The sequence below is a fragment of the Dama dama genome, chromosome 1 (assembly GCF_033118175.1).
Source record: "Dama dama isolate Ldn47 chromosome 1, ASM3311817v1, whole genome shotgun sequence".
In the NCBI taxonomy this organism is placed as follows: Eukaryota; Metazoa; Chordata; class Mammalia; order Artiodactyla; family Cervidae; genus Dama; species Dama dama.
In genome coordinates this window covers 79,601,131-79,662,078 of record NC_083681.1, presented here as the reverse complement: position 1 = coordinate 79,662,078, position 60,948 = coordinate 79,601,131, and the positions used below count along the sequence as shown (strand labels likewise).

The 60,948-nt window shown below is 38.2% G+C and overlaps 2 protein-coding genes and 2 pseudogenes across 2 annotated transcripts; 1 reads left to right on the top strand and 3 right to left on the bottom strand.

Moving 5' to 3' along the window:
• The first annotated feature begins 12,124 nt into the window (after positions 1 to 12,124).
• LOC133056395 (olfactory receptor 4C6-like) lies at positions 12,125 to 13,053 on the top strand (annotated as a pseudogene).
• A 5,193-nt stretch (positions 13,054 to 18,246) lies between these two features.
• LOC133056388 (olfactory receptor 4C11-like) lies at positions 18,247 to 19,161 on the bottom strand. Its single transcript, XM_061141655.1, has one exon. It carries the CDS (start codon positions 19,159 to 19,161, stop codon positions 18,247 to 18,249), a length of 915 nt encoding a protein of 304 aa, XP_060997638.1.
• Positions 19,162 to 28,977: 9,816 nt separating this feature from the next.
• LOC133056379 (olfactory receptor 4C11-like) lies at positions 28,978 to 29,891 on the bottom strand (annotated as a pseudogene).
• A 6,112-nt stretch (positions 29,892 to 36,003) lies between these two features.
• Positions 36,004 to 36,939, bottom strand: LOC133056372 (olfactory receptor 4C15-like). Its single transcript, XM_061141636.1, has one exon. It carries the CDS (start codon positions 36,937 to 36,939, stop codon positions 36,004 to 36,006), a length of 936 nt encoding a protein of 311 aa, XP_060997619.1.
• Between the last annotated feature and the right edge of the window lie 24,009 nt (positions 36,940 to 60,948).

Here is a 60,948-nt window from a genome sequence, read left to right as displayed (position 1 = left end):
ATAGATGTGGGGAAACAGTGGAAAACAGTGTCAGACTTCATTTTTGGGGGCTCCAAAATCACTGCTGATGGTGACTGCAGCCATGAAATTAAAAGATGCTTACTCCTTGGAATAAAAGTTATGACCAACCTAGATAGCATATTAAAAAGCAGGGACATTACTTTGCCAACCAAGGTCCGTCTGGTCAAGGCTATGGTTTTTCCAGTGGTCATGTTTGGATGTGAGAGTTAGACTGTGAAGAAAGCTGAGGGGCGAAAAATTGATGCTTTTGAACTGTGGTGTTGGAGAAGACTCTTGAGAGTCCCTTGGACTGCAAGGTCATCCAACCAGTCCATCCTAAAGGAGATCAGTCCTGGGTGTTCACTGGAAGGTCTGATGCTGAAGCTGAAACTCCAATACTTTGGCCACCTGATGCGAAGACTTGACTCATTGGAAAAGATCCTGATACTGGGAGGGATTGGGGGCAGGAGGAGAAGGGGATGACAGAGGATGAGATGGCCGGATGGCATCACCGACTTGATGGGCATGAGTTTGAGTGAACTCTGGGAGTTGGTGATGGACAGGGAGGCCTGGCGTGCTGTGATTCATGGGGTCACAAAGAGTCGGACATGACTGAGGGACTGAACTGAACTGACTGAACTGATTCCAATTTCACTTTCTCTTCTTCTCCCTCCCTCTTCTGCCCCCTTTCTATTTCTCACCTCTTTCTCCTTCTGACTTTTTATGTGTATCTGTCACTCTCTTTCCATTGCTTTTTTTTTTTTTTTTCCTTTCTTCTTTTTCCCACAGTCCAAGACTTTTCTCACTTACTCTTGGCATCTACTCTCTGTCCAGGAAAAAAAAAAAAAAAAGAAGTACTACCTATTTTTCTTAAAATGTATTTTAATTAATCAATAATACATGGAATTCATGGCTGTAAGAATGAGAGTAATTTTAATATTTCTCTATATGTCAAAACATCAGTACTGCGTTTAATTTTTGTTGTTTTTTTGTTTTTTTTTTTTTTACTTTTTTTTTTTTTTATTAGTTGGAGGCTAATTACTTCACAACATTTCAGTGGGTTTTGTCATACATTGATATGAATCAGCCATAGATTTACACGTATTCCCCATCCCGATCCCCCCCTCCCACCTCCCTCTCCACCCGATTCCTCTGGGTCTTCCCAGTGCACCAGGCCTGAGCACTTGTCTCATGGATCCCACCTGGGCTGGTGATCTGTTTCACCATAGGTAGTATACATGCTGTTCTTTTGAAATATCACACCCTCGCATTCTCCCACAGAGTTCAAAAGTCTGTTCTGTATTTCTGTGTCTCTTTTTCTGTTTTGCATATAGGGTTATCGTTACCATCTTTCTAAATTCCATATATATGTGTTAGTATGCTGTAATGTTCTTTATCTTTCTGGCTTACTTCACTCTGTATAAGGGACTCCAGCTTCATCCATCTCATTAGGACTGGTTCAAATGAATTCTTTTTAATGGCTGAGTAATATTCCATGGTGTATATGTACCACAGCTTCCTTATCCATTCATCTGCTGATGGGCATCTAGGTTGCTTCCATGTCCTGGCTATTATAAACAGTGCTGCCATGAACATTGGGGTGCACGTGTTTCTTTCAGATCTGGTTTCCTCAGTGTGTATGCCCAGAAGTGGGATTGCTGGGTCATATGGCAGTTCTATTTCCAGATTTTTAAGAAATTTCCACACTGTTTTCCATAGCGGCTGTACTAGTTTGCATACCCACCAACAGTGTAATAGGGTTCCCTTTTCTCCACACCCTCTCCAGCATTTATTGCTTGTAGACTTTTGGATAGCAGCCATCCTGACTGGCGTGTAATGGTACCTCATTGTGGTTTTGATTTGCATTTCTCTAATAATGGGTGATGTTGAGCATCTTTTCATGTGTTTGTTAGCCATCTGTATGTCTTCTTTGGAGAAATGTCTGTTTAGTTCTTTGGCCCATTTTTTGATTGGGTCATTTATTTTTCTGGAATTGAGCTGCAGGAGTTGCTTGTATATTTTTGAGATTAATCCTTTGTCTGTTTCTTCATTTGCTATTATTTTCTCCCAATCTGAGGGCTGTCTTTTCACCTTACTTATAGTTTCCTTTGTAGTGCAAAAGCTTTTAAGTTTCATTAGATCCCATTTGTTTAGTTTTGCTTTTATTTCCAATATTCTGGGAGGTGGGTCATAGAGGATCTTGCTTTGATTTATGTCAGAGAGTGTTTTGCCTATGTTCTCCTCTAGGAGTTTTATAGTTTCTGGTCTGACATTTAGATCTTTAATCCATTTTGAGTTTATTTTTGTGTATGGTGTTAGAAAGTGTTCTAGTTTCATTCTTTTACAAGTGGTTGACCAGTTTCCCCAGCACCACTTGTTAAAGAGGTTGTCTTTTTTCCATTGTATATCCTTGCCTCCTTTGTCAAAGACAAGGTGTCCATAGGTTCTTGGATTTATCTCTGGGCTTTCTATTCTGTTCCATTGATCTATATTTCTGTCTTTGTGCCAGTACCATACTGTCTTGATGACTGTGGCTTTGTAGTAGAGTCTGAAGTCAGGCAGGTTGATTCCTCCAGTTCCATTCTTCTTTCTCAAGATTACTTTGGCTATTCGAGGTTTTTTGTATTTCCATTCAAATTGTGAAATTCTTTGGTCTAGTTCTGTGAAAAATACCATTGGTATCTTGATAGGGATTGCATTGAATCTATAGATTGCTTTGGGTAAAATAGCCATTTTGACAATATTGATTCCTCCAATCCATGAACATGGTATGTTTCTCCATCTGTTTGTGTCCTCTTTGATTTCTTTCATCAGTGTTTTATAGTTTTCTATGTATAGGTCTTTTGTTTCTTTAGGTAGATATACTCCTAAGTATTTTGTTCTTTTTGTTGCAATGGTGAATGGTATTGTTTCCTTAATTTCTCTTTCTGTTTTTTCATTGTTAGTATATAGGAACGCAAGGGATTTCTGTGTGTTAATTTTATATCCTGCAACTTTACTATATTCATTGATTAGCTCTAGTAATTTTCTGGTAGAGTCTTTAGGGTTTTCTATGTAGAGGATCATGTCATCTGCAAACAGTGAGAGTTTCACTTCTTCTTTTCCTATCTGGATTCCTTTTACTTCTTTTTCTGCTCTGATTGCTGTGGCCAAAACTTCCAACACTATGTTGAATAGTAGTGGTGAGAGTGGGCACCCTTGTCTTGTTCCTGATTTCAGGGGAAATGCTTTCAATTTTTCACCATTGAGGGTGATGCTTGCTGTGGGTTTGTCATATATAGCTTTTATTATGTTGAGGTATGTTCCTTCTAATCCTGCTTTTTGGAGAGTTTTAATCATAAATGAGTGTTGAATTTTGTCAAAGGCTTTCTCTGCATCTATTGAGATAATCATATGGTTTTTATCTTTCAATTTGTTAATGTGGTGTATTACATTGATTGATTTGTGGATATTAAAGAATGCTTGCATTCCTGGGATAAAGCCCACTTGGTCATGGTGTATGATTTTTTTAATATGTTGTTGGATTCTGTTTGCTAGAATTTTGTTAAGGATTTTTGCATCTATGTTCATCAGTGATATTGGCCTGTAGTTTTCTTTTTTGGTGGCATATTTGTCTGGTTTTGGATTAAAGGTGATGGTGGCCTCATAGAATGAGTTTGGAAGCTTACCTTCATCTGCAATTTTCTGGAAGAGTTTGAGTAAGATAGGTGTTAGCTCTTCTCTAAATTTTTGGTAGAATTCAGCTGTGAAGCCATCTGGTCCTGGGCTTTTGTTTGCTGGAAGATTTTTGATTACAGTTTCGATTTCCTTGCTTGTGATGGGTCTGTTAAGATCTTCTATTTCTTCCTGGTTCAGTTTTGGAAGGTTACACTTTTCTAAGAATTTGTCCATTTCATCCAAGTTGTCCATTTTATTGGCATAGAGCTGCTGGTAGTAGTCTCTTATGATCCTTTGTATTTCAGTGTTGTCTGTTGTGATCTCTCCATTTTCATTTCTAATTTTGTTAATTTGGTTCTTCTCTCTTTGTTTCTTAATGAGTCTTGCTAATGGTTTGTCAATTTTGTTTATCTTTTCAAAAATCCAGCTTTTAGCTTTGTTGATTTTTGCTATGGTCACTTTAGTTTCTTTTGCGTTTATTTCTGCCCTGATTTTTAAGATTTCTTTCCTTCTGCTACCCCTGGGGTTCTTCATTTCTTCCTTCTCTAATTGCTTTAGGTGTAGAGTTAGGTTATTTATTTGGCTTTTTTCTTGTTTCTTGATGTAAGCCTGTAATGCTATGAACCTTCCCCTTAGCACTGCTTTTACAGTGTCCCATAGGTTTTGGGTGGTTTTGTTTTCATTTTCATTCATTTCTATACATATTTTGATTTCTTTTTTGATTTCTTCTATGATTTGTTGGTTATTCAGAAACGTGTTATTTAGCCTCCATATGTTTGAAGTTTTAATAATTTTTTTCCTGTAATTGAGATCTAATCTTACTGCACTGTGGTCAGAAAAGATGACTGGAATGATTTCAATTTTTTTGAATTTTCCAAGACCAGATTTATGGCCCAGGATGTGATCTATTCTGGAGAAGGTTCCGTGTGCACTTGAGAAAAAGGTGAAGTTGATTGTTTTGGGGTGAAATGTCCTATAGATATCAATTAGGTCTAGCTGGTCCATTGTGTCATTTAAGGTTTGTGTTTCCTTGTTAGTTTTCTGTTTAGTTGATCTATCCATAGTTGTGAGTGGGGTATTAAAGTCTCCCACTATTATTGTGTTACTATTAATTTCCTCTTTCATACTCGTTAGCGTTTGCAGTACATATTGCGGTGCTCCTATGTTGGGTGCATATATATTTATAATTGTTATATCTTCTTCTTGGATTGATCCTTTGATCATTATGTAGTGTCCTTCTTTGTCTCTTTTCACATCCTTTATTTGAAAGTCTATTTTATCTGATATGAGTATTGTGACTCCTGCTTTCTTTTGGTCTCCGTTTGTGTGAAATATTTTTTCCAGCCCTTCACTTTTAGTCTGTATGTGTCTTTTGCTTTGAGGTGGGTCTCTTGTAGACAGCATATATAGGGGTCTTGTTTTTGTATCCATTCAGCCAATCTTTGTCTTTTGGTTGGGGCATTCAACCCATTTACATTTAGGGTAATTATTGATAGGTGTGGTCCCATTGCCATTTACTTTGTTGTTTTGGGTTCACGTTTATACAACCTTTTTGTGTTTCCTGTCTAGAGAAGATCCTTTAGCATTTGTTGAAGAGCTGGTTTCTGCGTTTAGTTTTAAGTAGATCTACACACAGGAATGACTGTAGTCATGGTGATGCTGGCGGTTTAGTCATGCTAATGGCGGTAACTTAGAGGAATCCTTGGTAAACACTAATAAGTTACTGTAGACTTTAATTTATTTAAATAACAATGTTATTGTTGCTTTCATTCTGAAATTTCTACTGCAGTTGTTTGCACTCTACTAGACAGTCCTTAGTTTCATGAAAAGAGAAAGGAGCTTGTAAGATATTTGTGTGAAGAGACTGTTTTGAATTCCTTAAGTGACAAATCTGATCCAGTTGAATACCCACAGAGTTCTATAAGCTAAGAGTGCACTGAATACACATATATTTGAAAAATCAAGTGCAAGCACTAGAACCATCTAGGTACTCAGGTGTTCCCTGGGGAACGTATATATTCATGTATCAAACAGAATTGAGAGAAAAAAAAGCTAAGCCACAGAATCAGGTTTCCTGGAGTTTAAATTCAAGCCATACTACTCACTAACTCTGAGACCTCAAGGAAGTGACAAGCTGTATAATTAATAAATCCTAATTATTATTATTACAGTAAATAGAAACAATATTTATGAATTGACAAAATAATTCTCACTGTCTTTTATCTATGAAACTAATTTAAATATTTTTTGAAAGTTTTCTGAATTATTTTCTAACATACCATGTATTCTCATAGGATATGAGTTATAGAAATAAAAGAGTTCTCTGATATAATATTGTTGAGAATAAACATTTTGAATGAAGAATATATGGGTATCTATTTGGTTTAAAATGTTTATACTCATTGATTCTGTAATTCCATTGTAAACATGTTTCTTTCTTATAGAAACAACAAATACATATACATAGAATCACAAGAAGATTTAACTGCAGTATTGTTAAAATAGCAGAGAATTAAAATAAGGTAAATCTTCCTATACTGACAAGGAGTGAAATCAATGATAATTTTTCTCATTAAACTGTAAAGTGCAGTGTATATGTGTACTTGTTGTATAATTATTTAACTGTATGTATAAATATGCAAATTCAACATTTCTAAATACAAATGCACATGGCAAAGAATAAACTACACAGCTAAAATAGTTATGGGCTTCCCTGGTGGCTCAGTGGTAAAGAACCTGCCTGCCAAGCAAGAGATGCAGGCTCAATCCTTGGGTCAGGAAGATCCCCTGGAGAAGGAAGTAGCAGCCCACTCCAGTATTCTTGCCTGGGAAATTCCTTGGACAGAGGGACCTGAGGGGCTACAGTCCACGGGATTGCAAAAGGGTTGGACACATTAGCAACTAAACAACAACAACAAAAAGTTACATAGCTAAAAAGTGATCCAGAAATAAACTCTTGAACTGGTGTGTGTGTGCCAAGACCCTTGATCTCTCTTTTATTTGCATGATATCTCTTCATTCTACCTCTGGGCCCTGGCCCACGATGTTCCCTCTGCTGGAAATAGACCTACTCGTCCTGTCTCTTAGCCATGGTCTAGCTCTAAGGTTTACAATAATTGCTTTGATAATTGGTTTTCTTTCATGTATTACCTTCACAATGATTATTAATTATTTTTAAATTTATCAACCCTGCCTTTTGGTAAGGAAATGAATCACATCTGACAGACTTTCAAAATACTTGCCATCAGCTTAAATATTAGGAAAAAGTGAGGGAAGTAGACTGGCAAAGGAAAAGAAGAGTGCTAATTAGAACTGCCCCTGTCTTCATTTTACCTCCTTACTGACTCACTGTGAAAGAAGTATTAGGAAGGTAATGGGTTGTGTGATGCAACCCTGGACTGGAAGGTGTAGGTACTCTCTAATTCTTGGTTTTGGCTGAAGCACATCTAGGAATCCCCGTGCAGACAGTCAGTACACAGCATCATTGTGCCTGGGTGACAGAGAAATATCAGCCAGGCTCTGATGGCAGAATTGCTCTCAAACCCAGAGATGAGCTGGCTCCAGCATGCCCTGCGCCCTATGCCTCACTGCAGCTCCCCTCCAAATGATGAAATGCCTTGGACTGTGGTGATACAAACACATTCTTAGCAATTTATTAAGAACTTGCAGAAGTGTGAAAGAAGTGACAGTCCTGAAACATGTCCCTATGGACATAAGAAAAAACATGAAATAAGCATGAAGGCATAATATAAAGAAAAATGTGCTTAGTCGCTCAGTCATGTCCGGCTCTTTGTGATCCCATGGACTGTAGCCTGCTAGACTCCTCTGTTCATGGGGATTCTCCAGGCAAGAATACTGGAGTGGGTTGTCATGCCCTCCTCTAAGGGACCTTTCCAACCCAGGAGTCAAACTCTGGTTTCGCTCATTGCAGGCAGATTCTTTACCATCTGAACCACCAGGAATTCCCTACAGTACTGGAGTGGGTAGCCTATCCCTTCTCCAGGGGAACTTTAGGACCCAGGAATCAAACTTGGGTCTCCTATGTTGCAGGTGAATTCTCTACCAGCTGAGCTACAAGGGAAGCCCCATGTAATAATAGTATATTAAAAAATATTTTATGAGCAAGTGGCATAAATGTTCAGGCTAGTGAAGGTGAGGGCAGGCATTGGGGAAATGCAGCAGGCATGACACTTGCTAATGGTTGGTAAAAAGAGAGCAAACAAAGGCAGTAAGCAAGCCTGGAACTCACAGAGATAAGGATGTGCTCAGGAAAAAAAGGGTGAGTCCTGCTTTCCAAAGTTTTTCCATATGTATTATCTCCTTGGACCTTCACAACAGCTCTGTAATGCAGGAAGTGAGTACAGCGGGCTGGGAATTATAGGAGTCAATAGTAGGACTATGGAGTGAATCATATGCATTGCAAGGAGGTCATCACAGGTTCTCTAAGGCTCAGCTGCTACTTCAGAAAACCCACACAATTAAAATGCTTACAGCACTTTGTTGTTTGTGATGACTGAGAAACCCCAAAACAGAAGCTTTGCACATTTCCCTCAGATAGTAAGCAATACATATACAGCATCTGTGGTTTCTCGTTTACTAATTGCACTGGTGCAGAAATTGAGGCTTGAGGAAGCTGAAGTTGTGTATGAAGCAGTAAACGGACTGGCGGTGATTAGAGTTATTAATAGGTTTTCTGTGTCTGGACCCAGTGACATTCCCTGTAAACATAAAGGCAGGTATGAAAACCAAATGATGTGAGTCTGGCAGGAGGTGGATGAGATGACAGTGAAATAAAGTGAGGAAACAGGAACACTGAATAAAGAAGGGAGGGGTGCTGATGACAGGAGTTGAATGTCAGGTAGGAGTCACTCTGGTCATAAGGACAAAAGGGGTACTAGATATTATTTAGAGCGGTGGCTTTTTCTTTTTTCTTTCTTTCTTTTTTTTTTTTTTTTTACATGAAACAAATCACCTAAGGAAATCTTGCCCAGAGGCATAGTCAATGAATATGATTAAGGGTAACTATATGAAGAGGACAGTTTCCCTTCCATTGCCACTCACTATTGGACCATCCTTATACTGAAAATGAGGAGACAGGCTCAGAGGTGCCAGGAGCATGCTCGAGTGATAGGCTAGATTAGTGACACAGCCTGGAACGAAACACACTTCTCGCTTCCTGACTCCTGAGCCGGTGCTCCTTATAATTCACAAGGGTGCTTGTAAGAAAGATCTCAGCTCTTGGGCTGGGAGGGAGGGGATGAGATTAAGGAATGTATACATGGCAGTTCCATAGTCTCCTGTGGATGCTTGCCATTTTGTGCAATGTGTAGGGGTGGGGCTGACGTTGTTGAACAGCCAGAGTGACCTTTCATCATTTGCCAAATATTACAGTCCAAATGTCAATTTGAAGCTAAGCTCCTTGCAAAATTCATAAAATAAGGCAGCTAGCTTCCCTGAAAAATCCCAATAATAGGAAGCATATTTTCATTGTAACTTTTTTCCCTAGGTTGCAACAACTCTCCTGAAACACCACATAAATCTGTTCTCTTTTCAAGTAGTGGAAACAGAAGTTATGAATTTGAGCTATGTGACCAAAATGCCAGCTTCATAGCACGCTAGTTATATAATCTTATGCAATAGATTTAACAACACCTCAACATTTCAATTTCTCTTCTTTAAAATTGGAATATTAATGGTACATAGTTCATATGGTATCATATGAGAATTAAATCATATGAGGTCTAAATGAGACAATGTGGATCTTGGCACTTTGCCCAGCAGCATAGTTAGTGAACCTAAAAGCTAATCATTGAATTGTCATTATTGTATTCTAGAATCCTTAACTCCCCTTAGGGAACAGAGAAAACTGAAAGGAATGACTAGGACTGACTCAGGTTTGAGTGGATTATATTATGACCTGGGTGTTTGCTGGATCATCATGCTTTGTGATCTTCATTAATAAACAATATATTATTCAGAAATTATAGTTTTAGATGTATTTCATTAACTTAATATTTATAAGTAAGGCACTGAGTTACTAAAGAATCATCATAACATTTGAAAAGAGCACAGAAAGAAGCTACTTCATATTTATTTGAAGATAAAGCAGGGTTGTATGGTATATTGTAATATACTTCGTACCATGATTGGTAAATGATAAAATCACAATGCAATGATCAGAGGAGAAATATTGATGTTTGAGAGCACTGATTCTGGAGTCAGAAAATGTGGTCCGCATTCTGGCTTCACCACTCACTTGCTGTACAACCTTGGCTATGTTGCCTCAAGTCTGTGAGAATCAGCTCTCTCATTTGTAAAACAGAGTCAGTTATGGCATTATTCTAGGGCCTGGAGAAGGTGGGTGCTGACAATCAATAATAAGAGTGAAAGGGAGAAATGTATTTCACATGAAAACACCATTTAAAAAGAGAAGAAGAAGGAAAAAAAAAAAAAAAAGCCTGAAGAGAACATAGCATTAATGAAGTAGCTCTCTTTTAAGCTCTTTATTTAGCAGGCTCAGTTCAGTTCAGTTCAGTTCAGTCGCTCAGTCGTGTCCGACTCTTTGCGACCCCATGAATCACAGCACACCAGGCCTCCCTGTCCATCACCAACTCCCGGAGTTCACTCAAACTCATGCCCATCGAGTTGGTGACGCCATCCAACCATCTCATCCTCTGTTGTCCCCTTCTCCTCCTGCCCCCAATCCCTCCCAGCATCAGGATCTTTTCCAATGAGTCAAGTCTTCCCATGAGGTGGCCAAACTACTGGAGTTTCAGCTTCAGCATCAGTCCTTCCACTGAACACCCAGGACTGATCTCCTTTAGGATGGACTGGTTGGATGACCTTGCAGTCCAAGGGACTTTCAAGAGTCTTCTCCAACACCACAGTTCAAAAGCATCAATTTTTCGTCACTCAGCTTTCTTCACAGTCTAACTCTCACATCCATACATGACCACTGTAAAAACCATAGCCTTGACCAGATGGACCATTGCTGGCAAAGTAATGTCTCTGCTTTTTAATATGCTATCTAGGTTGGTCATAACTTTCCTTCCAAGGAGTAAGCATCTTTTAATTTCATGGCTGCAGTCACCATCCGCAGTCATTTTGGAGCCCCAAAAAATGAAGTCTGACATTGTTTCCACTGTCTCCCCATCTATTTCCCATGAGGTGATGGGACCAGATGCCGTGATCTCAGTTTTCTGAATGTTGAGCTTTAAGCCAACATTTTCACTCTCCTCTTTCACTTTCATCAAGAGGTTTTCCAGTTCCTCTTCACTCTCTGCCATAAGGGTGGTGTCATCTGCATATCTGAGGTTATTGATATATCTCCCAGCAATCTTGATCCCAGCTTGTGCTTCTTCCAGCCCAGCGTTTCTCATGATGTACTCTGCATGTAAGTTAAATGGGCAGGGTGACAATATATAGCCTTGATGTACTCCTTTTCCTATTTGGAACCAGTCTGTTGTTCCATGTCCAGTTCTAACTATTGCTTCCTGAGCTGCATACAGGTTTCTCAAGAGGCAGGTGAAGTGGTCTGGTATTCCCATCTCTTTCAGAATTTTCCACAGTTTATTGTGATCCACACAGTCAAAGGCTTTCGTGTAGTCAGTAAAGCAGAAATAGATGTTTTTCTGGAACTCCCTTGCTTTTTCGATGATCCAGCGGGTATTGGCAATTTGATCTCTGGTTCCTCTGCCTTTTCTAAAACCAGCTTGAACATCTGGAAGTTCTTGGTTCACGTATTGCTGAAGCCTGGCTTGGAGAATTTTGAGCATTACTTTACTAGCGTGTGAGATGAGTGCAATTGTGCAGTAGTTTGAGCATTCTTTGGGATTGCCTTTCTTAGGGATTGGAATGAAAACTGACCTTTTCCAGTCCTGTGGCCACTGCTGAGTTTTCCAAATTTGCTGGCATATTGAGTGCAGCAGTTTCACAGCATCATCTTTCAGGATTTGAAATAGCTCAACTGGAATTCCATCACATCCACTAGCTTTGTTCATAGTGGTGCTTTCTAAGGCCCACTTGACTTCACATTCCAGATAGTCTGGTTCTAGGTGAGTGATCACACCATTGTGATTATCTGGCTCATGAAGATCTTTTTTGTACAGTTCTTCTGTGTACTCTTGCCACCTCTTCTTTCATTATATACACTGGAGTGGATAACCATTTCCTTCTCCAGGAGATCTTCCCAACCCAGGGATTGAACCCAGGTCTCCTGCATTGTAGGCAGACGCTTTACCGTCTGAGCCACCACTGAAGTCCATTTAGTAGGTTACTAAGCGCCAAATGCTGGATAATGAATAAATGGGGGGAAAAAAAGACACAAAAAACAAAACAATAAAAAAAAACCCATAAGTTCCCTGAGATCCCAGAAATACTTGAAGTCAAATAATCACTAGTTATAAATAATGTGCTGCTTTTTCAGGTCTTCTAACTCTTAGCTGGAGCTCATATCAGCAGCTGACACATGGGAAATCAAAACAATGTGACAGAATTCATTCTCTTGGGCATTACGCGGTATCCAGAGCTGCGGAAAATACCCTCTGTCGTCTTTCTAATCATGTCTGTGTCCACCGTTTTGGGAAACCTCCTCATTGTGGTAACCATGGTTATGAGTCAGAGTCTGAGATCACCCATGTATTTTTTCCTTACCTCCTGTCCCTTTTGGATGTCACTTTCTCTTCCGTCATTGCCCCCAAGAAGACTGTGGACTCCTGCTCTGAGACCACTACCATCTCCCTGGAAGGCTGCATGGCCCAGCTCTTCGCTGAGCACTTGTTTGGTGGAGTGGGCATCCTCCTCATCACCGTGATGACCTGTGACTGCTCTGTGGCCATCTGTAAGCCCCTGCACTACTTGTCCATCATGAGACCTCAGGCATGCTGCCTGTTGCTGGGGGGGGCCTGGGGGGGGGCGATTTATCCACACCATAGTACAGCTTCTCTTCATGTGTCAAATACCCTTCTGTGTCCCAATACAATAGATCACTTTATATGAGATTTGTTCCCCCTGTTGAAACTGGCCAGCGTGGACACCCACACCGTGGGTCTCTTAGTCATCCGCAACGGTGGGGTGATGTGTGTGGCCATCTTCCTCATCCTCGTCACCTCCTATGTGGTCACCCTCTGCTCCCTGAAGTCCTGCAACTCCAAAGGGTGGCATAAAGCCCTCTCCACCTGTGGCTCCCACCTCACTGTGGTCATCATGTTTTCTGTGCCTTGTATGTTTTTATATGTCAAGCCTGTGGCCACCTACCCCATAGACAAGGTGATGGTCGAGTCTGATTCCATCATCACACCCATGTTAAATCCCTTGATCTACACCCTGAGGAACATGGAGGTGAAAAATGCCATGAGAAAACTGTGGATAAAACTGGGGAGTTTGGTTGGCAAGTGACTGTCATGCTAAGAATATCATGTGTTTCCATTAAAGAGAACTTTGTTCTTTCAGAAACATGGGGGAAACAAAACTATCCATTCTCCACTAACAACCAGTGAGATTTCTTAAAAATATAAATCTGATTTTGATTGATAGTGTTTGCAGTTTAAGGATTATGATATCTTTCTGCTTTCTGTTCTTCTTTAGCTTCCTATTGCCTTCATAGCTTTTTTCATTTTTCCTACTTATTTTTAAATTATAATTACATAATGTCCAAGAAAATATCTCAACAGCTTAAATCAAAATGTGAATAAATGCAATTATTTTAAAAGAAATAACATGAGAAAGGAGAATTGATGGAAAAGTTCATTCCAAGCAAAATCACCAAATTTCTTGCTATTATTTTTATTATTTTTATTTTTAATTCATTTTCATTAACATAATTCCAATTGGATTTTGATAGTTCTATCACAAAGCTGGATAACAAACTATCAAGTACTTCGTTATCAGTAATGAGAAAATACAGCCATCTCTCAGCAGAACCACTTCTAAATAGGAATGTTTTCTGATGGCTTATTTTTTTCTGGAAGAAATTAACTTTTTAAAACTACAATTTGTTATAAAATTTAGATGTTTTTCTAGGACTCGTTCTTAGTGACTTTTGAAAGTGCAGTGTACACATTTTTAACATCTCAATGAACCATTGTATTTATTGTTTATCGGTTATTTGGAATCTCCTTGCCTCATACTAGAATTTCCTGGTTAATCTTTCTACTTCCTCTAAATCTCTAATCACATCTTGAGTGCCTCACCCAACCCCTTGGTGTGCATCAGACATCCTGAGATTTGTCATTTGCCCTCAGAACTTTCCTGGCGGCTGAGTCAATAAAGCATCTGCCTACAATGTGGGAGACCTGGGTTCGATCCCTGGGTCGGGAAGATCCTCTGGAGAAGAAAGTGGCAACCCACTCCCGTACTCTTGCCTGGAAAATCCCATGGACAGAGGAGCATGGTAGGCTACAGTCCATGGGGTTACAAAGAGTCCAACACAACTGAGTGATTTCACTTCACTTCTCTTCACTTCTTAGATTCATGAAAGATTTTCCTTCTCTCTCTCTCAAAACAAGCCTTCATCCTACTGAGGTGACTACTTCTCTCCAACTTCTGGTACTAGATGAAGGGTCATTACTTTAGAGAGCCTTCCTCTGTGACTCTATTCAATGGTTCTTATACTCTCACCATTGTTCTCTATGTCAGTGTTTTCATTTTCTTAGTAACAATGACCAAAAGCAAGTCTATTTTGTATAACTATGCTCTGACTTTTATTACATTCCATGCCGGTCTAGACTGGACATGTCTCCAGGAAGGGATTTTTTTTTTTTAATTTTTATTTATTTTTGACTGTGCTGGTCTTCATTGTCTCATGGGTTTTTCTCTAGTTGCAGCAAGCAGGGGCTACTCTCTAGTTCTTATGCATGGGATTCTCATTGTGGTGACTTCTTCTGTTGTAGAGCATGGATCGTAGAGCTTGTGGGCTTCAACAGATTCGGTTCACAGGCTCAACAGTTGTGGTACCCGGGCTTGGTTGCTCTGTGGCACGTGTGACCTTCGCAGATCAGGAACCCATGCCTCCTGCATTGGTAGGTGGATTCTTTCCCGCTGAGATACTAACAAAGCCCAGAAGGGGTTTTTGTTTATCCTTCCCATGGATTCATTTTTCAATAAATATCTGTTGGATGAATATAAAACACAAGAGCTTATATTTTTCAAATAGCCAAATTCAGATGGTTGAGGCATAAAAAGAAACAAACACTAAAATTAAAAGTAACTGAAACAAAAAGGCAGAAAGTGAACCTTATAATAGAGTTAATGGAAATGGCAGGATGTGATTATTTCATGGAAAGTACTTCATGTTGGGCAGCCAGAAAAGGATTCTATTAGCATGCATCTTTTAAACTGATTAGAATTCTGTTGATATTACATTAGAAAAAAGTTATGAGCTATATTAATGTTTTAATACCAATGAGCTGAGTAGTTACAAAAATGACCAGAAGGAAACAGTCGTGTGAGGATTAGCGAGATAAAGATTCTAGAGAGAGAACACTCTAATTCAAGAAATATCAGGGTGTTTTTGAGGAAATAAATGTAAAATAACAGAATGAATGGAACATAGTGATCCAGGCAGAGAGAGGCCAGGAGCAAGATCAAAAATATATGAGAGACTCAGATCATGTATGCAATGCTGATACTTCTGAGTTTCTATTCAAGCATGGGTAAATAATTTCCCCAATATATTAAATTTGAATAAACAACAAGAAAAAAGAATGAAAGTTATATTTGGATTATGTCTTGTTTACTTAAGATGACACCACCCTAATGGGAGAAGTAAAGAGGAACTAAAGAGCCTCTTGTTGAAAGTGAAAGAAAAGAGTGAAAAAGCTCTCTTAAAACTCAACATTGAAAAAAAGAAGATCATGGCATCAGGTCCCATCACTTCATGGAAAATAGATGGAGAAAAAATGGAAACAGTGACAGACTTTGTTTTCTTGGGCTCCAAAATCACTACAGTTGGTGACTACAGCCATGAGATTAAGATGCTTTTTCCTTGGAAGGAAACCTATGACAAATCTAGAGAGTGTATTAAAAATCAGAGATGTCACTTTGATGACGAAGGTCTTTGTAGTCAAAGCTATGGTTTATCTTGTAGTCATGTATGGATGTGAGAGTTGGACCTTAAAGATTGAGTGCCAAAAACTTGATGCTTTTGAACTCTGGTGTGGGAGAAAACTCTTGAGCATTCCTGGGATAGCAAAGAGATCAAACCAGTCAATCCTAAAGGAAATCAGTCCTGAATATTCATTGGAAGGACTGATGCTGAAGCTGAAGCTCCAATACTTTGACCACCTGATGCAAGAAGCTGACTCATAGGAAAGGCCTTGATGCTGGGAAAAAACTGAGGGCAGGACGAGAAGGGGGTGACTCAGCTGGTAAGGAATCTGCCTGCGATTCAGGAGACCCCAGTTCAGTCCCTGGGTTGGGAAGATCCCCTGGAGAAGGGATAAGCTACCCACTCCAGTATTCTTGGACTTCCCTAGGGGCTCAGCTGGTAAAGAATCAGCCTGCAGTGCAGGAGTCCTGGCTTCAATCCTTAGGTTGGGGGTGTCCCCTGGAGGAGGGCATGGCAGCCCTCTCCAGTATTCTTGCTTAGAAAATACCCATGGACCGAGGAGCCTGGAGTCCATGCAAAGAGTCAGACATGACTGAACAACTAAGCATAACACAGCATAGGATCAAATGGAAATGCTTTAAAAGCAGAACTTCAGACATAAAAGTAGAAAAATGGGGGGTGTTTATTTGGAGGGAGTGTATAGCAAGTTTACAATTTGTGAATATGGTATTAAAGGCTCTGACAGATGTCATTTTTTTCATTTATTTTTATTAGTTGGAGGCTAATTACTTTACAATATTGTAGTGGTTTTTGTCATACATTGAGATGAGTCAGCCATGGAGTTACATGTATTCCTCCTCCCGATCCCCCCTCCCACCTCCCTCTCCACCTGATTCCTCTGGGTCTTCCCAGTGCACCAGGCCCGAGCACTTGTCTCGTGCATCCAGCCTGGGCTGGTGATCTGTTTCACCCTAGATAATATACATGTTTCGATGCTGTTCTCTCGAAACATCCCACCCTCGCCTTCTCCCACAGAGTCCGAAAGTCTGTTCTGTGCATCTGTGTCTCTTTTCCTGTTTTGCATACAGGGTTAGCGTTACCGTCTTTCATGGTACGTATACACAAGATGTCGTTTTTGTTCTTAGATGTTTTTTTTCCTGTCACTACTTTTTATATTAGAGCTATTTGGGATCTTAGGTGCAACATACTAACATTTTGTCTTCATTTGACAGAAATGCTTCCCTTAAAGCAATACTTAAGTACTTGAGTATTAAATGATACTTAAATATCACAAAATAATACTCTTGGTGCCAATTTGAATTAGAATTATAAGCTCAGGTTCTAAAATAGCATGACAGTACTTAATCATGAGATTATATAGTGGTTGTGGTAGTGGGAGTGGTGAGTGAACATTATTTATATATTAAGCTATCTTCAAATACACAGTTTTTCAATAATCATATATAAAATAAAAGATCCAATTTTGAGAAGTGCTAAGCTTTCAACTTCAGGTTCTTCCCAGAATCCTGAAACTTGAAGTTTCAGATGTTTTGGGGAAGCAAAAGAACAAAAATGCTTCTTTCCTGTACACAAATGAATATAACAAAGAAAACTTAATGGTATGGGAAGAGCCTGAAACTTCATTATTTCCTGCAAATGTTCATATTCCCAAAAGTGATTCTCAAAGTATAAGGAAGATGAAGCGCCTTCTCTCCTACTTGGATAAAACGACCACTTCCTTTCACTTGTCCTCTTTATAAAGCACCTTTTCTGTCCTCCCTCCTGCCCTTTACCCTCCCTTCTGCACATTCATGCTGCCAAACTCTTATTTCCTCTTCCCTCTCCTTTATGAAGAGCAATGTGAAAGACTCTGAAGGGCAATTGATTGACTGGCTGTTATGTCTTATTAAGCCAAATATAAGACCCTTCATCTTCTTAACTATTCATGATATTTTAAGAGGTTTTTCAGGGACAGTCTAGGTTTTCACTGATAGTTCCAGCTTTTATAGGAGTTTGAGGGTCATCAGTGTAGATACACTAGTGAGGTGGATTCAGGCACTGATTTCCAGAGTAGCATTTTCTCAGAGAATCTTCTCTAACCGTTAGGTTGTCAAGACAGAAACTGTGATTCTGTAGAGTTCCAGTCCCCTATGGATAAGCTCTTATGACCACCTTCATAAGAACTAAAATAAAATTTAGAAAAAGAATCAATGTGCACACATACACACACACACACACATTCTGTCAGTCCTCTTCTCTCTGAAGAAATATTTGTGCAAGAAACTAAATTATCATGTGAATATTGCCTGATGTGGATAGAATTAAAGTAAGAGTCATCAGAGGTTGTTCAAAATTGTTATGGGTTTTAGTTTCTAATGCAAGCCTCTCAGAATAAGGATACTGTGTATCTCTGTCTTTATATCCTTGTATTTCTCTACTCTTGCTTCTGACAAAAATATGCTATCTCTTCTGTCCATAAAGCAGAACTAAATCTTTAAGGAAATATACACAAGGATTCCTCTATATACACTTATCAAGTGAAGTCATGCTTTGCTACACCATAACATTTTCATGGCATTTTTCACTTCTTCATTCCGTAGTGTATAGATCAGCGGATTAAGTAAGGGTGTCCCAATTGTATAAAACACAGCCACCATCTTGTCCATTGGAAATGTGGTTGGTGGGCGTGTGTATATGAATATACATGGGCCAAAAAATATGACAACCACAATGAAGTGGGAGGTGCATGTAGAAAGGGCTTTTCGCCTTCCTTCTGTGCTGTGGTTTCTCAGGGAGTGTAAGATGACAACATAGGAGATAAACAGGATTATGAAACTCACCATACATATGGCCCCACTGTTAAAAACAGCAAGCAAATTTATCACAGAAATGTCCATGCAGGCAAGTTTCAACAAGGGCTGCAAATCACAGAAATAGTGGTCAATCACATTGGGGCCACAAAAGGGCAACCTCAAAACCAGGAAAATCTGTGCTGACGAGTGAATACAAGACCCCACCCAGGCTAGAATCACCAGTACACCACAGAGGTGCCGGCTCCTGATGGTTGTATATCGCAAGGGTTTGCAGATTGCTATGTAGCAATCAAAGGCCATGAGGATGAGCACAAAGATCTCCATGCATCCAAAGAAATGGGCTGCAAAGACCTGGGTCATGCACTCATTGTAGGAAATGGCTTTCTCCTGAGAAAGGACATCCACAATTAACCTGGGGGCTGTGGTTGTAGAGAAGCAGGCATCAGCAAAGGACAGATAGAATAGGAAGAAATACATGGGACTCCCAAGTGTCCTGCTTGTCTTAATAGTCACCACAATAAGAAAGTCCCCCAACAGTGTTGCAAGGTATAAAATCAAGAAGACTCCAAATATCACTTTCTGCTTTTCCACATCCTGTGTCAAGCCAAACAGAATGAATTCAGTCACACTCTTATTCACTGACATGGTAATGACTGTAGACAAGATCTAGGTGACAAAGGTTTAATCTGCAGAAAGAAGAAAAGAACAGACATCTCGGGAAGATAAGTGGACTGAATTCTGAAGTCCTAGTTTCTGCTGCATGCTCTGTTTTTTCCAAATGCCTTTAATCCGATCTGAATCTCTGGAAATCTGCACATGTTCTAATCCCTCCCAGATCTATCTATGATTCAGAAGTTAGCAGCCTTGGATCAAAGTTTTTGCATTTTGAGAATACAGAATGAATGGCCTTTAAAATTTTTTATTCCAACCAAGATCATGAACTCCAGAACTAGTACTTTCCTTGGACAAATGACTTTAGCACTTTGAAATTTAACCTTCAGACAAGAAATGGGGTGCAAATACTTGCCATATCTTATTCTGAGTTTTCCTGAAAATTTAAAGCCGGTTTTGTATCCACAAAGACATCAATATACACAGGTATATTCCAGGCATTATATATCTTTTCTATGTTCTTTAAAATCTAAATAGCACTATTTCAATATTAAGTGCTAACACTATTAGAGGCCCTGCTGAAGAAACCATTCTTAGTTTGGTTCATTTTTGTGTCTATTATACCTGACTCTATTGGAGTCTTGGTTGAAGTATGCTTTGACAATTTTTACCTATGCTTCTTGTGTTCAAGATGTCAGCTTCACTGATGGTCATAATACAACAAATGCGTGGATAATACACTAAGATTTCTATAATTTGGGAAACTATTATTTACCCTCTCAACTATACTCCTGAACTTACCCCATTAAAGTACTAAGCCTTTCTGCCTATGGATTTGACTTGTAAAATTTCCAATATGTGTATAATCTAACATATGATCTTACTTACACAAGTCTCTCTTTACTCTAAATTTTCCAGAGTATTTTGCTAAAAATATTGTTTGAAAAAAATCCTGTGATTCCAATATACAGTAATACAATTTTTCTATTTCAGATATTTGTTAATATCATATATAGTTTGAATGAAGTCATCATTGTAGTTTCTGACTTTCACTTAGAATTATTATAACAATTTTCACTTTAATATGTGAAATTTCACAATAATTTATGTAGTTTAATTATTGACTTAATGATATAATGGTATATAAAACTTTAGAATATTGCAGAAAAATCAATGCACATGCAAGCAAAGAAAACTTATTGTATTATTTCACTTGGTTAGCAAAAATATCTTTTTATTACATGTATATTAAATTATATTACAAGCCACATTTTATTTTTTACCACATCTTTATGAAAACATATGGTCCTGAGTATCTTCTATCTTTTGTTGTCTTATATTTTGTAATTTTGGTATTTTATTTACAATCAATATTAATCGAGCAAAATGATGTTTCTTAGTAAAGAATACAGTTGATGGAGTCAGTTTGTCTGGGTTCAAGTCCCAGATTCACTATTTACTATTTGTTAGTAAACTAGTTATTAGTTTACTAGAGGTAATTATGGTTACTATGCAGTTAAAATGAAGAAGGATGTGGCTCATAGTAAGCGAGAACTCTGTAAGTCTCAGTCTCTGCTACTTACTAGTTTACTAGACATAATTATGGTTACTGTGCAGTTAAAATGAAGAAGGATGTGGCTCATAGTAAGCGAGAACTACGTAAGTCTCAGTCTCTGCTACTTACTAGTTTACTAGACATAATTATGGTTACTGTGCAGTTAAAATGAAGAAGGATGTGGCTCATAGTAAGCGAGAACCATGTAAGTCTCAGTCTCTGCTACTTACTAGTTTACTAGAGGTAATTACGGTTACTATGCAGTTAAAATGAAGAAGGATGTGGCTCATAGTAAGCGAGAACTACGTAAGTCTCAGTCTCTGCTACTTGCACTTTTATGACTTTGCTTCTTTTCTTCTTCTGTGACCTTGTTCTTTTTTATAAAATACAAGCTGTCAATTTTCCCATTTTAATGTAGTCTATATTTTGAAAAAACTTTAAAATAGTAATACAGTATCCACTCACCTTCCATAATTCCATAATTATCTTTCACTTTAAATACTGAATTGAAATTGTTTGGAGTTATTGTGAGGAATGTGGAAAACATCCTCCCTGTTCCTAAAAGTTTAATATGAGTTTTAAGGTACTTGGAGATAAGATCACTAATTATGTAAGTCATCATATGATTGGTGTTATAAGAGTAGAAACCATCTGCAGAGAGAAAAGTACAAATTCCTAAAGAGTACATTGGTCAGTGAAAAATTCAGAATTTTTTAAAGAGATGAACTTAACTGAAGAAAGTCAGGTTTTAAATTAGGTCTGAGAGGTGAGTTAGCATAGAATCTGAGGCCACACTGCCTAGATTCACACTCAACCTGCTGCCTATGAGGGTGTAATATTTAACAAATTCCTTGATTCTATGCATTTCATTTTCTCCAGCTGTGAAAATATGTGATAAAGCAATCTACCTTTCAAGATTGCTATGAAGGTTGGATAATTCAGGATGTGCAAAACATATGGAAGATGCAGGTATGTGGTACCTTCAAGTGCAGTGGTTACTTCCATTATGATTATGAGTGTTAGCTTTCCAAGAGGGATTTTTCATTTTTCAAAGATACCAATTCCAAATTTTTATTTACCTATAAAACAACTGCACAACTGTTTTAAACATTAAGTTCCCTTTCTAAGTAGCTGAAATCATAACAGCACTGTGTATCACACCAGTTTTCTCATGGTGACCAGAAGTTAGGAATGATGCTTTCAGAAATTATAATATGTACTTAAATATAAATAAACAAAAGTACACAACACATTCAGTAATATGGGCCCCTGATAAGAGAAAAGTAGAAGGAACATAGGCCCTTGGATGTGAAAAAGTCTAGAATCCAGAGATAGAATTCAGAGGAGTGAGGGCTTTGGAAGGAGAGAGGAAAGCAATATTTTAATGGACATGATACTGCTGCTGCTAAGTCACTTCAGTCGTTCAGTCATGTCCAGCTCTGTGCGACCCCATAGATGGCAGCCCACCAGGCTCCCCCGTCCCTGGGATTCTCCAGGCAAGAACACTGGAGTGGGCTGCTGTTCCCTTCTCCAATACTTGAAAGTGAAAAGTGAAAGTGAAGTCGCTCAGTTGTGTCCAACTTTTCATGACCTCATGAACTGTAACCTACCAGGTTCCTCCGTCCATGGGATTTTCCAGGCAAGAGTACTGGAGTGGGTTGCCATTGCCTTCTCCAAATGGACATGATAAGGCAAATGCTTTATCAAGCAAATAAAAAGAAAATAAAACCAAAACTTCTATTTTAGTTGGATTATTCTGATGCTGGGAAATACTGAAGGCAAAAAGAGAAGATGTGGAAGAGAACAAGATGGTTAGATAGCATCACCGACTTAATGGACATGAATTTGAACAAAGTCCAGGAGGTCATGGAGGGAAGAGAAGCCTGATATGCTGAAGTCCATGGAGTGGCAAAGAGTCAGACATGACATAGCGCCTGAACAACAGCAAAGTCATAGTAGAAAAGCTTCGAAAACTAGGTTTTCTACCTAGCCAAAGGCCATGAAAGCAAGAGTGTATTGTTTGAGTATGTTTTTTTAGGAATATATAAAAAGTAGAGGCTTAAAAAGATGTGAACAGCTTTTATTATGATTTATTCATTATCTAAGAACAGAAATAACTAAGTTGTTTAACAAAATTGTCATTAAAAAAAAAAATCCAATTGGAGTTTAAGCTCATCTGCAATGAAATGTCTACCTTCTTGAAGATATGCAGCTTCCAGGGGAGATATGTCTTTCTATTCCCTACACTAAGAAACTAAGTGAGAGGCATACAAGTTGATCCACTGTGGTCCCAGTGAAATGAAGTCTGGACCCTCAGTGACCCCAGATATGATTGGTTGGTGACTTTGGATTTCTTACTTCCTTCCCTGGAGAAGGGAATAGCTACCCACTCCAGTATTCTGGCCTGGAGAATTCCATGGACTGTATAGTCCATGGGTTGCACAGAGTCGGACATGACTGAGCGACTTTCACTTGTTAGAGAGGGATCTTAAATGCTCCTTTTTGATTAGTCTCATGCAAAACAACAAAATTAAATATATCTTTTTTATATTTATAGGATCATGTGCTGTCATTGTTATCATTTTAAGGCTTTATCTTTTATAGCAGTTTTAGGTTCACAATAAAATTAAGAGAAAGGTTCAGAGATTTCCCATATAGTCCCTGCCCCAACACATGTATAACCTCCACCCCATTATCGCCTATCCCACCAGAGTGGTGCGTTTGTTATACTGCTGAAGCTACACGGACACATTGCAATCACCTGAAGTCCATCATTTAGCACAGGGCTCACCCTTGGTGGTGTACATTCTATGGATTTGAATAAATGTGCAATGATGTGTATCTATTGCTATAATATTATAGAGAATATGTTCACTGCCCTAAAACATGATCATTTTTATATTTCTAAAACATGGAACATATTAAGTCTTTTCACAGAGTACTTAATTTTCACTCAATTCTAAATAAAATGTCTCACACAAAAATTTAGTGGATGAAAAGTAACACTTTGAGTGAGATCTCTCTGTGTGTTTTGATTGTAAGAACTATTAGCTCCTACATACCATAAAGTCGGGCTGATATTTCATAAGCATCAGTATAACAAACGGCCATCTAGTGGTTAAGACTCCATGCATCTGGTGCAGGAGGCACAGGTTCAGTCCCTGGTCAGGGAACTAAGATCCTGCATGCCATTAGACAAGGCCAAAGGAAAAAAGAAAGAAAAGGGAAAGGGAACATTTTAGAGACATAACACCTCATAAATGCAGTAAAGTGATTACTATGGTTTTCAAGAACAATGACTGAGATACTCACTGTGGCTCTCAGAGTCCTCTATCTCAGTGCTTCTGCTTCTGCGTGCAGCAGCCCAGCCTGGCTCTGTCAAATCACGTGCTTGCTAATAGCTATCCATTTTAAAGGGCATGCTTGCGTGTGTGTGTGTGTGTGTGTGTGTGTGGACTGTATTTACTGAATTATGCAATCTTTTCAGATATGCTTTAATATTTTTTGTTCATTTGATTTTACCATCTCATAAGGCAAGTTCATGTGTTGGTTTTTTTTTACTTTTTACTGGAGCAGAGATGTTTTACAATGTTGTATTATTTTCTGCTATATGAGAAAACCATAATTCCAAAAGATACATGCACCTCAATGTGTATTGTGGCACTTTTTACCGTAGTCAGGACACAGAAGCACTCTCCATCAACAGAGGAATGGACAAATAAGATGTGGCACATATACACAATGGAATATTACTCAGCCATAAAAGGATCAAAACTGTGCCATTTGCAGAGATGTGGATGGGCCTAGAAACTGTCATACAGAGGCACGTTCATACTATTCTATTTTGTTTACTTCAAGTTAAGCTGGGAGGCAGGATTTAGCAAAGAATAGTCAGAGAGGAACCTGGACTGGAACTGAAGCATTTGTGCTCCATGGCAATTCTTGCTAACACTCTGCTCCACACAGTTACATAAAATATCAGTCTCCAGCCATCCAGGAGGAGCCAGCATAAAGCCAGAAAATCCTAAGCAGGTAAAGAAGTAAACCTCTGACATGTTCAGTGCATGTCCTGACTAGTAAATGAGTGCAAACTTCCTGATGGGTCAAACAAAGAGATCAGCATTTTAGATGTATATCTGAAAAATAATAGTAAGGATTAAGGGATAGAGAGATTAAAAAATGGTGGGAGAAACCAGAGCAAAAGGGGAAAATTTGACTGTGGGAAAGAGCCAGAAAAATAAGAATAATCAGGGGATGAAACAGGGCAAATCTCACTAGACAAGGGTGAGCAAAGACCCATGTTAGGGATAAAAAGTAGCTTATCCCAGGGTTTCACTAGAAAGTTTATTTTTCTCTTTTCCAGTCCTCATATTGTCCCTTACTCCAATCCCAGAAAAAGAATGCAATTTGGGGCTGTAAGTAGGGGTGATGGTGTGTCCTGGACAGAAAATGTTAGTGTAATAATTAGGACAACAAGTATCACAACATCACCAGTATCAGTGCATACCCACTGCACATCATTCATCTGCGCCCTTGTCCTTCTCCTACCCCTATGCTCTGTAAATGAGAGGCATAGAATACTGTGCCTCTGCTCCCTTCAGTATCTCCCCTTTATGGATAAGAATTGGGCCTGAGCCAGTGTTGCTTTAGCAGAGACCAATGAAAGAAGAGGCTCCCCCAAATATCAGAGCCCTGTCATCTCCAAGAGAAATGTGTTTCCTGAACTTGAGGTTTCTCAGGAGACAGAACTGGGTAGAGGCAGCTGACCTAAAAGCCAGTCTTGAATGGGAGGCAAGAAAAAGGAAATTGTTCAGTTGGGCTTGAAAACTTACCTTTTCTCTTTGTGGAAATAAAAAAAAAAGGATAGAGCTATGAGCTCTTGCTCCTTCAATTCTGATTTACTATGAAGATGAATCATGCTCAGTATTTGCAACATGTACATTGTACTCCAAATAGATCCACTCTGCTTTCCATCCCAGGACCTATGGGGAGAGAAGATACTCCATAAATACCAACCCTTCCTAGAAGGCCTGAGTTAGACTCTTCAGAAGGGTCTGTAATACTGGCAGAAAGTTGCTTACTCTGCTCTTATAAATTTCTAGAATAAATAGGAAATATTCCCACTAGTCTGTGATAAAACTATCTCTAAATAGCCAGATCCAATAACCCCAAATCATTCCCTGGCAGAGCATGTAAATTAAACATTTCCTCTTCCTCCAACAGATATTTATAGGGACTTAATGAAAAGTTCTTTGCCGAGGCTTTGAAGGTAAAATGTCTTCACCCTTCCCACCCAACCCTCAAAGACTTGTTAAATGAGCTATTTAGTTCAGTTAATCCAGAATCACAGCAAACCATGAAGCTAATTAATCCCAGACAAGATTGTCAAATGGGAGATTCTGCCCAGGGAGCCCTCCTCTCCTCCTACTCTGTCCTAATGAATGGGATACCTTCCATTTCAGTTGCCAAGAGCTCCACTCATGTACCCTACTCCAAGGGAGAAAACACACTTTCAAAGTCATATGGAGGTATAGACTGCAAAAAGTTACCAAAGACTCTTTTAAGTCAAATTTTTCCCAATGACAGAAGAAGCTCTGAGTGTAGGTAAAGGTTCAGATAGATCTGATCTAATAGAATTCTAGCTTCATGACTTATGTTTCTGTGGCTTTAAGCAAGTTTCTTAATTTCTCCTAGTTTTGTATTTTAGAAACTGTTACTGTTAGATATATTAATTATTATATAAATCCTGATGATACCAGTGAAACATAACTAATGACAATGAAAACTACTAATTTAAATTTCTATAAACCCTATAGCATTTTGAGATCAGTCACTAGATAAAGGGAGAAGAGAAAAATGGAAAGAAAAATGTTTTTACATACTTTTATATTTAAATGAACTTCTTAAAGCATGATTTACATATAATAGACTGCATCATTTTAAACATACAGTAATAACTTATGACAACTATATACACTCATGTAAATGCCACCACATGACAGGAGAATATTAATTTTGTTCTTCTATTCAAAGGACCAGATTACGACTTTCTGTGTGTCTTCTCTTCATAATTATGTTCTTTACTTTTCCTTCCGCTCTTTATTATTCGGTATTATAACACGGCTCCTTCTGAAGTAAGACAGGCAGTCCATTCCGTGCCACTTTCTAGCCTCTGGTGGTTTATATGTTTCTACAATTATTTATTTGTTAGCTCAACAGGTACTTGGCCATTTCCACTATGCCAGGTGCTATTCTAGACACTGAAGATGTAATATTATTTTTAAGACACAGATTCCTACCATCATAACCAGCAGATAAAATGAATAAACTGTATGACAGGTTAGAGAATGATAAGTGCTAAGGAGAAAAATTAAGCAGAGATGGAGGAATAGGAGATATGGAAGGTTACTGGGTGGGAGTTGCAATTTTATTAAGTAGCTGAAAAGTCATTGAGAGGATGCATTTTAATAATAAATCAAAAGTACTGAGGGGATAAGCTATGAATATATCCAGAGGAAGAATAATTGAGAGACAGAAAACAAGCTTGCAAAGATCCTTAGAAATGATCACAGCAAGAATACCAGTTACTATCTTTAACCATAAAAAGTTGTTAACAGAAGAGAATATAATCAGATCTTCCACACTTTGATTGTCAGAGTCTGAAGGTCCATGAGTGCTGAGATTCCCAAAGAGACACGCTCATGCAGAACATCTCAAAGTGGCATCATATGAGTTCATCTGCCACAGTTTACAGTCCAGTTTTCAGATCTATAGGGAAATCAGTCATGCAGTCGCTCAGTCATGTCCGACTCTTCGTGACCCCATGGATTGCAGCATGCCAGTCTTCCTGTCCATCACCAACTCCCAGATCTTGCTCAAACTCATGTCCATTGAGCCAGTGATGCCACCCAACCATCTCATCTTTGTTGTCCCCTTCTTCTCCTGCCTTCAATCTTTCCCAGCATCAGGGTCTTTTCCAATGAATCAGTTCTTCACATCAGGTGTCCCAAGTATTGGAGTTTCAACTATAGCAAAATAGTCTTGATTATATTTATTCTCAGAGATAGACTCAATGTCTGTTTCCTTGTGGGCTGGCTCCTACTGTTGATACTCATTAGTTAACATTACTCAAACAAGAATGCAAATTTAGTGAGATGCATGAAAAATATGAGCTTCCCAGGTGGCACAGAATCTGCCTGCCAATGCAGGGGATGCAAGAAATGCAGGTTTCATCACTGGGTCAGGAGCATCTCCTAAATAAGGAAATGGCAACTCATTCCAATATTCTTGCCTGGAGATTCACAAGGACAGAAGACCCTGGCAGGGTACAGTCCGTGGGGTCTCAAAACAATCAGATACGACTGAGCGACTGAGCACACACACACACATTATGACATTATTTTTATTTTATTTGTCAATTATTGCCTTTTTCATATGTATGATCTCATCTGTGAGATCTTAGTTTTTATAATATAACTCTAACAGCTTTATAAAATGGTCATCCATTCAGAAGTAACCAAAGATTAGGAAAGTGTCCATGAACTTAAACTACAAAAACAGATATGTATAAAAAGCTAAGAAATATGAAAGTAATAATCAACATGATGAACAAAACATATTAATGTATATACAGAGAAATTATGTATCAATACAGTGAATATCTTTGTTATAACTAGAATTGCCTGATTTGAATAGGAAGTGATACATTATTTCCCTATACATATGCAGGCAAAGAAAGAGCTAATTTTTCAGAGTATTACAAAGGGGAGACAAGCCCCAAATAGAGAGGCTTGACTAGCTGATACTTATGCTCCTTGGGGAGCATAGGTTTCTAGGAGTGATGTTATGCTATTGACTCTTGGCCAGAAAGTATATGATACAGACATAGTACTCCCAGACCTTATTTACCAACAAAATGGATGATAGAAATCAGGGGCAAATATTAAACCTGGATAAGAAAAAAAAAATAATAGTGTACAAAACCAGAAGTTAAACCTACAGAAAGAACAGTATGTGGTTCACGAGCAGAAACATCAAAGCAGACAGCAGACATGAGAAATGGGCTTGTGCCCCCACAAAGATGATGGAACTTTATGTTGTCTCTCTGAGACATTGGTTAAAATAATACAGATTTTGCCGGGTGCTCATTCTGCCTATTTCCCTAAATGGCCCACTGGAACACATTTATACTGTCTACAATAGAATGAGAACATTTTCTCTTTTCCATCAGTCCAATTATACTTAAACTCTGACAGAATTAGCAGTTGGCTTCTTCTGTTCTTTGTCATCTCGAGTCAGACTTTGTTGCACCATAACTTTCTCATGGCCTGTTTGACTTCTGCATTCCTCAGAGTGTAAATCAGAAGGCTGAGTAAAGGTGTCAAAATAGTGCAAAATGCAGCCACCATCTTGTCCACTGGAAATACAGTTAGAGGGCGAGCATATATGTATATACATGGTACAAAGAATAAGACAATAGCAATAACGTGGGAGCTGCATGTGGAAAGGGCTCTCCTCCTTCCTTCTGTGCTACAGTTACTCAGAGAACGTAAGATGAAAACATAGGAGATTAGCAGCATATGAAACTCACAATGCACATGGCCCTGCTGTTAAACACTATGAGTAGGTTGATGACATAAGTATCCACACAGGCAAGTTTCAACAAAGGTTGCATATCACAGAAATAGTGATCAATGACATTGGAGCCACAGAAGGGTAATCTCAAAACCAAGAGAACCTGTGCTGAAGAATGGATACAAGACCCCATCCAGGCCAGTCTCACCAGTGTGCCACAGACACGCTGGCTCATGATGGTTGTGTACTGCCGGGGCTTGCAAATGGCCACATAGCGATCAAAGGACATGAGGACAAGTACCAAGTTTCCCATGCACCCAAAGAAGTGAAATGCAAACATCTGGGTCATGCACTCATTGTAGGAGATGGCTTTCTTCTCAGATACAGAATCTACAATTAGCCTAGGGGCAGTGATTGTTGAAAGACAGGCATCAGTAAAGGATAAGTAGAAAAGGAAGAAGTACATGGGGCTCTGAAGTGTCTGGCCATATCGTGCGGTCATCACAATTAGGAAGCTTGCCAACAGAGTCCCAAGGTATAGAAATAAGAAGGTAACAGATACTACTTTCTCCTTCAGTAGATCCTGTGTTAACCCAAGCAGACTGAACTCGTTCACACTGCTGTTCTCTTCCATGGTTATGGTGAATATAGCACAGACACAGCTGAAAAGTGGTTCATCTGCAAAAAAAGAGTTGGAGAAATGATGTCTTGGCAATAGCAGTTTATTTGCATCCAGAATTGCAACTTTTAGAGTTCTAATTTCATCAAACGTATAATTTAGTGTTTCTCAAAGTTTTCATAGACTATACCCACTCAGGATTTTTTTTTTAATGTTGACATGCTTTAAACATTGGCATTGATTCGAGGTCTTCTTATGGGTTGCCAAGATTTTTTTGTGGGGGAAAAAGCCCTCAAGTGATTGAGGGCACTCTGCCATGGTCTGAGAACTAGTGAATTTGCTTTATGATCTTGATAAAATCATTTTAATGTCTTGAGGCTCTTTCTTTATATGATAGAGACTATAAGAGATACATTATTAAGCATATGCATATGATACATATATGTGCATATAACATGTATGCACATCAATTACTGATAATAATATCCTTATATAATTTAGAAATAATACATTTGGAGATTCTCTCCTGAGTGAATACATTTGTTTATTTGAACAACAGCTTGTACCCATTGTTCCTGATCTCTTCAGTATCTTTGTTGGGTTATACTTAAGAAAAAAACTTATTTTTCCATCTTTAGGTTCATTGCAGCTATAACTTTACCTTCATTGCTGGTTAGGGTACATGAGATATTTGAACAAATCATTTAGGCTAGCAACAATTTTGAAATTGCTATACATTTGATATAAACCATTACATACATTAGATGCATGCTAATAAATTTCAAATTCTGTGGCTCCAACCTGTTATTTCACTTCCTATTTTTCTGTAACCTGTGTACTATCCTCCTTCATATCTGATTCTCCTACCACTGTCATCTAGAAGATTACATTCTTTCCATTTTTATCACTTTAATGTAAGTTTAATAATGTATTTCAGAAATTCAACATAAAAATACATCTCCTTGCTCTCCTTTACTTTTCCTTATATGCATATATCTATATAATTTCAATCATGTTATTATATTTTATGATTTTCCTGTTTTAAAAGCCTTTGCTATGTAGTTAAACTGTATTTGTAGTGTAATTATCTACTTAGCAGTTATAAACAAACAGGATGTCAGTCACTCAGTGATGCTTGACTCTTTGTGGCACCGTGGACTCCACCAGGCTCCTCTGTCCACAGTGTTCTCCAGGCAAGAATACTGGCGAGTGTTACCATTCCTTCCTCCAGGGCATCTTCCCAGCCCAGACATCAGCCCAGGCAGGCCTCCTTCATTGCAGACAGATTCTTTACCAGCCGAGCCACCAGGGGGGCCCAAAATTAACATATCAAAATCTTACAAATCTTGAAATATAAATTCTACCATTTATTCTTTGTTTTTCCAAATTTTCATCTTAATTAAAATATTTTTAATAAGCTCTTCTCATATAGCTTGTGCTTATTTTAATAGTTTCATCAAATATATGCCCAGGAGATTCATAATATAAATATCACTATTTTAAGTCAATGTCCAACTCTTATAATCACATGGACTGTAGCCCACCAGGCACCTCTGTCTATGGGATTTTCCAGGCAAGAATACTGGAATGGGTGGCCATTTCCTTCTCCAGGGGATCTTTCTGACCCAGGAATCGAGCCCACATCTCCTGCATTGCAAGCATATTCTACCACTGAGCCACCAGGGAAGCCCATAATTATTGACACTATTCTCAAATAATCTTTCAATTTGGTTGATTCAATATTTATTAGAAAATTAATTACTGTATGGATACATCTGCATAATAAAGTTTCTGGAGCTTTCAGGGTATTACAGGATGAGAAAAGTAAGTGACCTTCAAAAATTCATACTTAACCAATCCTATGGTAGTGTTAGTCACTAGTCCTGCCAGAGTCTTTGTGACCCCATGAACCCCACCAGGTTCCATTGTCCATGGGATACTCTAGGCAAGAATACTGGAGTGGGCTGCCACTCCCTTCTCCAGGGTATCTTTCCGACCCAGGGATCAAACCCAGGTCTCTTGCATTGCAGGCAGATTCTTTACCATCTGAGACACCAGCAGAGCCCATAAACCAGAAGTAAAAGTTTGTTCCTTACACATTCTGCTGGGTTTTCAGATATATATGTATGTATATACACACAAATGTATGTGTGAAATATTTTATATACAAATTAGATCATTTTCCATTGTTTCCAAAACTATAACAATATGACACAAATTATAAATAAAAACTTAACTTGAGGCACTATTATATTTGCTTAGTTAACATAATTAACATCATGAAATATATATTTTGATTAGCAATACAGTATAACATTTTTGTATATTTTAATTTCTTCTATTTGTTTTGAATTTTGTATGCTTTGTCTAATTTTTTATATCTTTAAGTTTTGAGCTCTTTTTTTCAACATTATGCAATAAACTCTATCAGTTTTACACTCCTGTTTCCATTTTAGTGAATCATGCCTTTAAAATTTAATGTCAAATGAAACAAATTGTAACATGAATTTTGATGTACACTTCCTTTTTCTGATTAATCATCAATTCTTTAGTGATTCAATAACACCATCAAGTCAGTCATCAAATGTGTACTGAGAACCTACTCATCATATCTGGAGTCAATTTACAGGGCATGAAAAGATGTCCTCCACCTCCTCACAATGACATTGGAGGGATACCATTTCTCCATGTAAGATTCTTAATCATTGAAAACTACACAAAACTCTGTGATATGATCTTTCCATATCAGAAAGATCCTAGAAAATAAATTGATTTGTTGTTAAAGGTTTAAACATGGGGAATAAGTGAAATTATGGCTTTAATTGAATTAAGCTGCAATTTCCAACAAGGTTCTCTGAAAACTAAATATTCAAAAAGTTTATAAAGGGTTTCCCTAAGTAAGATAAATATATTAATATCAGTAAGTCAAACTATTTAACTCTAGTAAAGTTACACATCTAAATACAATTAGGTTTTCCTTGCAGTTGAGCTAAAATAATATTAGTTCACTGTGAAAAATTAGAAATATCACAATAATTTCAAACTCTGATTGGGTGTTTCAATTTTCTCTGATGATTATTAAAAAAAGAAAGTAAATCAATGATTATTTAATTTTAATACATTAGGTTTCCAGTAGGGGATAAAAACAAAAAAGAGGGAGCCCTTTGCTATGAAAAGAGGAGCAGTTAGGACAGAAGAGTGACTAAATACTTTTAGAAAGGGAACATGCATTACTTCAGGAAAAACAGATGCCCCCTTCATTAAAAACTACACTCTCACTAAATCCAAAAGTTTTAAGAGATAAATTTTGGGTAGGTAACAGACAACCATGAAATCCAGTTCAAGTAATTCTATTTTATTTTAAGTAAGTGAAGAGAAGATTTGGAGACATAAAAACAGGAAAGCATCATTGACAAGATGTATGCCTTAGGTCAAACCAATACTACCTGAAGACTTTATTATTGAATTCAACCATTATCTCCAAACTTTTCTGGATTACCCTGCCTCTTTGATTTAGGAGGCCATCATGATGACAGAAGGTCTTTTTACTTCCTTGATCCTTACATTTTCCTTTTCCCTACTCAAATGTCAACTAATTCAAATATATTTGGTACCAAAATTTTTCCATTCTTCCTAAATTAAATAAACACATGCCTCTATCTCCTATGTTCCATATATATATATATATATATATACATATATATGTATATATATATATATATGTATGAATGAATAAGATAATTCAGGATAAAATATTCTTGTTCCATAATCTTGTCTTTCAAACAAGTTTTTCCTTGTGTTATTTCATTTGACCTACACTTTTTTTTTTTTTTTTGCCAGGTAACTGGCCCTGTGATTCATCCATTTCTATTTACAAAGCATGACCTGTGATACAGAGTGTTTTAATTAAGGCAGTTAGGCTAGAACTAGAAAGGGATGTTACTAGGTAGCCTCTCTCTCAGCGTTCACCCTACATGTCATATAAAATATCAAGTCCTAATCATCATGTAAATAGCATCTTAGAAAAGAGAAATCATGAGTAATGAGAGAAGGATGACAATTGATATCTTAAATTTCTGTCCTGGCTCCAAAACCAAGTTCATTAAACTGCATGCTGAGGCTGATACCAAAGCAAAAGAAAATAAAGATCTAACTGGATAATACTGAAGAGGAGGAAAGAAGCAGGCTCATGTAGTCAGAACAGGAGAGAGGAGTGAGCAGGTACCAGGGAAAGAAGAGTTGGAGATGGGATATAGAGAGACATGGAGTGGGGAGGAGAGCAAACATCTTAGAGAAAGTCGTTTAATCCGAACGTTCATCCCACAGTTCAGCTTCTTTCTTCCTGAACAACTACGCCTTCACTTACCCCAATTAAAGAGAGATCGTTGCTGTGTGTCATAGCAAGGATTGTCAAGGATCTTGAAAACCCAGGTGTGTAGAAAGTGAAGCCCAATTTCATACTCTGTCCCAGAAACCTCAGCCCTGGCCATAAACTTTGAACCAGGTTCTCCCCAAGATAGGAACTTCTGCCAAGCTGGCCTTGATTCAGTGTGTTGCATCCTCTGTGAGCAGAGATGCCTTTGAGAGGTAGTTCAGTTATGTGCTGAGACCAGGGGAGGCCTAGGAAGCCCGAAGCACCATATTCTTCACTGGTAGAAACACTCCCCAGGAGCTCTATCATTTGTTAGAAGATACACTGAGTATAGATTCCAAGAGATGGTAAAGAATCCGCCTGCAGTGCAGGAGACCTAGGTTCAGTACCTGGGTTGGGAAGATCTCCTGGAGGAGGGTATGGCAACCCACTCCAATACTCTTGCCTGGAGAATCCCATGGTCAGAGGAGCCTGGTGGTCCCCAGTCCATGGGGTCACAAAGAGTCAGACATGACTGAGAGGCTAAGCACACACAGTAGGAAATATTTCAGACAGATTGAGAAGCTTATCTCTTTTCTTACAACCAAACAGATGACTTCCAACAGAGTGTATTTTTCATATCTTCAACTCTCATTTACTTAGAAGGTGAATTATGTGATGCTTGAATAAAACACATAAACTATACTTCACTGAGATTTATCATTGCCTTCTATCACAAGTGATAATGGGATGTAAAGAGTTTATGGAGAAGGGAACACTTCATGTAGCCATAATTCACACAGCTCCTTCCTGGAAACACTGGGTCAGACAGAACAGCAAGGTCTGTAGTGGAGCAGAGAGGGTGCACTGAAAATGGAGTGAATTTCTTAATTCGGTTCTTGGAAACTTAATTGGAGTAAGCTCTTCCTACACTCTGAAATATGTGTGGTTAACTACGCTTATTCATGTTATATGAAAGTTTGAATTGGTTTCTCTGGTAGCTCAGATGATAAAGCATCTGCCTGCAATGAGGGAGAGCTGGGCTTGATCCTGGGTTGAAAAGATCCCCTGGAGAAGGAAATGGCAACCCATTCCAGTACCCTTACCTGGAAAATCGCATGGACAGAAGAGCCTGGTAGGCTACAGTCCATGGGGTCACAAAAAAGTTAGACACAACTGAGCGACTTCACTTTCACTTTCAAAGTGTTAATTATAGTTATCATCAATACCAAAGGGCTAATATTAGCAATAATTACAGTTCTTTGCCAAATTTGAAATAGTAATATGTTTATGTTTTTCTTTCTATTGTTTATTTTTTTTAAATAGATTCGATTTGTAATATTTTCTAATTTTCAGTTGCACAGCAGTGATCCGGATACATTAATCTGGGCAAAAAGTTCATTGGTATATATATATATATATAGTTATATATGTATAAACCTAATCTCTAAGACAATTTTGTCTTCTCTCCAGAAATATTTTCCAAGATATCAAATTAGTAGCAAGAAGTGAGAGTAATTTTTTTCATTCTTTTTTGACTTCTAGATTTTAAGTAAGCATAAAATTCAAGTCTTCTTAATTTTCATTTGAGGATATTGAATTGTCAAATCAGAGTCCATAAGTGATCTAAGAATGAAAACTAAATTATTTCCTGGAACTTATGCTATTTTTTATAATATTACATTACTTTACCCCCTGTCAAACAATGCTCATCCATATAAAATTTTTGTCTGATTTGATTAGAAACTTTGAATTTTTTATTCAACTTTAAATGTTTTATTTTTCGTTAGAAACCACCATTACCCTATTCCACACTTTCCTCATGGCACTTTTCACTTCTTTGTTCCTGAAAGTGTAAATCAAAGGATTGAACAAAGGAGTTAGGATGGTATAAAATATGGCTACCATTTTGTCAAAGGAGAAAGAATATGGAGGTCGTACATACATAAATATGCATGGGATAAAGAACAAAACAACAACAGCAATGTGAGATCCACAGATGGAGAGGGCTTTCTGCTGCCCTTCAGAGCTATGGGTTCTCAGAGACAGCAGGATGACCACATAGGAGACAAGCAACAAGGAGAAGATTAAGATGCCGAAAAACCCACTGTTGGTAACTACCAAAAGCCCAAAGATGTGAGTGTCAGTGCAGGCAAGCTCCAGCAGTGGGTACAAGTCACACATGAAGTGATTGATGACATTGGGGCCACAAAAGGGCAGCTGGAAAGTGAAAAGAATCTGTATCATGGAATGCAGGAAGCCCCCTGTCCAGGCTACTGCCATCAGAAGGACGCAGAGTCTATGGTTCATGATAGAAGAATAGTGCAAGGGCTTGCAGATGGCCACATAGCGGTCATAGGCCATGGCACTGAGGACAATCACCTCCACCCCAGCAAAGAAGTGCTCAGCAAAGATCTGGATCATGCAGCCTTTGAAAGAAATGGTTTTCCTCCAAAGGAGAGAGTCCACAATCATCTTTGGGGCAATGACGGAGGAGAAGCAAGCATCCAGGAAGGACAGAAAAGCCAGGAAGAAGTACATGGGGCAGACCCGGAGTGCTGGGCTGCTACTGATGGTCACCACCATTAGCAAGTTGCGCCCGACAGTTGCAGTGTAAATGAACAAAAATACAACAAATATTATTTTCTGCATGGTTGGATTCTGTGAAAGCCCCAGGAGGACAAATTCAGTTACAAAGCTTTGGTTTTGCATAATTTCCAATGAAAAGGTGAAAGCTACCACAGTGAGCATGTAGAATCTACAGAAAGAAAAAAGACAAATGTGTCTCAGACCAGTTTGAGGGGTCATCAGTCATCAACAAATTGCTGCATCCATGTGAAAAATTAACTTATGTTCTTGTGCTTGTTTTATCATTGAGAACACAAAGCCAGAAATTTGTTGAAGGTGCCAGGGGGATACCAGGAAGAATTGAAGTACAGATAAATTGTTAAATATTTTAAGATAGAGCTTCAATGTAGGAGAAGGATAGGGATCCACCTGTGGGGATAAGAAATAGTTGTTATCTCCACTGCCAGCTCTGGTCATATGTTAATAGTAATAGTTTCCTGGAGTGAACTGTGAGAAGAGTTCTGAAGCCACATCCATGATCTGAGGAAAGGAAAATTGCAGTTTATTGGTCATGCCTGCCATGTGCATGGATGTGAGAAGCGGGGGGCAGTAGGGTGTTGCAAGCTGTCCATGATTAAGTGACTTCCTTATCTACAGATAGAAGGAGAAATAAGACAAAACTGAAGAGGTGCTTGGATCATGGCTATTCCCTTAGTTATTTCTTTAAAATTCTAAACAGAATTGAGAGTTTAAAATCAACTAATTCATTCTTTTAAAAAGAGAATGATCATTGGGAACACATCTTGCTGAAGACTAAGACATAATAAGTATCCATGTGTTAAGTTGGTTTTCTCTTCACTCATTTAAAAACAAGAATAGAAGCTGACAAAAATAAGTAATACCTACTAATGTGTACTGTTATGATGACTAAGCTAAATAATGTAAGGAAGCAGTTGTTCAGAGTTAAGTGGCTAAGAAACACTCCACGTTAGATCTTATTACCCAATTTTACTGGTAGGAAGCCCATGCTTAAAGAGATAGAATTAAAGAAATAACAGATGCTGGCTCTGTATCTTAACCGAGAACCTCTGACTCCAACATGGAAGTGACTGACTACAGGGAAAGAAGAAGTTTTTTGTTTTTGTTTTTGTTTTTTTCCTATCAAGAGCTTCAGAGCAGGAAGGGCTTCTCTAGAGTCTCCATTCACTGTAGAGATTATAACCTTCTGATTTCTGTGTTAAAGTTTGACTGATGTTTCTTAATGAAGGACACAGAGCCAATGATGTAGAATCAGAAGGTAATGGTCCAATTATTTACAGATACAAATTGACAATAACCACATAGGGAAGGATTAGAAACAGCATGCTGGCTATAGCCAGAGCCTGAGGTTTTATTAATTGATTGCTAAGTATTTATTCAATGTGGTCCAATCAGACCAAGTAATACTCACCAGTGTGTATCTGTTTCAAATGTATATGACTTACTGTAATGTAGGGAGATTCACATATAACCTCCCTACTCATTTCATACAATTATAATGAGGGCCAAATTGGAAAATGTGAAATTGCTGCTTATGATAAAATGCCCTTACTGATTTTAGTGACTCTTTTCCCTCTTAAACAGCCAGACAGCTTACCCACAGAAAGGCCAACTTTTGGCTTCATTTCTTATAGCAGGACATGTTTGAAGAATGACTGTGTCCTTTGTTGTTGTTTAGTTGCTCGGTCGTGTCTGACTCTTTGTGACCCCAGGAACTGTAGCCTGCCTGGCTCTTTTGTCCATGTGATTTCCCAGACAAGAACCCTGGAGTGGGCTGTCATTTCCTTCTCCAGTGGATCTTCCTGATGCAGGGATCAAACCCATGTCTCCTGCATTGGCAGGCAGATTCTTTACCACTAAACCACCAGGAAAGCCTGATTGTGTCCTTCCTTGTACATATGAGAGGTTCATCAGTCAAGGGGCAAGAGAGTATGTGTGTGTGTGTACATATACATACGATCTATGCTTGTTAAATAGGGAAGTAAAAGAATAATTGGGCTTTCTGAAAGAATTAAAAATGAGTTGATTTTTATGAATGACACTGACAGCTAACAAAAATGATTGAAAATATGAATAAAACTAGCACATATACAGATATATATGCAATATGTCTTTTTACTTATTTTAAAACAAATTGTTTCCAGGATACCAGACATTCCTAAGCAGCCCCTGTACTCTGAACTCCATATTCAGCTGTGTCATCAAGTAAACAAGAACATGAAACAAACCTTGTAAGATCATTGGATCAGTGAATGACTATATATTAAAAAGTAGAGACTGTTAATATATGTGGAGCCAATGAAATGAAATAAAGACATCAGTTCCAGAGTCACAGAGACCTAGGTTCAAATTCAAGCTCTTGTACTAAGTTATATTATGTGATGAGAAAAGTTACTTAAAATTCTCTAGAGTTCAGATTCTCTGTAACTGGGTATTTTAGCAACACCTATTGATAAGGTTCTTGGAAGAATCAGATAAGGCAATACTGATATTGATAAAACCATGAATGCAGTTAGATGCACTGGAGAAAGTTGCCATCAGTGAGAACAACTCCCAGAGCCTTTGACACAGAGCAGAAATGACAGTGCTTTTACTCCTAATGTCTGCTTTCCCATGATCTAGACTTACAAATGTCTTCACTCATCCTTTTACATGTTCACAAATATAAAATATTTTAATTGGTTGCCACAGTGAAGATATGGTATCATTTAAGTGTGCAACACATTTAAGTCTTTAATAGCTCCTGAATATAATTGTATAGTCTTCAGATCCTCCTGTGTGCGTGTGTGGGTGCTAAGTTGCTTCAGCTGTGCCCAACTCTTTGTGACCTTATGGACTGTAGCCCGCCAGGCCCCTCTTGTCCATGGGATTCTCCAGGCAAGAATGTCGGAATGGATTGCTGTGCCCTTCTCCGGAGATCTTCCCGACCCAGAGATCAAACCTGCATCTCTTCTGTCTCCTGGACTGGCAGGCAGGTTCCTCACCTTTAGCGTCACCTAGGAAGCCCAGATCCTCAGGAGCCCACTTCTTTTTCAGGCAGTGTCATTGAACAAAGAACATCAAATAATGCAAACAGTGGAGAGAAAGAGCAAGGCTCTGTATTAATCTAACAAGTAGTTCTTAGGCTCTATATGTCCCTAATCTGTGAAGTTTCTAAGAGAAATACTATTTTAGAATCAAAATGCTCATTAAACATGAACAAACCAAACTGCTCTTTTTTTTAATATAAAAGGAATTTCCAAAATTACTGTTAATACTTAGGCAATGGAGAGGACAGTGTCCTCAGAGTTTATGATCACAAGCTTTATGATTAGAAATCATTTAAAAGGTACTTAAATGTGCTGTGTTGTCCTGGATTGACCCCTAGAACCCCTAGAAAAGTGATAGAAGTGGAAAAGTTAGTGAAACGTGAATAAAATCTTGTGCTTCTTTAAGAGTAGTATAGCATCATTCATTCCACAGTTTTGACAAATGTGCTACTAGTAATGTGAGATGATAATTATTAGTGGAATATAACCGAGGACTAGACAGAAACTCTATATTATCTTGGCAACTTTTCTATTAATCTAAAATTATTCCAAAATGAAAAGTTAATTAAAATAATATAACAATTGTTCACTTTCCAATATAAAAAAATCTAGAAGCTACAGATTTATAGTCATGTGTCCCTGAAGAAACCACGAAGCTTCTAAGTCCTTTCCCATAAAATAGAGTGACATTTGTTCAAGCTGCTGACCTGTGAGTGCCAAATAAGACAGTTTCTATGAACGGCTTTTCAATGCATAATTCAACAGGGAGATGTGTAATATTGATATAAACTTTAATTTTAAATAGTGTTTATACATACAAAGTGCACTGAAGAATTGAATCCATCATAAAAATAAAACAGGTTTCTAAGTCAGGTTTTTAAATAATGAAGTCTTCTAAATTGCAACAAAATACCTCATTCATATTATCTAATCGGGAAATGTTTTAGCAAATATTTTTAGAGGCATAAAAATCACTATATTTCTCATATAAGTAACCCCAACCCTGAAAATTATTCTAAAAGTGAAATGAAGTGATATAAGTTTTATGGAAGATGATATTTCATTTATAAAAAAATTAGAAATATCCAAAATGTTGAACAAGATGTTTATGTAATTCAGTCTACTATTTATTGATAACAAAATATGCTATGAATGAAATACTAATTAATAATATAAAGACATACTTAGTGAAGAATTTTTGCAGCATGTTATATGAAAAATTATAGCAACCCTACTCATCTATACAGACATCTTAATTTAATTTTTAAAATCAAGAAGAATATGTATGAAGATAGTAGAGACTTTTTATTTTCAACATGCATTTTGAAATAATTACAAGAAAATTAACCTTAAAAATAAATTTTAAAGCCCACAACATCATATTATTCATCACCTAAGTATTTGTTCAGGAAAAGATGATGTTTGAGGATAATTTTATTACTTATCCCATGTAATTAATTTGTACTGGTGGAACAAATATGCTAACATAACATAGAATCTTTCACTAAAAGTATTTACCTGCTGTAAAGAATCCACGGATAGCCAAATCATAGGGCTAGCCCTCCCTATCAGTTTTAACTACATATATTTCTCTTGGAAACAGCTTGCTCTGTTCATATCTCTGAGAGAATGTCTCACGGACTTCCCTTTCCTGACAGCCATATTCTTCAGATGCTGGAGATGCTCAGCAGATTGCTGAGGGCCCTTCACACCATGAACTGTGGGCTCTGAGCCGTCTCTTGGATCTGGGGCCCTGGAAATTTTGCCTCCTGCCTCTTACTGTTTTTTCCCATTCATTTTGGCAGCAACGTTATTCTAGCATTGATCATTCTGAAAATAATATAGAAATCCCTGTGTCTAATTTAAAGCTGACATAGCTATTATACAATAGTTTACATAATAGTGTTATAAAATAAATATACTATTCAAAGTTATGTGAGAAATTAGGAATAAGGATATCATTATATGCAGTTTTTTCTATTTTAATATTAACTTAATAGATTAAAAACCCACTCTAATTACCTTCCAAGTTAAATTCCTTGAATCCACTGAATTTTTATCCAACACTGCTATTTGCTTCAACAATAATAGTTTAATTTTTCATCTATCTAAGTATATTCTTTTCCTTTACGGCTGAGAAGAAATGTTCCCTTCAGATTTCAGATCTTTTTCTCTCCCCTCAACATTGCTCTGCTGATTGCCCTGAAAGTCTCAGCTTCTATACTCTTACTATTTGGGGAATTTAGAGAAATAACCTTTCAGTGTTCTTACCTGTGTCCTTCCTGATGGACGCCTGAGCCTTTTTTCCTTCTGTTATCCTAGTGATTTAGTTCATATTAAGAGAGAGAAAAAGCCACAAAACTAGCACTAAAGCAGTTAGAAACTTCAGTCATTTAAATATTCTTGAACAATTCTGCAGCAGAAATTTAATGCTATTTATGACATCAAGTGTATGTAGAGAAAATACATACACTTAAAACCAGAAGACTCTGCTCTGTCAGTTGAGTAAGACCCTATTTCCCTTCATGTCCTTTCCTGGGCCACTCTTTAGTGCTTTTTGTGGGAAATTAACTGCTGTATTTCATATGAATAGCTATCTATATAAATCACCTTCCTCCTTCATTGATATTATGTAGTCTACTTTTTTAAATCTAAAACACTAGGATGAGGGGTCAATGAATGATAAATAAAACATATTAAGAAACAATAATTAAATGATAACAAGTTAAGAAACAATAATAATAAATGATAACATATCAACAAACAGTAAATAAAATGCTATTGACTAGCTCTAACAAAAATACTCAGATGTTTTATTTTATAGTTATTTGGATTTAACTTGAAGATAAAAACCTGATGATATCTCTAATTTCATTAGACTTGAATAGGAACTTGCAACCCTCCAAAAATGTTTGTATTCAAACAGCTGCTACATATTCAACACTTAAATTATGTCGTCCTATCTAATTAATTCCACATGTATTATTTTATTTGTTTCCAAATCCTTTGGCCTTGTGAACATATAATCTCCATTAAAAATAAACATTCTGAGGGCAAAAAGGTTTATAGAACTGGCCCAAATGTACACAACTAAGTGATAGACCACAGCTTGCCTTGAACTTGGGAGCCTGCCCCACAATATCCATAAATTTACATGCTACATCACAATCTAAAATCACCTGTGAATATGCAAAATGAGAATTATAAATCTCACCATGTGTCGGTCTCTTGAAAATTCTCGTAATGGTAATATGCTTCTCTCTATGGTGAAAAACCCATTTAATAGCTGGTCAAAATGTGAAATATAAAATTTCTAAGTCTTACTTCTATATCTAAGAAAGAGAGATATTGCAATTCTGGTAAATGAGGTAAAGAATTTTCCCTACTGATTCTCAAACACTGTCTTCATGGTCTCAATGAAAACATAAAGAAGCACAAGTTTCCTCCTTGACCTGTAAGTGGAATTTAAAGAGGTTTCCCTGAGAGGTCATGAACCTTAGAATTGGATCTCAGCTCCCCTCAGGGTATGGAAATTTCCCATCATTACAGTTTTCCAAGACACAGTTATTTATGGTTTGACTTACTCAAGTGTTTGTAAAAATTTTATGACCCCAATCAGGTAGCTTGGTTTTTTTGGTTTTTTTTTTTTTTGGATTCTCCTGGGCTGCTGCTTCTTCTTCTTCTTCTTTTTTTTTTTTTTTTTTGAATATTATTCAGCTTTTACTTTATTTTATTTTATTTTTTTTTTTATTAGTTGGAGGCTAATTACTTCACAACATTTCGGTGGGTTTTTTCATACATTGATATGAATCAGCCATGGATTTACACGTATTCCCCATTCCGATTCCCGCTTTCACCTCCCTCTCCACCCGATTCCTCTGGGTCTTCCCAGTGCACCAGGCCCGAGCACTTGTCTTATGCATCCCAGCTGGGCTGGTGATCTGTTTCACCATAGATAGTATACATGCTGTTCTTTTGAAATATCCCACCCTCACATTCTCCCACAGAGTTCAAAAGTCTGTTCTGTATTTCTGGGTCACTTTTTCTGTTTTGCATATAGGGTTATCGTTACCATCTTTCTAAATTCCATATATATGTGTTAGTATGCTGTAATGTTCTTTATCTTTCTGGCTTAATTCACTCTGTATAAGGGGCTCCAGCTTCATCCATCTCATTAGGACTGGTTCAAATGAATTCTTTTTAATGGCTGAGTAATATTCCATGGTGTATATGTACCACAGCTTCCTTATCCATTCATCTGCTGGTGGGCATCTAGGTTGCTTCCATGTCCTGGCTATTATAAACAGTGCTGCGATGAACATTGGGGTCCACGTGTCTCTTTCAGATCTGGTTTCCTCAGTGTGCATGCCCAGAAGTGGGATTGCTGGGTCATATGGCAGTTCTATTTCCAGTTTTTTTAAGAAATCTCCACACTGTTTTCCATAGCGGCTGTACTAGTTTGCATACCCACCAACAGTGTAATAGGGTTCCCTTTTCTCCACACCCTCTCCAGCATTTATTGCTTGTAGACTTTTGGATAGCAGCCATCCTGACTGGCGTGTAATGGTACCTCATTGTGGTTTTGATTTGCATTTCTCTGATCATAAGTGATGTTGAGCATCTTTTCATGTGTTTGTTAGCCATCTGTATGTCTTCTTTGGTGAAATGCCTGTTTAGTCCTTTGGCCCATTTTTTGATTAGGTCATTTAATTTTCTGGAATTGAGCTGCAGGAGTTGCTTGTATATTTTTGAGATTAATCCTTTGTCTGTTTCTTCATTTGCTATTATTTTCTCCCAATCTGAGGGCTGTCTTTTCACCTTATTTATAGTTTCCTTTGTAGTGCAAAAGCTTTTAAGTTTCATTAGATCCCATTTGTTTAGTTTTGCTTTTATTTCCAATATTCTGGGAGGTGGGTCATAGAGGATCTTGCTGTGATTTATGTCGGAGAGTGTTTTGCCTATGTTCTCCTCTAGGAGTTTTATAGTTTCTGGTCTGACATTTAGATCTTTAATCCATTTTGAGTTTATTTTTGTGTATGGTGTTAGAAAGTGTTCTAGTTTCATTCTTTTACAAGTGGTTGACCAGTTTTCCCAGCACCACTTGTTAAAGAGGTTGTCTTTTTTCCATTGTATATCCTTGCCTCCTGTGTCAAAGACAAGGTGTCCATAGGTTCTTGGATTTATCTCTGGGCTTTCTATTCTGTTCCATTGATCTATATTTCTGTCTTTGTGCCAGTACCATACTGTCTTGATGACTGTGGCTTTGTAGTAGAGTCTGAAATCAGGCAGGTTGATTCCTCCAGTTCCATTCTTCTTTCTCAAGATTACTTTGGCTATTCGAGGTTTTTTGTATTTCCATACAAATTGTGAAATCATTTGTTCTAGTTCTGTGAAAAATACCATTTGTAGCTTGATAGGGATTGCATTGAATCTATAGATTGCTTTGGATAGAATAGCCATTTTGACAATATTGATTCTTCCAATCCATGAACACGGTATGTTTCTCCATCTGTTTGTGTCCTCTTTGATTTCTTTCATCAGTGTTTTATAGTTTTCTATGTATAGGTCTTTTGTTTCTTTAGGTAGATATACTCCTAAGTATTTTGTTCTTTTTGTTGCAATGGTGAATGGTATTGTTTCCTTAATTTCTCTTTCTGTTTTTTCATTGTTAGCATATAGGAATGCAAGGGACTTCTGTGTGTTAATTTTATATCCTGCAACTTTACTATATTCATTGATTAGCTCTAGTAATTTCCTGGTAGAGTCTTTAGGGTTTTCTATGTAGAGGATCATGTCATCTGCAAACAGCAAGAGTTTCACTTCTTCTTTTCCTATCTGGATTCCTTTTACTTCTTTTTCTGCTCTGATTGCTTTGGCCAAAACTTCCAACACTATGTTGAATAGTAGTGGTGAGAGTGGGCACCCTTGTCTTATTCCTGATTTCAGGGGAAATGTTTTCAGTTTTTCACCATTGAGGGTGATGCTTGCTGTGGGTTTGTCATATATAGCTTTTATTATGTTGAGGTATGTTCCTTCTATTCCTGCTTTCTGGAGAGTTTTAATCATAAATGAGTGTTGAATTTTGTCAAGGGCTTTCTCTGCATCTATTGAGATAATCATATGGTTTTTATCTTTCAATTTGTTAATGTGGTGTATTACATTGATTGATTTGCAGATATTAAAGAATGCTTGCATTCCTGGGATAAAGCCCACTTGGTCATGGTGTATGATTTTTTTAATATGTTCTTGGATTCTGTTTGCTAGAATTTTGTTAAGGATTTTTGCATCTATGTTCACCAGTGATATTGGCCTGTAGTTTTCTTTTTTGGTGGCATCTTTGTCTGGTTTTGGAATTAGGGTGATGGTGGCCTCATAGAATCAGTTTGGAAGCTTACCTTCATCTGCAATTTTCTGGAAGAGTTTGAGTAAGATAGGTGTTAGCTCTTCTCTAAATTTTTGGTAGAATTCAGCTGTGAAGCCATCTGGTCCTGGGCTTTTGTTTGCTGGAAGATTTTTGATTACAGTTTCGATTTCCCTGCTTGGAATGGGTCTGTTAAGATCTTCTATTTCTTCCTGGTTCAGTTTTGGAAGGTTACACTTTTCTAAGAATTTGTCCATTTCATCCAAGTTGTCCATTTTATTGGCATAGAGCTGCTGGTAGTAGTCTCTTATGATCCTTTGTATTTCAGTGTTGTCTGTTGTGATCTCTCCATTTTCATTTCTAATTTTGTTAATTTGGTTCTTCTCTCTTTGTTTCTTAATGAGTCTTGCTAATGGTTTGTCAATTTTGTTTATCTTTTCAAAAATCCAGCTTTTAGCTTTGTTGATTTTTGCTATGGTCACTTTAGTTTCTTTTGCGTTTATTTCTGCCCTGATTTTTAAGATTTCTTTCCTTCTGCTACCCCTGGGGTTCTTCATTTCTTCCTTCTCTAATTGCTTTAGGTGTAGAGTTAGGTTATTTATTTGGCTTTTTTCTTGTTTCTTGATGTAAGCCTGTAATGCTATGAACCTTCTCCTTAGCACTGCTTTTACAGTGTCCCATAGGTTTTGGGTGGTTTTGTTTTCATTTTCATTCATTTCTATACGTATTTTGATTTCTTTTTTGATTTCTTCTATGATTTGTTGGTTATTCAGAAGCGTGTTATTTAGCTTCCATATGTTTGAAGTTTTAACAATTTTTTTCCTGTAATTGAGATCTAATCTTACTGCACTGTGGTCAGAAAAGATGACTGGAATGATTTCAATTTTTTTGAATTTTCCAAGACCAGATTTATGGCCCAGGATGTGATCTATTCTGGAGAAGGTTCCGTGTGCACTTGAGAAAAAGGTGAAGTTGATTGTTTTGGGGTGAAATGTCCTATAGATATCAATTAGGTCTAGCTGGTCCATTGTGTCATTTAAGGTTTGTGTTTCCTTGTTAGTTTTCTGTTTAGTTGATCTATCCATAGTTGTGAGTGGGGTATTAAAGTCTCCCACTATTATTGTGTTACTATTAATTTCCTCTTTCATACTCGTTAGCGTTTGCAGTACATATTGCGGTGCTCCTATGTTGGGTGCATATATATTTATAATTGTTATATCTTCTTCTTGGATTGATCCTTTGATCATTGTGTAGTGTCCTTCTTTGTCTCTTTTCACATCCTTTATTTGAAAGTCTGTTTTATCTGATATGAGTATTGCGACTCCTGCTTTCTTTTGGTCTCCGTTTGCGTGAAATATTTTTTTCCAGCCCTTCACTTTTAGTCTGTATGTGTCTTTTGCTTTGAGGTGGGTCTCTTGTAGACAGCATATATAGGGGTCTTGTTTTTGTATCCATTCAGCCAATCTTTGTCTTTTGGTTGGGGCATTCAACCCATTTACATTTAGGGTAATTATTGATAAGTGTGGTCCCGTTGCCATTTACTTTGTTGTTTTGGGTTCACGTTTATACAACCTTTTTGTGTTTCCTGTCTAGAGAAGATCCTTTAGCATTTGTTGAAGAGCTGGTTTGGTGGTGCTGAATTCTCTCAGCTTTTGCTTATCTGTAAAGCTTTTGAATTCTCCTTCATATCTGAATGAGATCCTTGCTGGATACAGTAATCTAGGTTGTAGGTTATTCTCTTTCATTACTTTCAGTACGTCCTGCCATTCCCTTCTGGCCTGGAGGGTTTCTATTGATAGATCAGCTGTTATCCTTATGGGAAACCCTTTGTGTGTTATTTGTTGTTTTTCCCTTGCTACTTTTAATATTTGTTCTTTGTGTTTGATCTTTGTTAATTTGATTAATATGTGTCTTGGGGTGTTTCGCCTTGGGATTATCCTGTTTGGGACTCTCTGGGTTTCTTGGACTTGGGTGGGTATTTCCTTCCCCATTTTAGGGAAGTTTTCAGCTATTATCTCCTCGAGTATTTTCTCATGGCCTTTCTTTTTGTCTTCTTCTTCTGGAACTCCTATGATTCAAATGTTGGGGCGTTTCACAGTGTCCCAGAGGTCCCTGAGGTTGTCCTCATTTCTTTTGATCCTTTTTTCTTTTTTCCTCTCTGCTTCATTTATTTCCACCATTTTATCTTCTACCTCACTTATCCTATCTTCTGCCTCTGTTATTCTACTCTTGGTTCCCTCCAAAGTGTTTTTGATCTCATTCATTGCATTATTCATTTGTAATTGACTCTTTTTTATTTCTTCTAGGTCTTTATTAAACATTTCTTGTATCTTTTCAATCTTTGTTTCCAGGCTATTTATCTGTAACTCCATTTTGTTTTCAAGATTTTGGATCATTTTTATTATCATTATTCTAAATTCTTTTTCAGGTAGATTCCCTATCTCCTCCTCTTTTGTTTGACTTGGTGGGCATTTTTCATGTTCCTTTACCTGTTGGGTATTTCTCTGCCTTTTCATCTTGTTTAGATTGCTGTATCTGGAGTGGGCTTTCTGTATTCTGGAGGTCTGTGGTTCCTTTTTATTGTGGAGGATTAACCCAGTGGGTGGGGTTAGACGATTGGCTTGTCAAGGTTTCCTGGTTAGGGAAGCTTGCGTCAGTGTTCTGGTGCGTGGAACTTGATTTCTTCTCTTTGGAGAGCAATGGAGTGCCCAGTAATGAGTTTTGAGATGGGTCTATGTGTTAGGTGTGACCTTGGGCAGCCTGTATGTTGATGTTCAGGGCTATGTTCCTGCGTTGCTGGAGAATTTGCGTGGTATGTCTTGCTCTAAAACTTATTGGCTCTTGGGTGGTGGTTGGTTTCAGTGTAGGTATGAAGGCTTTTGGACAGTCACTTATTACTTAAAGTTCCATGTAGTCAGGAGTTTTCTGGTGTTCTCAGGTTTTTGGCTTAAGTCTCCTGCCTCTGGATTTCAGTTTTATTCTTCCTGTAGTCTCGGGACTTCTCCAACTATACAGCCCTGATAAGAAAACTTCTAGGTTAATGGCTAAAAGATTCTCCCCCGTTAGGGACACCCAGAGAGGTTCACAGAGTTACATGAAGAAGAGGAGAGGGAGGAGGGAGATAGAGATGAGCAGGAGGAGAAAAAGGGGGACTCAAGAGGAGAGAGACAGATCTACGCAGCTGTCTGTTCCCAGAGTGTTCTCCGTAGCCCAGTCACCTACAAAGATTCACAGAATTGGATTGGGAAGAGAAGGGGAAAGGAGGAAATAGAGGTGTTCTGAGGTAGAAAACAGAGAGTCAAGATTGGGAGAGAATAATCTTCGGTTTAAAAATAGGGCTTCTCTTCTTTTTTTTTTTTGTAAGGTTATAGTGTATTGAAAACGAAAATTAAGGAGTAGTAGAGGAGTACTAGAGGACTTTAAAGAAATAAGAGAAAAAGAAATATAGAAAATAGAAGAGAAAAAGGAAAGAAAAAAAAAGAAAGAAAAAGAAAAGAAAAAACGGAAAGAAAAAAAAATTGTTTTTCCCCTAATTAAAAAAATCGTAAAAATCTATGGAAATGAAAGTGAAGGAGTAATGGGGGAGTAATAGGGGATTTTAAAGGAAAATAAAAGAGAAAAAATAAGAAAGAAAAAATAAAAAAAAAAAGAGAGAGAGAAAAGTAACATTATATCTAGGAGTTTCTCTGGAGCTGTTGCGGTCAGTGTGGGTTCGGCTCAGTTTCAGATAGCTCCTCATTCCAGCTTACACTTCTCAATATCTACAGACCTCTTCCAGTGTAGTTGGTGTTTTCTAGAGGGATTTTAATCTGTTGCACCAGTCCCTTCTGAAGCGGTTCCCTTTGTTTATTTGGCTTCTGTTTGCCGGTCTCTTCAGAGCCTCATTTCCGCCCTGACACAGGCGGGCGGAGGTGGACTCTTATTCAGGTAGCTAGTTCCGTCGCTCTGCGGGGAGGGGCCGGAGCTCCGGGGAGGGGCTGGCGCTGCAGGGACAGGCTGGGGCTGCCGGGAGGGGCCGACGCTGCCCTCTCCGTCTGCACCGCTCAGGCTCCCGGCTGTTCTATATGGAGCGCGCCCCGCGCTGCGCGAGGTTCCAGCGCTCGGGTGTTCCACAAAAGCGCGGAAGGAAAAGCTGCGCCTGCTCTCTGTGCCTTCCCCGTCAGAGCGGTCCAGGCAGCCAGGGGCTTGGTGGGCGCACTCTCCCCAGGTGTGGCGCGCCCCCTCCCTTCCGCGGACCCAGTCTCAGTTTCCGCTGGCGCCAGTCGGGTGCGCGCGCCTTCTGCCCTCCGCGTCCCCAGCCCCAGTCCCCGCCCGCGCCGGTCGGGTGCCTGCGCCCTGTGTCTCGCGGCGACCTTCCCCTCCCCCCTGCCTCCTGCCTCCGGCGGGGCTGGGTCGGTCCGCAGCCTGCGAGCTCTTCTCTGGATTTTCTCGATCTCTTTGTTCTGCGAACGGCCGGCAGTGTGTTCGGGCCGGTTAATTTACTCTCTCTCTTTTGGTCTCCCACAGTTCAAGTTGGCAACTCACAGAAGCTCCCTCCGATTGTCCTCAGGGCACTCAGCCCCAGACCCTACCCCAAGCAATGCCGCCTAAGACTCCCTTCCCGGGACGGATCTCCGTCCTTAGCTCTTTTGTCTCACTTTTTATCTTTTATATTTTGTCCTACCTCCTTTCGAAGACAATGGGCTGCTTTCCTGGGCGCCTGATGACCTCAGCTAGCGATCAGAAGTTGTTTTGTGAAGTTTGCTCTGCGTTCAGTTATTCTTTTGATGCATTTGTAGGAGAGAAAGTGGTCTCCCCGTCCTACTCCTCCGCCATCTTGGCTTCTCCTGGGCTGCTTCTATTTGTAGATGCTTTCAATTCCCTTCATGTTCAGAAAGAGAAAACTGTAGAAATTAGGACAAAACATAGTCCCTTTGCAGACTGCGATGAAATGCGTGTTTATTTGCTAAATGCAAAAGATGACTTCTGGGATAAGGCACAGTATCAATCCAGAAAGGCATGTACTGTGTGGGGACTAGAGCAAGTCATGCTTACTAAAGAGTAACAATTTTATGTGCTAATGTTTTTCATGCAAAAATCTATACATTAATCCAAATTCCGTTTTTCTTCTCTCAGTACTTGGTCTCGATATGCCATAATTTTTAAATTAATTAAAAGTTCAATTTCCAGATCTTAAAGAAATCTTTCTCTTTTAAATTTTTTTTTTTTTTTAAGAGCAAGATTGACTGTTTACTCTGATGGACTGTAGCATTGCAATTGAAGCTGGAGGGAGAACCGGGGCTTAGCTCATGAGGTCCCGGCAGAGAGTCTATACCAATGATGTGCCTCTCTATACACTCTTGTATTCTACCTATTTTTTAATGCTTAGTCACACTCCCCAGAAAGAAGCACTGTTGAAGTGATTCATCAGAAATGTAAATATTCGTAATTGCCTAGACTTCATTTGCACATGGTATTAAGGGACAAGTGCTATTATATTTTCAATGAAATTTTAGATGCTTTTCCTGACATGGAATAGCCATCTGACATGGACCAACCACACTCCTAGAGGGGATATTTTAAAATTATTACTCAACAGCAGGACTCTAGCAATTAACCTGGAATCCTGGTTCCTACTTCAAAGCACGTGTAACATCTTTTACTTTATTCCAAGTCCTGATTTACTTAATTCTTTATTATTTGCTTCAGCTAGAGGAAGTGAGTGGGATAAGAAATAATATTGTGATAATGGGATGGGGCAGATAATGTAACAGGTATGTTATAGAAATAGGGTAATTTCAGAAAAACCTGACAAATCAGAAAAGAGAGAAAGACATGAGGGGATGATGTAGAGGGGAGTTAGTGACAATATGGCTCTTCCAGAATTTATCCAGTAGTCCATGCTTCCTGACAGATTAAAATTCCATCCTGAAAATTAACTAAATAAATTATAGCATTTATAGTAAATCTACAAACACAGAGGACTCAAGTCTGGACCATTTTTTCTGTTCTTTAGGATTCTTTATTCATGGGAATATAGCAAAAAATTTACAAGCTAGAGCCTTGTGGTATGTTCTCAGTTCAGTTCAGCTCAGTTGCTAAGTCATGTCTGACTCTTTGCGACCACATGAACTACAGCATGCCAGACCTCCCTGTCCATCTCCAACTCCTGGAGTTTACCCAGACTCATATCCATTGAGTTGATGATGCCATCCAACCATCTCATCCTCTATCATCCCCTTCTCCTCCTGCCCTCAATCTTTCCCAGCATCAGGATCTTTCCCAATGAGTCAGCTCTTTGCACAAGGTAGCCAAAATATTGGAGTTTCAGCTTCAACATCAGTCCTTCCAATGAACACTCAGGATTGATTTCCCTTAGGATGGACTCTTTGGATCTCCTTGCAGTCCAAGGAACTCTCAAGAGTCTTCTCCAACATCACAGTTCAAAAGCATCAATTCTTTTGCACTCAGCTTTCTTTATAGTCCAACTTTCACATGCATACATGACCACTGGAAAAACCATAGCCTTGAATAGATGGACCTTTGTGGACAAAGTAATGTCTCTGATTTTTCACATGCTATCTAGGTTGGTCTTAACTTTCCTTCCAAGGAGTAAACGTCTTTTAATTTCATGACTGCAGTCACCATCTGCAGTGATTTTGGAGCCCAGAAAAATTAAGTCAGCAATTGTTCCCACTGTTTCCCCATCTATCTGCCATAAAAGTGATGGGAGTGGATGCCATGATCTTAGTTTTCTGAATGGTGAGCTTTAAGCCAACTTTTTCACTCTCCTCTTTCACTTTCATCAAGAGGCTCTTTAGTTCTTCTAAACTTTCTGCCATAAGGGTGGTGTCATCTGCATACCTGAGGTTATTGATACTTCTCCCAGCAATCTTGATCCCAGTTTGTGCTTCATCCAGCCCAGCGTTTCTCATGATGTACTCTGCATATAAGTTAAACAAGCAGGGCGACAATATACAGCCTTGATGTACTCCTTTTCCTATTTGGAACCAGTCTGTTGTTCCATGTCCAGTTCTAACTTTTCTTCCTGACCAGCATACAGATTTCTCAAGAGGCAGGTCAGGTGGTCTGGTATTCCCATTTCTTTCAGAATTTTCCACAGTTTATTGTGATCCACACAGTCAAAGCTTTGGCATAGTCAGTCAATAAAGCAGAAATAGATGTTTTTCTGGAACTCTCTTGATTTTTTTTGATGATTCAGCAGATGTTGGCAATTTGATCTCTGGTTCCTCTGCCTTTTCTAAAACCAGCTTGACCATCTGGACATTCACGGTTCACATATTGCTGAAGCCTGGCTTGGAGAATTTTCAGCATTACCTTGCTAGTGTGTGAGATGAGTGCAATTGTGTGGTAGTTTGAGCATTCTTTGGCATTGCCTTTCTTTGGGATTGGAATGAAAACTGACCTTTTCCAGTGCTGTGGCCACTGCTGAGTTTTTCAAATTTGCTGACATATTGAGTGCAGCACTTTCACAACATCATCTTTTAGGATTTGAAATAGCTCAACTGGAATTCCATCACCTCTACTAGCTTTGTTTCTAGTTATACTTCCTAAGGTCCACTTGACTTCACATTCCAGGATCAACTCCCTTACGATTATACAGTGGAAGTGAGAAATAGATTTAAGGGATTAGATATGATAGACAGAGTGCCCGATGAACTATGGATGGAGGTTCATGACATTGTACAGGAGACAGGGATCAAGACCATCACCAAGAAAAAGAGATGCAAAAAAGCAAAATGGCTGTCTGAGGAGGCCTTACAAATATCTGTGAAAAGAAGAGAAGTGAAAAGCAAAGGAGAAAAGGAAAGATATACCCATTTGAATGCATAGTTCCAAAGAATAGCAAGGAGAGAGAAGAAAGCCTTCCTCAGTGATCAGTGCAAAGAAATAGAGAAAAACAATAGAATGGGAAGACTAGAGATCTCTTCAAGAAAATTAGAGATACCAAGGGAACATTTCATGCAAAGATGGGCTCAATAAAGGACAGAAATGGTATCGATCTAACAGAGGCAGAAGATATTAAGAACAGGTGGCAAAAAAACACTGAAGAACTGTACAAAAAACATCTTCACAACCCAGATAATCACGATAGTGTGATCACTCACCCAGAGCCAGACATCCTGGAATGTGGTGTGTTCTAACAACTAGTAAATCTAGTTTCCTATTCTTCTCTTTTTTCTTCTGTCACCAAACTTATTTAAAGACAAGCACACATGAATATAATTTTAGAATTGTTATATCAATTTCCATGAAAATATGCTGTGTCATTGGGACCAGTTTAAGAAATCTATTAGTCATTCAGGTGGAAATACCATGGAAGAATTTGGATTTCCAGGTCTCAACCTCAAAGAATCATTTCTCAAAGAAATTGTGCCAAGAAAGATGGATGAAACACTGCTGATGGATTCTGTAAGATGAGAAGTGAGTGATGACAGCTATGTGGAATAACATAGAAGGCACTGATGACCCGGAAAGGAGAAGTTTAACTGAAGTTGGCTGAAAGGGTTTAAACAGAACAGAAAGAGAGAAAGGGGAGACAAGTGTTAAAGAATCTCTTGTGTTTTGTAAGAAAGAAGAGAGAATGAAATGAAAGAGTAGCTGATAAAGAAAAAGGAATCAATGGGAGATTTTACTTTATTTTATTTTATTTTTGTTATTAGTTGGAGGCTAATTACTTCACAACATTTCAGTGGGTTGTGTCATACATTGATATGAATCAGCCATAGAGTTTCACATATTCCCCATCCCGATCCCCCCTCCCACCTCCCTCTCCACCCGATTCCTCTGGGTCTTCCCAGTGCACCAGGCCCGAGCATTTGTCTCATGCATCCCACCTGGGCTGGTGATCTGTTTCACCATAGATAATATACACGCTGTTCTTTCAAAACATCCCACCTTCACCTTCTCCCACAGAGTTCAAAAGTCTGTTCTGTACATCTGTGTCTCTTTTTCTGTTTTGCATATAGGGTTATCATTACCATCTTTCTAAATTCCATATATATGTGTTAGTATGCTGTAATGTTCTTTATCTTTCTGGCTTACTTCACTCTGCATAATGGGCTCCAGTTTCATCCATCTCATTAGAACTGATTTAAAAGAATTCTTTTTAATGGCTGAGTAATATTCCGTGGTGTATATGTACCACAGCTTCCTTATCCATTCATCTGCTGGTGGGCATCTAGGTTGCTTCCATGTCCTGGCTATTATAAACAGTGCTGCAATGAACATTGGGGAGCACGTGTCTCTTTCAGATCTGGTTTCCTCAGTGTGCATGCCCAGAAGTGGGATTGCTGGGTCATATGGCAGTTCTATTTCCAGATTTTTAAGAAATCTCCACACTGTTCTCCATAGTGGCTGTACTAGTTTGCATTCCCACCAACAGTGTAAGAGGGTTCCCCTTTCTCCAAACCCTCTCCAGCATTTATTGCTTGTAGACTTTTGGATAGCAGCCATCCTGACTGGCGTGTAATGGTACCTCATTGTGGTTTTGATTTGCATTTCTCTGATAATGAGTGATGTTGAGCATCTTTTCATGTGTTTGTTAGCCATCTGTAAGTCTTCTTTGGAGAAATGCCTGTTTAGTTCTTTGGCCCATTTTTTGATTAGGTCATTTAATTTTCTGGAATTGAGCTGCAGGAGTTGCTTGTATATTTTTGAGATTAATCCTTTGTCTGTTTCTTCACTTGCTATTATTTTCTCCCAATCTGAGGGCTGTCTTTTCACCTTACTTATAGTTTCCTTTGTTGTGCAAAAGCTTTTAAGTTTCATTAGATCCCATTTGTTTAGTTTTGCTTTTATTTCCATTATTCTGGGAGGTGGGTCATAGAGGATCTTGCTGTGATTTATGTCAGAGAGTGTTTTGCCTATGTTCTCCTCTAGGAGTTTTATAGTTTCTGGTCTGACATTTAGATCTTTAATCCATTTTGAGTTTATTTTTGTGTATGGTGTTAGAAAGTGTTCTAGTTTCATTCTTTTACAAGTGGTTGACCAGTTTTCCCAGCACCACTTGTTAAAGAGGTTGTCTTTTTTCCATTGTATATCCTTGCCTCCTTTGTCAAAGATAAGGTGTCCGTAGGTTCGTGGATTTATCTCTGGGCTTTCTATTCTGTTCCATTGATCTATATTTCTGTCTTTGTGCCAGTACCATACTGTCTTGATGACTGTGGCTTTGTAGTAGAGTCTGAAGTCAGGCAGGTTGATTCCTCCAGTTCCATTCTTCTTTCTCAAGATTACTTTGGCTATTCGAGGTTTTTTGTATTTCCATACAAATTGTGAAATCATTTGTTCTAGTTCTGTGAAAAATACCATTTGTAGCTTGATAGGGATTGCATTGAATCTATAGATTGCTTTGGATAGAATAGCCATTTTGACAATATTGATTCTTCCAATCCATGAACACGGTATGTTTCTCCATCTGTTTGTGTCCTCTTTGATTTCTTTCATCAGTGTTTTATAGTTTTCTATGTATAGGTCTTTTGTTTCTTTAGGTAGATATACTCCTAAGTATTTTGTTCTTTTTGTTGCAATGGTGAATGGTATTGTTTCCTTAATTTCTCTTTCTGTTTTTTCATTGTTAGCATATAGGAATGCAAGGGACTTCTGTGTGTTAATTTTATATCCTGCAACTTTACTATATTCATTGATTAGCTCTAGTAATTTCCTGGTAGAGTCTTTAGGGTTTTCTATGTAGAGGATCATGTCATCTGCAAACAGCAAGAGTTTCACTTCTTCTTTTCCTATCTGGATTCCTTTTACTTCTTTTTCTGCTCTGATTGCTTTGGCCAAAACTTCCAACACTATGTTGAATAGTAGTGGTGAGAGTGGGCACACTTGTCTTGTTCCTGATTTCAGGGGAAATGCTTTCAATTTTTCACCATTGAGGCTGATGCTTGCTGTGGGTTTGTCATATATAGCTTTTATTATGTTGAGGTATGTTCCTTCTATTCCTGCTTTCTGGAGAGTTTTAATCATAAATGAGTGTTGAATTTTGTCAAAGGCTTTCTCTGCATCTATTGAGATAATCATATGGTTTTTATCTTTCAATTTGTTAATGTGGTGTATTACATTGATTGATTTGCAGATATTAAAGAATGCTTGCATTCCTGGGATAAAGCCCACTTGGTCATGGTGTATGATTTTTTTAATATGTTCTTGGATTCTGTTTGCTAGAATTTTGTTAAGGATTTTTGCATCTATGTTCATCAGTGATATTGGCCTGTAGTTTTCTTTTTTTTTTTTTTGTGACATCTTTGTCTGGTTTTGGAATTAGGGTGATGGTGGCCTCATAGAATGAGTTTGGAAGTTTACCATCTTCTCCAATTTTCTGGAAGAGTTTGAGTAAGATAGGTGTTAGCTCTTCTCTAAATTTTTGGTAGAATTCAGCTGTGAAGCCATCTGGTCCTGGGCTTTTGTTTGCTGGAAGATTTTTGATTACAGTTTCGATTTCCTTGCTTGTGATGGGTCTGTTAAGATCTTCTATTTCTTCCTGGTTCAGTTTTGGAAGGTTACACTTTTCTAAGAATTTGTCCATTTCATTCAAGTTGTCCATTTTATTGGCATAGAGCTGCTGGTAGTAGTCTCTTATGATCCTTTGTATTTCAGTGTTGTCTGTTGTGATCTCTCCATGAGATTTTACTTTAAAGATGAAGGGTATAACATATTTGATTCTTTGCTGAAGTAAAATAATCAAGTAAAAAGTGAAATGTAGATAAAATAGATATAGAAGCTATTTTTAGACCAATGCCCTCACGCAAACAAGAAGGAAATAAGGTCTAGTGTACAATAAAGAGGTTGATTTCTTTGCATAGGAGCATAGATAATGAATGAATTTTTAAGAGTAGGTAAGAAGGTAGCAAATATCTGAATGGGTGCTGAAAAATTGGTAGATATAGTTGCAAGAATCTAAAGAAGTTCCCTTCAGATAGCTTACATTTTCAGAATGATATAGCAAGTAAGCTTATTTAATGTCTCCAAATAAGTTGGATGTTTGCAGTAGTTTTTTTGTGTTTTTTTAGGCCAATACTCTCCTTCAAATTAAAATGTTATCTTATTACTACTTTGTAATGTCTTTGTATCATAAATAGTGTTGAAATTTTCTATTACACAGATTAGATTATTTACAATCAATTATCTCCAGTGAGTTTCTTTTAAAAAGCAGCAAGACCAAGATTTGTTTCAAAATAAGAGCATTAAAGAACCAAACAAAAAAGGTGAGCAGTGAGCTGAAAAGTAATATGTTTAATGAATAAAGCTATTTCATGTGAAGAAACTAGGGAGACCTACAGAAGAGAGAAGAGATTTGTGGAATCTAATTGTGGATAACAACTTCAGCATGAATGCTCAGAATGGCCTTACCTTTGTAATAGAAAACGTAAATTCTGAACCTACTCTGATGCTAGAGAATTGCCAAAAATATTATTTAGCTTTAGGGATCTCATTATGAACCTTCCAATTCTCATAATTAAAATAGTAAAAGTGATCATCAGAAAGTTCTCACAGAGATCAACATTTACACACTGTCAGGACTGCAAGGAGATCCAACCAGTCCACCTAAAGGAGATCAGTCCTGGGTGTTCATTGGAAGGACTGATGTTGAAACTGAAACTCCAATATTTTGGCCACCTGATGCAAAGAGCTGACTCATTTGAAAAGACCCTGATGCTGGGAAAGATTGAGGGCAGGAGGAGAAGGGGATGACAGAGAATGAGATGGTTGGATGGCATCACCGACTCAATGGACATGGGTTTGGGTGGACTCCAGGAGTTGGTGATGGACAGGGAGGCCTGGCATGCTGCGGTCCATGGGGTCGCAAAGAGTCAGACACGACTGAGCCACTGAACTGAAACTGAGCAGTTTTTTCTTCTTCTTTGACATGAGGCAAGAGAAATAATTATTAGGTGAATCCAGATGTTCAATTTTAAGATATTGTAGGCAGCCAGTAAACATTACGCTCTGTTATGATGTAGCAAAAATCAAATGAACACTCCCTGCCAGGACAGTGCATGCATACCAAGTTGCTTCAGTCATGTCCTACTCTTTACGACCCTATGGAGCCCACCAGGCTCCTCTATTCGTGGGATTTTCCAGGCAAGAATACTGGAGTAGGTCCCCACGCCTTCCACCAGGGGATCTTCCTGACCCTGGGATTGAACTAGCGTTTCTTATGTCTCCTGCGTTGGCAGGCATGTTCTTTACCACTAGCATCATCTGGGAAGCCTTTGTGCAAAGATGTTTGACGCCAAGTTGCTGAGTTATCCATAAACACATGGAGGATTTGATTTTTAATTATTATTCTAATCAAAATTATTCTGATGCCCATAATTCTTTTTGAACTTAAAAGTCAAAAAACAACAGATTTCTTGATCAGAAGAAATTTGTTTAATTTTCACATCTTGCCTTGCATCAGAAGAAACCTGTGTAATTTTCACATCTCACCTTGCATCACATTCCCTCCTGTCCATTGATTATCCTGACCTTCTTCTATTCAAGCTGGCTTCTACCTTATAAGTTTTTCACAAGCTTTTCCATAGTCCCTTGAAATGCTCTTCTCATGGATGTGTTTAAGAATGATTCTATCTCATCATTTAGAAGTTTAGAAGTAACCTCTCAGAAAAGCCCCACTGTCCACCTAACTAAAGTTGCCTGGTCACATATGCACCATTCCATTACAATTTCTGACAATCTGTTAACACTTCATGACTTTGTTTTCATTTCTTGTATTGTCTCCTGCACTAGAATGCAATCCCCAAGGTAAAAGAGAAGCATCACCTTATTCATGACAGGTGCCCCTCATCGGACACCTCATACAATGCAACCAAATATTCTTCAGTAGATAAATGAACCTCAAAGTTTTCGAAAATAGCTGATGATAACTAACATGAAATATCTACTGTACACATGTTTTGTGTATAAAAATAAATACTGGCTTAATTATTGTCTTTGCTTTAAATACTATGACTGATATTGTAACTATTTCTATCATATATACTATGTATTTTAAAGCTAAGAAAACTATAACAGAATGCTAATTTAGTCTAAGACATTAGATTTCCCATATACTAGGTAAGGGAGACTTTTTAAAAGATATCAGTGTTTCTCTACTGCTGCTGCTGCTGCTAAGTCACTTCAGTCGTGTCCGACTCCGTGCAACCCCATAGACGGCAGCCCATCAGGCTCCCCCGTCCCTGGGATTCTCCAGGCAAGAACACTGGAGTGGGCTGCCATTTCCTTCTCCAATGCATGAAAGTAAAAAGCGAAAGTGAAGTCACTCAGTTGTGTCCGACTCTTCGCGACCCCATGGATTGCAGCCCACCAGGCTCCTCCGTCCATGGGATTTTCCAGGCAAGAGTACTCTCTAGTGACAGACAAAGCAAGATCTGGAGGAAAAGAAATGTCACTTGCATTATAAAATCCAGCTCTATGATGTAACAGCAAGAAAAAATTTTCCCACAGTTAAAGAAAAATTTAGACCTTTACAGAGTTACTTTTTTTTCATAAAGGCCATAGCTACAGACACTAGATTCTGAAGTATCTTGACTCCCAGTGTGAGTGATTCTTATTCTGCTTCTCTAAAGGAGAAATAACAGCAGCAGAGAATTTTGGCAGTGCTGTATTCCTTATTAAATAGTAAAGTACTGAGTACAGTACTAATCTGAAATTGTGTTTGCTTCCAAAAGTTTCCAGAAAAGACACTTGGAAACATGCAAGCCAGATAATTCTAAC

Coding starts and splice junctions, on each gene's coding strand:
- LOC133056388 (XM_061141655.1), bottom strand. CDS start 19,161: ATGTCAGTGAATAAGAGTGTGACTGAATTCATTCTGTTTGGCTTGACA.
- LOC133056372 (XM_061141636.1), bottom strand. CDS start 36,939: ATGCAAAACCAAAGCTTTGTAACTGAATTTGTCCTCCTGGGGCTTTCA.